Source organism: Mustela lutreola, chromosome 5, assembly GCF_030435805.1.
Source record: "Mustela lutreola isolate mMusLut2 chromosome 5, mMusLut2.pri, whole genome shotgun sequence".
Lineage (NCBI taxonomy): Eukaryota > Metazoa > Chordata > Mammalia > Carnivora > Mustelidae > Mustela > Mustela lutreola.
This window is the reverse complement of record NC_081294.1, coordinates 123767127-123839215: the sequence shown is the minus strand read 5'-3', so window position 1 is coordinate 123839215 and position 72089 is coordinate 123767127.

Below are 72089 nucleotides of genomic sequence, written 5' to 3'. Positions count from 1 at the left end.
AGGCTTAACCCACTGAGCCACCCAGGCGCCCTTGGACTAAACATAATTTTATGATGGGGAAGCCATGAAGGGTAAAGGAAGGTAAAAAAGAGAGAGGAGAGAGATGAGGAAAGAATAGTGACAGAAGGTCTCAGAAGAGATAGGGAGTAATAACAATTCAAACACAGCTAAAGAGATTGCATTGACAGAAAAAAGTAACCTTCTTCTATTTCTGTAATCCTTGTCTCTTGTTTCAGAGCTAGAAAATTCAGAGAGCTAAAATAAATGATAGGTTAGAAAGTGAGAGATCATAGGAGTATACCTCTCTTTCAATTAATTATGTAATAATAGCTGAACTCCTCCCACACAATTTTTAAAAAAACAGCTTCAGTGGACGCCTGGGTGGCTCAGTTGGTTAAGCAGCTGCCTTCGGCTCAGGTCATGATCCCAGCGTCCTGGGATCGAGTCCCACATCGGGCTCCTTGCTCGGCAGGGAGCCTATTCTCCCTCTGCCTCTGCCTGCCATTCTGTCTGCCTGTGCTCACTCTCTCTCCCTTTCTCTCTCTCTCTGACAAATAAATAAAATCTTTTAAAAAAATTAAGACAATATATAGTATGGAACAAATATTCCTTTGGGATGATGTTTGAATAGTGATCCCGTTCTAAAATTAATAAGTCACCCCCTCCCCCACAATACCTTTATCATTAGAATGATTATACAAGGTCAATTCATTTGGACAAGAAAACTACCTAAATCTCCCACAAAGAAAAATAATTTCTTTTAGAAGAAGAGATCTCATTGATCTTTGTTAAGGGTGAGGCTTTTTTTAAACTGGGCAATTATATAGTTCTATGAGGGGGGTGGGAAGAATGAGGCAAATGGATGAATTATGTACATGTGAGTTGGTATATGGGTAAATCACATCTTTGTGACTTGGCTCATCAAAGGAGTTTAATAGATTGGATTCTACTACTACATTTCCTAGGACTGAATCTTTTTCTTGAGCAGATTTCTTAATCTAGCCTCAGTTACTTCACCTGAAATAGGGGGGAAATAAATAATGAGAAGGAGGAAGAAATGAGGAGAAAGAGAAATCCTACTTATTTAAAAAGTGGTTTCATGTACACACATACACACACACACACACACACACGTATGTTTATATCAACCCACTTGAGGTAGCTAAAAATTTATCTCTCCCAAGAGATGGGGAGTTCACTCACTGTAGTATGGAAGAATCAGCTAGAAGACAAAATTATTGAACTGGGTGGTTGCTAGAATTCAATAAAACTGTAGGATTTTGAGATTTTTATAATCTTCAAGTTAAAGATAGAAAAACATGAAACAATATTTATTTGACCCAAGGCAAGTATTAAGTAAATCAATCCAAAGCCTCTAGACCACTTACTTGATCAAGATCAGCTTAACTTGAAAAATAAACGTAGATTCATTGTGTGTGTTTGTGTTTAGCGTGTATATGTGTGTTATGGCAAATAACACAGGAAGGAATTTAAACAGTAGGTGCTTGTTATTAAAGTCAGTCCCTGACAGTTTGTAATGCATCTGGCTGACCTCCGGGGAGGTAAACAATCACTGGAAATACAGAAATCCAGTTGTGAACCTCCAAGGAGCTCTAGGACACCCACAGATGGATACGGAGTGGAGATGCACATTGCAAACAGCTGACATTTTGATAATACATTTTTTTCAAAGGGACATCAAGAAAAGGAGACCTTTACTAGCTCTGTCGTGGAATGTCAGTGTGGTGCTTCAGGGATTCACTGAACCCCTTATCCTGTTCAACTTTTAACCTTCATTGATCTAAAATTCTTGTAATAAAACAAAAAAAGTTGTCTTTCTCTCATCAATTCCTCAAGGAGAAACAGAGACATGCAGTCATAAATTATTGATTCTCTGCCTTTTTAAAAATGGAAAAAATGGCACTTCGTACACTGTCTGCAACCGATTATTTTTTTTTATATTTTCTCCACACAGGATCTCAGAATTATCATACTACAATAAGATAAGGTATTCATACTCAGAAAACTAATGGAGATCCTCAGACAGTAGAGAAGAGCTGACCTACCTCAGGAAAGAAATCACTTTTTTAATGCATGTCAAACCTATAGTCTAATGATAGTTTTAAAATGTAAGGTGACCCAAAAGTTCTTAATTACCTTTAATGTAAGTGGCCAACTGAATTGAAATATAGTTTTGAAAATAAATCAATTGGTTTGAGTCAAAGGCCATGAACTGCAATTTAGATCTTAAGATGGGACATTTGGTGGTACTGTGAAAATTGGACAGCCACATGCAGAAGAATGAAATTGGACCATTTCCTTACACCACACACAAAAATGGACTCAAAATGGATGAAAGACCTAAATGTGAGATAGGAATCTATCAAAATCCTTGAGGAGAACACAGGCAGAAACTTCTTCAACCTCAGCTGCAGCAACTTCTTCCTAGAAACATCACCAAAGGCAAGGGAAGCAAGGACAAAAATGAACTATTGGGACTTCATCAAGATCAAAAGCTTTTGCACAGCAAAGGAAACAGTCAACAAAACCAAAAGACAACTGACAGGATGGGAGAAGATTATTGCAAATTACATATCAATAAAGGACTACTATCCAAAATCCATAAAGAGCTTATCAAACTCAACACCCAAGTCATCATCATCATCCTGTCAAGAAATGGGCAGAAGACATGAATAGATATTTCTCTAAACACATACAAATGGCCAATAGACACATGAAAAAATGCTCATCACTCAGCATCAGGGAAATACAAATCAAAACCACAATGAGATACCACGTCACACCAGTAACCCTGTTGATGGGAATGCAAGCTGGTGCAGCCACTTTGGAAAACAGTAAGGAAGCTCCTCAAAAAGTTGAAAAGAGAGCTACTCTATGACCTAACAACTGCACTACTGAGTATTTACCCTGAAGATACAAATGCAGCGATCCGAAGGGACACATGCACCTGAATGTTTATAGCATCAATGTCCACAATAGCCAGACTATGGAAAGAACCTTGATGTCCATCAACAGATGAATAAATAAAAAAGATGTGGGATGGATGGATGGAGATATATATAAATATATATATATATATATATATATATATATAAAATGCAGCTATCAAAAATGAAATCTTGCCTTTTGCAATGACATGGATGGAATTAGAGGGTATTATGCTAAGTGAAATAAGTCAGTCAGAGAAACACAGTATCATATGATCTCACTGGTATGTGGAATTTGAGAAGAAAAGTAGAATATCATAGGGGAAGAGAGGAAAAAATGAAATTGGATGAAACCAGAGAGGGAGACAAACCATAAGAGACCCTTAATCTCTGGAAACAAACTGAGGGTTGCTCGGGGGTAAGAGGGGAGGGATGGGGTGGCGGGGTGATGGACATTGGGGAGGGTATGTGCTATGGTGAGCACTGTGAATTATGTAAGACTGATGAATCACAGACCTGTATCCCTGAAACAAATACTACATTATATGTTAATAGTATAGGAATAGCATGGAGGACATTAGAAGGAGAAAGGAAAAAATGAAGTGGAAGAAAGTGGAGTAGGAGATGAATGGAGAGAGACTATGCACTCTGAGAAACAGAGTCTTAGAAGGGAGGGAGGTAGAGCAATGAGTGAGCCTGGTGATGGGTATCAAGAAGGGCATGGATTGCATGGAGCACTGGGTGTTATATGCAAACAATGAATCATGGAACACTGCATCAAAAATTAGTGATGTCCTGTATGGTGACTAACGTCACACAATAATAAATAAATACATAAACAAACAAACAAGCAACTAGCATTTTTAAAAGAGACAACACTAGAGTTCAGCCAAGTGATGGAAGAACTACAGGAGCACTCCAGATGGGAAGGTCTGGAGAAGCACATGTTTTACATTCCCATTCCATCTTAAAAGCCTAAACAAGAGGTGTCTCTGAATACCATACTGGTTGGGTCTACTCATCTCAGTGAGCTTGCAGCTTCAGTGAGTCTTCCTAGCCCTAGTCACACTGGGGCACAGAAAAATCAGCTGTGCTTTGAAAGGGCCACGGAGCTGTGGGACCACTTCCCCCCAACCCCACCTTAAAGACCTAGACCACAGCAGCGTCTGATTCACAATGAGTTTGTAACTTTAGTCAGCACAGGGTTCCCAAACCCACATCAGCCGCCCTGTAGTAATGACACAGAAAAAACAAGCTGCAGTTTTGTGGAATTTTTTTCTCTTTGTTTTCAATTTTTTTTTTTTTTAACTTTTTAAAATTTGTCTCTCCTTGTTTGGTTTTTATTTTTTCTTTTTGGTTTTGTTCTTTCTTGTTCTTTTCTTTTCTTTTCTTTTCCCTACTCCTTTTTTTTCTTTTTCTTTTCTTTCTTTCTGGACTCAAAAGGTATTATGCTAAGTGAAATAAAGCAGACTGGGAAAGACAAATACTGTATGATTTCCCCTCATAAATTAAATTTTAAAAAATGAATAAACAGAAAGCAGAATCAGAACTATACAGAGAGAGAACAAATTGAGGAGACAGAAGTTGGGGGCTAAGCAAAATGGGTGAAGGGGAGAGAAACATACAGCTCTCTAGTTTGGGATTAGCCATGGAAATGAAAAATAGAGCATATGGAAAACAATGATATTTTAATAGCAATGTAATGAGACAGATAGTAGCTATACTTGTGAGCATAGCATAATGTATAAACTTGTCAGATCACTAAGTTGTACACCTGGAGCTAATACTACATTTTGTGTCAACTATACAAAAAAGAAAAAAGAAAGCAGCCTATGCTGGTGAGTATGTGGGGAAATATGAACTCTCATACATTGCTGGTATGAATAGGAAATGGTTCAGCCACTGTGGGAGACATTAAACAGTTCCTTAAAAAGATTAAACATAGAATATGTGACGTTGCAATTCCATTTCTAGTCATATACCCAAAAGAATTAAAAACAGATACTCAAACAAATGCATATATATAAATGTTCATAGAAGCAATAGTCACAATAGCCAAAAGTTAGAAGCTACCCAAATGTTCATTAATGGATGAATGCATAAACAAAAATCAGACACAAAGTTTACATATTTTATGGTTATACACACACACACATGCACACACACATTTTGGAACTACGCAGAGGTACTTCCAAATATTTATGTATGTTCTGAAACTAGTTAGAGGTAGTGATCAGACAACATTGTGAATGAACTAAATACTTCTGAAGTGTTCACTCTAAAAGGGGTAATTTTAAGTCATGCGAATTCGCTTCAATTTAAAAAATGTCCATCTTCCTCAATTTTTCAACAATTATTTAACTCATCATTTTCAGCCTCTTCTTCCAGTTTTAAGTCTTATTGAGATATAACTTGCATATCATGAAATACTCATTTGAAGTATATAATACAATGGTTTTTAGCATATTTACAGAGTTTGGCCACCATCAGCATAATCCAGTTTTAGAATATTTTCCTCACCCATTAACAGTCTCTTGACATTTTCTCCCTTCTCCAAGCCTTCCCCAGGCCTAGGGTTAGTTTACTTTTTGTATCTATGAATTTGCTTATTCTGAACACTTCATATAAATGAAATCCTACACTATATGGCTTTTTGTGCCCAACTTCTTCCCCTTAGCATAATGCTTTCAAGGTTCATCCACACTCAGTATCAGTACATCATTCCTTTTATAGCCCAGTGATATTCCATGAATACCACATTTTGTTTTTCATCTATTGATGGACATTTGGGTGATTTCCACTTTTCTGGGTGGCAATGAGTAGCGCTGTTATAAACACCTGTGTCCATGCTTTTGCATGGATATCCTTCTATTTCTCTTGAAGATATACCTAGGGGTGGAACTGAGGAATCATAATGCAACTCTATATTGAATATTTTGAGGAACTGCCTAATTGTTTTCCACAATAGCTACACACCATTTTAGACTTCTCAATTAATATTATTCACCTTCTCTCTCCACAGTCTAAGTTTTGCATCCAAAATCCATCAGCGAAGAACTTTTCTGACCCTTCCTTCTTAGGGTGACACCTAGATTCCAGGGTATAGAACCATGCAACTGGAGGGAAATGAAAGTATGGAAAGGTGAAGATTTACATCGTATTGAGATTTAACTTGCACATCACGAAATTTACCCATTTGAAGTATACAGTAGAAAACATAAAGGCACAAATCTTGGCTAAGTGAAATTATAGACATAAAACTAAACTTGATACAAGCTAATATAATTAGAATAATGCTTATTATGTGCATACAGGTACAACAATTGATCATTTAAAAATCTTGGCAGTTCTATCTTAGGAAATGGTCATTCTATTTTTAACTGGTTGGAGAAAACATTTTTTTTTTTAAGATTTTATCTATTTCTTTGACAGCGATCCCAAGTAGGCAGAGAGGCAGGCAGAGAGAGAGAGGGAAGCAGGCTCCGTGCTGAGCAGAGAGCCCGATGCGGGGCTCAATCCCAGGACCTGAGCCAAAGGCAGAGGCTTTAACCCACTGAGCCACCCAGGTGACTCTGAAGAAAACATTCTTGAGCCTGGAAGATTAACTACTGAAATGATAGAAGGCAGAAGGTTTGTCAGGCTTGAAAAGCAGCGGTCTAGGAGGAAAGCTAAACTTCTGACTTAGGTCATCTCAAGCAAACAAAAAGGAAAGTGGAAGAACCATGGACACCTGGATCAACAGATTTAAACCAAAATCTTAGTCCCAATTTGCAGGAAATTTGCAAAGTTACTTGTATAGTGCAAAGGAGCCAGGTGGCCAGATTAAAGCAGAGGTCAAAATGATGATTTAACTGCAGTTTCGAGAAATTATTATAACCAAGCAGGACCGAAGTCTTTAAGTATAAAGGTCTTAAACCAGAGCAGGTGGAAGATGCTGGCTCTGAGGCTTGGCAGCCGGTATGTTTGGTTAAGAGAATAATTGATAAAAGTCCAAATGCTGCTCAAAAGCTGACTGGAAAATGTTTACAGTAGAATAAAGAATAGCAACATGTTAAGAATGGTCTTTGGTTCTCTTTTGTGTCCATCTTTTATATGGATTGATGAGCAAAGAAAAAAAAATCAATTTAGATGATTAAAAAAAACTCTGTCCTTCCAGCCATCCAGACTGGTCTGTTGTGTCCAAACACACTTGGTGATAGGAATTACCTGGCAGCAACAAGAAATATCTTTCACTACACAGAAGGTTTTTCAAAGACCATTCAGTCAAGTAAGGGCTACCTCATTAACCAAACTGGGAACGATTCCAAATGTTTACAAAATAACTGTATTCAACACCTACAGGCATATCCTATGCTTTTTTTCATGGGCTTTCTCTCTTTTGAGCTGCATTTAAGCAGCCTACCATTTTCTTAGGTAGCGTGCTAGCATACTTTTGTTTTTTATTTTAAACAAAGTATGACTGACAACAATAAAGAAAATGATACATCAATTTCCCCTCACCAAAAACAAATTAAAAAAAAATGTTTAGACACTCCATGCTTGAGATTGGGGTATGAATTCCAAGTCATTCATTTAAATGAATTCACTTCATCCTTTGTTTAGTTATGTATGCAAGCTGAACCAGTCAGATTGCAGAAAATGTATAATTACCATGTCTATTCTAATTCTAAAAATCCATTTAAAACCTTTTTGCAAACACAGTTATTTCAAAAAGCAACTTTCTGTTTTTATTTAGTCTCAGGTTCTCTCGGTTTAAAAAAATATATTACCTACACCTTGATTAGATTAAAAAAACAACTAGGGCTGCTTAATATTTTTGGAGCAATTTAGGGTATTCAAACAAGACCAGCCTAAGGAAAAAGGTTTTTGCCTGGGGTCCCCTCACCTCCACTTAAAACCAACCTTCTATTTTCTGTACACATCTACCCTATATTCTCAGTGACCTCCCATTCCCTCTTTTATGCTAGGATGTTAATAGATCAGAATATATCCCATGACCTCATGCTTCAGATCCTTCCGTCCACCCTACCATCAAAATACACCAACCTTTGGCCTATTTGTTCAGATTTTCTCTATGAAAGGCACCTTAGTTACCGGAATTATTTGTTTTGGTTTGCTGTTTCGCTTATCACCCCTCCAAGAAATTGTATATAAGTCAGAACAGTGACTTTCTATTGATGGTGTCTGAGTTCAAAGAAAATAATCCTGATTGTGGGCATGCCAAGTACTAATGGCAGACCACTCTAGAGATGTTCTCAACAAAACATCGGTGACTGCCTGTTCCAACCTTGCATCAGACTGATTGCCCCAGCCTAGAAAATAAATGCACATGGTAGCAAATCTTAACAGCAAACCCTAAGAGGCTAAGTCAGAGGAGTCGTTCATCACAGTGTTAGGTAATTCTTGAGATTTAGGATGATTGATGTGTTTAATTTAAACTGGCCTGGGTATACAGGATGTGTCCCTGATGTGGTAATAGGGTGAGTGGGTGAGATGGAGGAAGAGATTTTAATGAAAAACATTTTTGCTTTAAAACTTTCTTGCACATATGTCTTTCAACAATAACAGTACACACGAAAAAGTGTTTTAATTGCTGCCATATTCTACAATTCTATCCTGTTCTTGGAGTTTCTTCTAAAATGCCAACGAGGTAAAAGCTCACTGAGGTTAATTCTCATTGCATAAGACATTCTTTTTATTTTTATTTTTTTTAAGTAATAAAGCCTTTCACACAAAACTCATTTCAGTTTGTTATGATAGTGGAATCTGAAGTCACATGGATCAGTTAAAATCCCATTCATGAAATGTTAAAAAATGTCAGTTGATGTAATGGTGTTCATATCGGTGGGCTCAGTTTTAGTATTTCTGTTTAAAGAATAATACAGAGCAATTTCTGAATTGGAGCTACATGGTATAAAAACAAAGCTTATTATATTGTAGGACCATCTGGCCTTCATTGTTAATTAAAAAAAAAAAAGCCTTTCTTTATTCCTTTATTTGTAATTTAGTATTATCTGTATTGTGTAATTGAATGTGACTGTTGTAGAGATGTTAAGCTCTAGTATTAAAATTAACGCATATATGAATATAAGTTTTGGTAATGGAAATACCTTGGAATGGCCTGATTCAAGTGATTATTTTCATGTACTGAGTATTTAATCTCTTTTGTGGAAAAAACACTGTGCTAGGTTTTCTAAATGAGTCAGTATCATGACTTAAGTTGAAATAAAATCATGTTAATGAAATTCAGTGTTTCTAAAAATGTGGGTTTCCTTCAGAATCAACTTTTCAGGAATCCCCATAACTTAAATCAAAAAAATTTTTAAGATGATACAACAAATTCCCACTAAAACTAAGCTCCCAACTTCACAGTATTTTGCAATATTGGCATCAACTTTCTAAGAATTGTAGCATTACAGATAGAATTTAACTGTACTATATAATAGTCCTTAATCTGTTTTCCCTCCTTTTTATCTTTCCCTCTTGCTTCCCCCCTGCAAGAATTAACCATTAATATAATTCAATACTTACTAACCCCGTGCATATTTTATATCTTAACTATAATGTTTGCATGTTTTTCAACTTTATAAGAACTATATCCATTTATTTTTATTCACCAAAATAAGTGTTGTCGAAATTGATACATTAGCTGTACTTTAATCATTTTCATTACTATCCAGTTTCATTGGTTGAATGTAACAAAATCAATTCATGCATGCCCCAATGTGTAGACATTTAGAGCATTTTAATTTATTAACTATTATAATTAAGGCTATACTGAACATTGTTATGTATACTCTCTTGTGTACAAGAATTTAAGATTCTCCAGCACAGGGTTTCTCTAACTTTGTACTATGGACATTGTGTGCTCTGTAATTCTTTGTTGTTGGAGCTGAGAGTGAGGGAACTGTCCTAAGCATCATAGGATGTTTCATCATATTCATGGCCCCTACTCACTAGAAGCCAATAGTAGCCCCAATGGGAGACAAAATTGGTCCTGATGAAAACGTCTACTCTAAAATACACACATTTAAGTCAAATTGCTGTTTTGTAGACTATACGTATCTTCAACTTTACTGAATGTTATCAAATTGCTCTACAAAACAGTTGTACCAATTTTCTTTGCAAACACATATTCCATTTTCAGATTTGTATCATGGAATATTTATCAGTAACTATAATAAATGAACACCCCACATTCTCAACTTGGTTTAAGAAATAGAGCACCATATTATCTCGGAAGCCCATTTATCCCTTTCAGGTGTTGCCCTTCTTCCTCTCTCTTCTTTCCCCCAGAGGTAACCAATATCTTGATTTTCCTATAAATCATTTATTTTCTTTTCATGCTACAGAGAAGGGCATTTCTAAATATGATGTTTTTCCTATTTCCCATATATTTTTAAGTTTTACATACATGAAATCATACTTCTATGACTTGTTTTTTTTATATATAATTTTTTATTTTTTATAAACATATATTTTTATCCCCAGGGGTACAGGTCTGTGAATCACCAGGTTTACACACTTCACAGCACTCACCAAAGCACATACCCTCCCCAATGTCCATAATCCCACCCCCTTCTCCCAAACCCCCTCCCCCCAGCAACCCTGATATGAGGAAGTGGTGATGCAACATGGGGGCTTAAGTGAGTACGAGAAGAATAAATGAAAGAAGATGGGATTGGGAGGGAGACAAACCATATGACTTGTTTTTATTCAACTTCATGATTTTTGCTCATCATTATCATTTTGAATTTTATCAATTCTCAGGAAGGTAACTGTAACCCATTCCCAAATAAAATATATGATTACAAACCTCTTGTATTATGGTCTCCAGAATACTAATAAGAAGTTTAACTACTTATTATATAACTTACAAATACATCTAAAAATCTCTAAACCAAAGCTCCGAATAAAAACAAAAACAGACTTACCAACAATAGAACAAAATGGTCTTTACTAACCCATTAGTCAAATACTGATATTTTACAAACAAGTCCTTGAAACCCAAAGTAATTAAATGACCAGGTATGTTTTATAAACCATACTAATTTAGTCGTATAATCCAAGACTAGAATTTCCCAATCCCCAGTCATGGTCTTTTCCAATTATCAGGATCTGCTGCGATCACTTGAGGGTAAAAACTGTCCTCTACATCTTTTTCTGCCCTTCTCTTTGACTTTGTACACAGTATCATGCTTTACACATCATAGAGTGAAAATCAATTATTTCCACATATTTGGAATTTTGTCTCATTTAAATAGGACTAATTTTAACTAGCAAAACATCTTAATCTTCACTGATTAGTCAAAGAAAATCAAAGGGAAATGGCATTTAAGTCAAGAATGCACTTGAATTCATCTCTGTGGAAATGTATGACCTAAATATATGCCTCCTCCTTGAATGCCAAGAGTATATTCATCACTTAGCACTGCCTTTATGGCCAACAGATACAAGAGTCCCAGGAGGAAAATGGCTTTTTCAGGACAGCAGTTATAAAGATATGCTACCTTTAAAAGACCAAGTACAAAGGAGGAAAAGAAATTGATATGTTTATGATCTTTCAGAGGTGGAAGAAAATAACTTGGTAAAGATAATATAAGGTATTAGTCTGTGCACTCGACTCACTCAGTCCTATACCGACTAAGGAACAGCTACAAAAATGATAATTACATGCGTAACTACTATGGAATGTTATTAAACCTGGCATTTTAAAAGTGTCCTTTCATTCCTCTGAAAAGCACATGTAAATGAAAAGGGATGTGTGACTTCTCATTGAGCTAAATGAAGTTAGACAAGAGTTAGATGACTCATTTAACATATTTAGGAAAATGACATGGCAGAACACATTTCTAATCTGTGTGACATAAAAAGAAACAGAACTATTTTTGATGATGTTCAGTGGTTTCATATTCATGGCAGAAGGAAATTTTCTAATTAATTTGCAACCTAGAATTAACTTCTCAGTCAAGCTATGGCCAGGAACAGACAGCATGGTATCCCCTAAGTTGTGTTCCATCTGCTACCACTCATGAGTTCTCAAAGGAAAAAGGTTGACCTTTGCTTAAAGATAACATGGACTTCAAGACTTATTACCTGGAGATAAAATATAATTAAACACACTGCTGCCTCATCATCTTTGTAATAAGTTACTAGAAATCAGATTATCTGTTCCACAGCTCTTCTCTCTCCCTCCTTTTTTTAAGTGAACATAGTTTTTACATCATCCAGTGAACTTATTTCCTTCTAGGTGCCAGGCAGTGTGCTAGACTTCACTAGACATCAGTGATAGGTCATAAACATCACAGACATACTCCTGACATTAAATAGACATTAAGTGAATACTGAACAGCTTCATTTGCCCAGGGCAGTGGGCGGGGGGGGGGGGGGGGGACAAAAACAAAAAACATATATATCACTGGAAAGGAATTAATCCAGAAAAAGCAAGAGGAAGAGGTAACCAAACTGGTGCTGAATTTGCTATTTACTATAAATTGTGTCTTATTTTCCAGCAGGATCAAAAGAAATAAATGAGTTCAGTATCAGTTTCCATTGCATAAAATAATTTGATTCAATTTGAAGGTAAGGAATGGGACTTTGTTTATCATGATATCCCCTTTGCATATTTAAGAACTTGGTACATAGCAGATGTTCAAAAATCTATGTTAAAAGGAGCATTTTCAGGATGAAGGAATAAGGACGTCCCAGAACCAGCTCCTTTATAAAAATTGATAAAGCTGACCAAAAAAAAATTGGTGAAAGTGGACTTTTTCTGAACTACGGAAATTAACCAAAGGCTAACAACAATCCTGAGTGCTTACTCTAGAAAAATGCCTAATTCTCACTAAGAACACACTCTGCCCAGTTTTAAGTTGCACTGTTCTCATTTCTCTCTTCCAGCTTCACAGATTCTCAAAAAGTAGCAGCCTTAATATCACAGTGGGTGTGAAAAACAGCCTTCAAGCAACAAATGGAGGGGGCAGAATGGACTAAAGCCTCCTCCCTAAAAAAAAATCCCAAAGAGAATTATTATTTGATCAGTCCAAAAACCCTTGGAAAAGCCCCATTCATAGGGCTTTTCTTTGTTTGACCTGACTCTGGACTTAGTGAGGAAATTTTAGGCCTCAAGGCACTATGGAAAACAATCTATGGAAATTATTGCCCATCACAGCTGCCTTAAGCAGCAATATCAGTTGAGGCAAACAAGAGGCGGTCCAAAAACAAAAACTTCAAAGGGGTACCTGAAAATTGAAACGTCTAACCTTTGAAAAGATGCAACATTTTTGTGGAAATGTAAAAGACCATGTGCAAATGTAGGGTGGGGAACATGCCTGAGAAAGACCTGAAAAGCCTGAAATCCCAAACCACTGGCTGACATTGAGACTCTGTGCAAGCAGGTTATGAAAGTTAAGGTAGAGTTGACCAGTATGCCTGGCTTCAGAGTTTCCTAATTTCTATAGATCTGATGAGTGGTACCAGCTCAGGCTTTACCTGCCTCCTTATAGAGCATCTTTCTTTTGATTCCAGCAAGAAATTCAAGTTGGAATTTGCTAGCTTCTCAGGACTCAAGTGTCCACAGCAGTTGTAGAATCTGACAACTCCATCTTAAAACACTATACCATCCTAGAGCACTTAATTGTGCCTTCATGGTAGACAATGGAACCCCTTGGGAAATCTGCTGTTATGATGTAGACACTGAGCACCCTACCTATACCAAGCTTAAACAGCCCATTGGCCAGATGGTATCCTCCAGCACTGCCATTCTTCATTTTGATGGTCCTTCAATGTGGATCTTGTGGCATTCCAAACCATTTTGGCACCACTATTTCCACATCCATTGTCCCATGATGACCAATTCACTCATTGTCTCAGCTGAGAAGGCCTACAATGCGCAGGTCTCAGTGGCATTAAACCATGCTCCAACACAGAGACTTTTGGGAAAAGGTAAAGACTTACTCAATTGAATCCACTTAAGAAAACTTCTATCCAGGGGCGCCTGGGTGGCTCAGTGGGTTAAAGCCTCTGCCTTCAGCTCAGGTCATGATCCCAGGATCCTGGGATTGAGCCCCACATCGGGATCTCTGCTCCACAGGGAGCCTGCTTCCCCCTCTCTCTCTGCCTGCCTTTCTGCCTACTTGTGATCTCTGTCTGTCAAATAAATAAATAATATCTTAAAAAAAAAAAAAAAAGAAAGAAAGAAAGAAAGAAAGAAAACTTCTATCCAGTCATTAGGAAACACAAATTTAACTTAGAGACTAGAGGGTCCACACATAACCAAGAATGCAAACTTTAAGAAATTAGTGCACTCACTAATTAGAAACTCACCAAAAAAGAGCAACAACAGCAACGATTAGCAGCAATGAGAAAACTCTAGACTTCTGTTGTTTTTAAGTGTCCAATGTTCACATTCAACATAATAATGAGACATGCTAAGAAACAGGAAAATGTGGGCCATTTACAGGGGAAAAAGCAGTCAAAAGAAACTGTCCCTAAGGAAGTCCAGATGCGTACTTGAAAGACAAGGACTTTGAAGCAGCTATTATAAATAGATTCAAAACTAAATATATTCCAAATATATTTAAAATGAAAGAATATAAATACACTCAGTATATTAAAAAGTAAAAGTGGGGGCGCCTGGGTGGCTCAGTGGGTTAAGCCTCTGCCTTCGGCTCAGGTCATGATCTCAGGGTCCTGGGATCAAGCCCCACATCTGGCTCTCTGCTCGGCGGTGAGCCTGCTTCCCCTCTCTCTGCCTGCCTCTCTGCCTACTTGTGATCTCTCTCTCTCTCTCTCTGTCAAATAAATAAATAAAATCTTAAAAAGTAAAAGTGTATAAGGAATTAAAGGAAACTATGAGAAAAATATCTCATGAAGTAAACAGTATCAATAAAGAGGTAGAAATTATGCAAAAGAAAAAAATCTAAATTCCAGGTGCAAAAACTATTATAAAAATAATAAAAAGAGAAAATTGAGGGGGGGGAAGTCAGTTGAGATTATCCAGGTGAAAGAACCAAAAAAAAAAAAAAAAAAAAAAAAAGTTGGGGGGGAGGGAAATGAAGAAAAATGATCAGAGCCCAAAAGGTCAGTGATATATCATCAAGCATACCAACATATACATACAGAGTATTCCAGAATGAAAGAACAGAGAGAAAAGGCACAAAAAGAATTATTGAAGAAATAGTGGTCAAAACTTCCCCAAATTGGTACAAAATAAGCTACCCATTCAGAAATTTCCATGAATTATAAAACTTTAACAACATTAAGAACCAATTAGATCTCACACACATCTATGTAACACTCCACCTAAAAAAAAAAAAAAAAGAAACTAAATCACAACACACATTCTTCTCCAGTACACACAGAATGTCCTCCAGAATAGGTATAACACAAACCCAAATTGAAAAGATTTAAATCATGAACAGTATATTCTCCCAACCACACAATAATCAAAATAAAATCAATAATAAAAGGAATTTGGGAAATTTCATGAGTGTATATAAACAATACATTCCTAAATAACTATAGGTCAAAGAATAATCACAAGAAAAGTTAGAAAATACTTTGAGATGAATTAAAATGAAAATACAACATACCAGCACCTAGTAGTTGCAGCTAAAGCAGTGGTTACATTGATAAACATAAATGTTTACATTAAGAAAGGCATCAGGGTGAGGTAATGGGCAAAACTGGTGATGTGGAGTAGAAGATCTAGGCGTCCAGTTATACAATCAGTCACAGAGATAAAAGGCACAACATAGGGAATATAGTTCATGATCCTGGAACAGTGTTGAGAGCAAAAACCCAAAGTAAGTACAAAGAAGGAAAACATTAATATTAGAGCAAAAATAGCTGAAATTTTTAAAAAACAGGAAAATGAATGGAGGTAATAAATGAAATCAAAAGTTATCATATATGTCAAAACATACTACAAAATTACAGAAATCAACAGAAATACTGCAGTATTAGTATATGGATAAATCTAAAGACCAATGGGGTAGAATTTAGAGTCCAGAACCCTTACATTTATGCTCAAATGATTCTTAACAAGGTTGCCAAGTCAACTAAATAGAAAAAAAAAAAAACAGTCTGTTCAATAAATGGTGTTGGGACAAGTGGATATGCACATTTGTTTAAAAAAAAAATGAAGCTGGACTTGTACCTATGTCACACTGTATGTAAAGATTATCTCTGAATGGTTTATAGACGTAAATACAGCAGCTAAAAATAAAACCTTTATAGAAAACACTGAAGCCTTTGTGACTATGAGTGATTTTCAGAGGCATCTATTCTCATCTTGTTAAATTTTCTTCTACTTACTCAAGACATCAAACTCATTAGTGATAGAATTAAAGGTATATGCTGCAGTTTCTCAAAAAAAAAAAAAAAAAAAAACCTCATGAAATTTCATTTCCCCCCTGTTAGACCTGGGCTTAAAGTTCTGAAAATTAAATTAAAAATTAAAAAAAAATTAAAAAATTAAAAATCAAAAAAATTTTTTAAGATTTTATGTATTTATTTGACAGAGAAAGATCACAAGTAGGCAGAGAGGCAGGCAGATAGAGAGGAGGAAGCAGGCTCTCTGCTCAGCAGAGAGCCCGACTCGGGACTCGATCCCAGGACCCTGAGATCATGACCCGAGCCTAAGGCAGCGTCTTAACCCACTGAGCCACCCAGGTGCCCCAATTAGTTACCTTCTTATCATACTACAAGCATCTGTGGGAGAGAAGTCTCCATTTCCATGTTCTCCTGCAGGTACTCAATGTCCCATTTCAGAGCAGGAGACACAAGATTTGTGTATGTCAGTACCACAGGCTCCTCATTCTCCATGAGCTCCTCCCCTGGGGGATCCTGGGACTCAAATGAGCGATTGGGCAGGTAAGCTATCTGCTTTCCAAGATTCTCCACTGCTTAACCTTGTCTAGTGGGACATACAGTGTGAGCACCAGGGAAGTACTGCCTGATGTAGCTTAAAGCTTTTAAACTCAGTTTTAGTCATTGGACGTTGGTCAGGTCTCACTGCAACCTGCCTGTGGGAACTACTCTTAAGGTAGCAGCTTAGAGCTGGGCAATGCACAACTCAAAGGGCCATGAGCCACGTAGTTCAGTGGAACTGGGGCTGCTGCAATTGGACAGTGTGGTGACCCTGTGTCTTCTCACCTCCACTTCCATCTCTGTGCCCCTTCTCTCTGGAAGGAAAGAAGAGTTGGAAAACTCCGGGGTTTTGCCCCCCCGTTTTCTCCTTTTCTTTTGTTCCCCCCCAAAGGTTTATCTTCAATGTCTGAGCTGTGGCTCTAAGCCCCAAACTTCAGTTTACACTTAGAGCGCACTAATAGACTGGGAGGATGCATGTGTGCACCTGTGTATTTTGGGTAGGGTATAACCCATTCTGGGGTTCTCTGTTGCAGCATGAGTGTGCAAACACAGTACCTTCTCAAGAGTAATTCTTTCAGGTACAGCCAAATTCTGGAAAATGGGGGGGGGGGGGGGGATTAAAGTTAAAAACTCCAAAGCTTAAGATCTTGGAATGAGACCTCATTGCCTTCCAAGAAAAAAAAAAAAAGCAAGTTTTCTATTTTTATTAGGATAAAACATAAGTAATATAAAGCATCACTGTTTAAATTCAAAGCACTTAATACAGCTTAATTTATTAAGAGGGAAATTTTGTCATTATTTATAGTTTAAACAAGACCTAGTACCTTTAAGATTTCAAATTGAAAACTAATGTCTCCTCTGTATTATTCCTTTCCTCTACACATTTCCATCTCCTACTACGCTAAATTTCTAACCATTCTTTCTTCATGCTATGCTAAGAGCTCTGCATGCGTTATTCTCTGCCTAGAATGGCCCTTCTGTCTTCTTCAATTGCAGAAATAGTATTTATACTTCTAGAAGTAGCTTACAGCTTACCTCTGTAGGAAGTCTTTCCTGTTCCTTAGACAGCTGGCCACACCCTACTGTCTACTTCCACAGCACTTTCTGACATAACTGTAGCACTGATTTTCCATTGTACTAAAATTGCTCATTGATTTCTCTCCTCCACTAAACAATGAGTATTTGGAGAGCATGGCTTGTGGCTTATAACACTTTTTAACTGTCAGTGCCTAGTATATAGTAGCTATATAATCTTTTGTTTAAAAAAATCATATTTACTCAATTTAGCAAGAAAACTGCAGCATTTAAAAAAGTTATTTCCTAATGTATGGGTGCTTCAGACTGCATGCATTAGCATTGGAGGAGAATACAAGGACAGAGTTAGTTTTGTATATAGTCAAATAAATAGAACACTATTTACTAAATTATAAGAACACATATATGTCTTTACCTTAAATTGAATAATGACAGATAGGGTTCGGAGACAAAGCCTTTACTAATAAGCTATTTTCAGGTTTCATTTTCCTTTGGTTATTACTGAAATGTCCACAAATATTTATTTAGGTTTCAAAAATTAAAATATTTTTGAATATTTTCTCAGAATATTTCCTCAGCTATAAAAAGGGATGAAATTTTGATATATGCTACAACACGAATGGGCCTTGAGAACATTATCCTTAGTGAAAGAAGCCAACACAGAAGGCCAAATATTGTCTTATTCCATTTATATGAAGAACCTAGAAAAAGCAAATATCAGGGTCTATAGCAAAGTGGGAAGACAGAGCTATTGTTTAGTAAGTATGGATTTTGGGGGGGATGATAAAAATGGTTTGGATACAAATAGCAATAACAGTTACACAACACTGTAAATGTATTTAATGCCAATGAATTCTAGGATGTAGGAAAAGACATTAGGGTTTGAAGACGATGGCCAAGACAGAATTTTTGAAATGTCTTTGATGCAAAAAGGTGGTTTCATTAACGCACCAAGACAGAGGACTTGTGGGCAGAAAGAGCAGTACTGGGCTCTTGAGGAGTGGCCCATTATATACTTTCAAGCTGGGAGGGGTTTAGGGATAGTGTAAGTCTGTAAAGAATTTTGAAGCAAGATTTCCAAGACCTTGGGAAAGCTAGCTACTGTTGGGAAAGGGTCATTTACTACTGTCTAATAAAACCTGAGTCACAAGACCCTTCAGATGTATATGGGTGGGTCACACACTTGGGGGATGATTGCAAACGTGTGTCTTGGGGGATAGAAATAAAGGTAGTCTCCAAAGTAATTTTCATATGTTAAAGTAGACTTACAGGATCCTGGGGGTTGTCTAGGATTGCCTTTTGCCCTAAGCAAAGTATTGACACCAAGGCAGCTGAGTCCCTAGAGGAATGCCACTCAGCCTATTTCAAAGACTTGTCAGTAAGCTTTACACGGTAAGGAAAATTAATAATTTTTCTTCTGCCTTTCTTTCTCACACCATTCTACACTTATGAGTAGTAAAAATGATATTAAGTGTATTTTACCACAATAATTAAAGAGTTTATTAAAATAAAACAATTTAGATGAAGAGGAGAAGTTAAAAAATCATTTATAATCCCTTCATGGAAAACTAACCTACTTTGACATTTCAATGTAAGATCATTTTTCTGTACATTTGTAGGACTAATGGAAACATACACTACATATGAATTTTTATTAAACAATAAATATATTTCTATGTCATTAAAAAATAGTGATATGTTCAGATAAGCAGAGAGGACTTTGTATAAGCAGACCTGTGCTGTAGGAAATGTTAGATGAAGTTTTTCAGGTAGAAGGAAAACATATAATAAAAACTTGGATCACACCAACAATGAAATAGAAGAAAGAGAAATTAAGGAGTTGATCCGATTTACAGTTGTACCCAAAACCATAAAATACCTAAGAATAAACTAACCAAAGAGGCAAAGGACCTGTACTCAGAAAACTATAGAATACTCTTGAAAGAAACTGAGGAAGACAAAAGAAATGGAAAAATGTTCCATGCTCATGGACTGGAGGAACAAATATTGTTAAAATATCTATGCCACCTAGAGTAATCTACACATTTAATGCAATCCCCACCAAAATACCATCAAATATTTCACAGAACTGGACCAAAGAATCCTAAAATTTGTATGGAACCAGAAAAGACCCTGAATAGCCAAAGGAATATTAAAAAGAAAACCAAAGCTGGCAGCATCACAATGATGGACTTTAAGTTCTATTACAAAGCTGTAATCATCAAGACAGTACAGTACTGGCACGAAAACAGACACCTATATCAATGGAACAGAGTAGAGAACCCAGATATGGACTCTCAATTCTATGGTCAACTAATCTTTGACAAATCAGGAAAGAATATCCAAAGGGGGGGAAAAAAATAGTCTCTTCAGTCTCTTTCATTCTTCATGCAGAAGAATGAAACCAAAGCATTTCCTTATGCCTTAAACATAAATACTCAAAATGGATGAAAGACCTAAATGTGAAACAGGAATCCATCACAGTCCTTGAGAAGAACACAGGTAGCAACCTCATTAACCTTGGCCACAACAACTTCTCACTAAACACATCTCCAAAGGCAAGGCAAACAAAGGCAAAAGTGAACTATTAGGACTTCATCAAGAGCAAAAGCTTTTGCTTTTGCACAGCAAAGGAAATGGTCGACAAAACCAAAAGACAACTGACAGAATGCGAGAAGATATTTGTAAATGACATATCAGATAAAGGGCTAGTATCCAAAATCCATAAAGAACTTATCAAACTCAACATCCAAAGAACAAATAATCCAATCAAGAAATGGGCAAAAGACATGAACAGGATACATGAGCAGATATTTCTCCAAAGAAGACATCCAAATGGCTAATGGACACATGAAAAAATGTTCCATGTCTCTTGGCATCAGGAAAATACAGGTTAAACCAAAGTGAGATACCACACCATAGCAGTCAGAATGGCTAAAATGAATAGGTCAGGAAATGACAAATATTGGCAAGTATGCAGAGAAAAGGTAACCCTCTTACACTGTTGTTGGGAATGCAAGTTGCTGCAACCACTCTGGAAAACAGTATGGAGATTCCTCAAAAAGTTGAAAATAGAGCTACCCTATGACCCAGCATTTGCACTACTGGGTATTTATCCCAAAGACACAAATATAGTGATCTGAAGGGGCACCTGCACCTCAGTGTTTATAGCAGCAATGTCAATAATAGCCAAGTTATGGGAAGAGCCCAGATGTCCAACAACAGATGAATGGATAAAGAAGATGTTGTATATATATAGATATATAGATATATTACTCAGCCATCAAAAAATGAAATCTTGCCATTTGCAATGATGTGGATGGAACTAGAGGGTATTATGCTAAGTGAAATAAAGCAATCAGAGAAAAATCAATCAGAGAAAGATAATTATCAAGTGATCTCACTCATATGTGGAATTTAAAAAACCAGGCAGAAGTTCATAGGGGAAGAGAGGAAAAAATGAAACAAGATGAAACCAGAGAGGGAAACAAACTATGAAAGACTTAATCTCAGGAAACAAACTGAGGGTTGCTGAAGGGGAGGAAAGGAGAGAGGATGGGATAACTGGGTGATGGACATTGGGAAGGGTATGTGTTGTAATAAGCAATGGGTATTATATAAGACTGATGAATCACAGACCTGAACCCCTGAAACAAGTAATTCATTATATGTTAATTAATGGAATTTAATTTAAAAAATAAATTAATGAGTTAAAAGCAAAGAAACAAATAAGCAAATTTGAATCTACACAAAGGAATGAAGAATGCCAGAAAGGGTAAATATGTGGTTCATAGGAAAGACTTTTCCTCTCATTTTTCATCTATTTTAAATTGAAGAACTCATTTTGAATATGTAAAACCAAAAATATATGAACATATGTTACCCTATTCAAAAAATATTATTTTTCTATGGATTTTTGATATTTGCCCTTGCATTTGTTATTACATGTAAGACAAGTTCTGAGATGCCTCCTGGAAAGTTTAAAAGCCTCACGGGAAAGTTCCTCTTTCTGAATCAGGATGGCTTTTAAGAAGAAATTGAAGAGTGTCGTAAATCTGTTCAATGAAAAGAAAAATTCATTTCAACACTTTGCACATACTTTGCACACTTTGCACATGACCTTATATTAGAAAAACCTTTAGACCTAAAAAATAAAATTTCCATTTCTTAAAAAAAGATGAACCCAAGCTTCCTTTATAGACACACAAATAGGCACATGTACATGCATGCACAAACAACACGTACACGTTTATCCAGCTTAAATTACTAAAGGACAGGTGAGATTCAGGGTAAAAAGAACAAAGGAATTTCAACTCATCAGAGTCCAGAAAGATCTCTGTCTGACAACAAAGAATCAACCTATTTTAAAATGTAGGTAATTTTCACCCTCCTCATGGTAGAGACCAGATGGCAAAATGAGGTATAGTGTATTAAACCCACACTCATGGGAGAAGTTGCCAAATACATCCAACTGGAACTAAATAGGATATTGTTGCACTATGCAACCGAATTCAACATGCCTCCTCACTGTTACAGCCAAAAAAATCCCTGTTAATTTACTTCTGTAACAAAGACTGGCAATCCTCCCTGTTAGTGATTTAGAATGTTCCCTGTAAATTTCCTTGCTTTCAGTGGTATCTGACAGGTCTGATTCTCTTCATACTTTGATTTCAATGGTGATTCAAGTTATTGATCACACATTTTTTGATTGTAAAATGGAGACCTTGTAACTTTATCCCTTTGTTTTACTGGGAAGAGGGTGGCAAGGTTTACATAGTCTGTAATTTGGAAAAGAATCAACTTCACTGGCTAGTATTCAGCCACAAAGAAAACATGATTAGCATTATCCAGAGTAAACAAAATCCTTATGCTAATGCTTAATCATGTTGGAAATGCTTGAAGCCACCGTGCAGTAAGTTTTTCAAAAGAACGAGTCCCAAAATAAATCCCTTGAGCTTCTATTTACTTACATTATTCTAATATGCTCCTCCAACTAAAACCTAAAATCCCCACACAAAATTCCTTGACCTAAAGAACCTGATGCTAATTATCTTCTATTCAAAGATTGGGGCCTGGATAATAGTCTAGAATCTCCTGGGAAGTCACCAAGCAATTGAGACCTCTGGCCTTTGTCAGCTAAATCAAGAAGGAATCATATATCTAATAGATACTTTTTTTAAAAAAAAATTCCATTCTAGAGGCATCTGGCTGGCTCAGAGGGTTATGTCTCTGCCTTTAGCTCAGGTCATGATCTCAGGGTCCTGGGATTGAGCCCCCCATTGGACTCTCTGCTCAGCTGGGGGTCTGCCTCTCCCTCTCTCTGCCTGTCTCTCGGCCTATTAGTGATCTCTCTATGTGTCAAATAAGTAAATAAAATATTTTTTTTTAAAATTCCATTCTATAAATACCTTAAGTTGAAGATTCACCATGTTACAATTTCAGCTTTGTGATCAAAAGTGAAGAAACACTATGACTATTCTAGGCTTCCATCAGTAGCAAACTGAAATAGGAGATTTTTAATACCTCGATCTTGTTCTTTCAATATAATTAAGAAACAAAAGATTGTCTTAAGTATGTCTGAAAAGTTACTTCCTGACCAAAACAAATTAAAAATATTACACCTGAAGGGTATTGTGGGAAGGGGGGAGGGGTTCTAGAGAGTATGTAATTTAGGATTAGCTTAACATCCCTATTTGTAAATATCTAGGTCATAGGACCTCACATGTAAGGATGCAGACAAATTGCTAGAAAGGCAGAGAAGAAAGAAAGCTTAAGTCCTCATCAAAATGGCAGAAGAGCAGATAAAGAATACCCTGGAGAGGCGCCTGGGTGGCTCAGTGGGTTAAAGCCTCTGCCTTCAGCTCAGGTCATGATCCCAGGGTCCTGGGATCGAGCCCCGCATCGGGCTCTCTGCTCAGCAGGGAGCCTGTTTCCCCCCTCCCTCTCTGCCCACCTCTCTGCCTACTTGTGATCTCTGTCTGTCAAATAAATTAATTAAATTTAAAAAAAGTAAGAAAAAGAAAAAGAATATCATAGAAGAACATGCAGAAGAATAACATATCTCATACCCTTACCTGGACAGTATTATGTCATATCCACTCAAATACTCCAAGATTCTATGTCCCTACTGTTGCTGGTATATCTTTCCAGGATGATGATTTAATCTATTACCTAAACCGAGACTTTGTTTTACAAAATTAGTGTATCGTGCCTTTCCATACAAATGCAATTTAAAATAACTCCCACAGACTATTCAATTCTTTTTAATCATAACATTTTGTCACCTACTGTATCTTAAGACCCTATGACCTAGAAATTTACAAATAGGGATGTTAAACTAATCCTAAATTACATATTCTCTAGAAAAATCCTTCCCACACCCTTCAGGTTTAATTATGTTTGTTTTGGTCACAAAAGTAACTTTTCAGAGATACTTAGGACACCATTTTATTTCTTGATTATATTGAAAAAATGAGATTGAGCTATTTAAGATCTCATATTTCAATTTGCTACTGATGGAAGTTATGGATGGAAAATTACTGACATTTTTCCATAACACTCATTGAAACTTCTATGGTTTTTTTGTCATTTTACTTAGAGAATTTAAAAACTTATCAAGAATGATTTTTCTTATAGGACTATTTTTCTTGACCTATGTGGTGTAATTGAACACATAGAGTAATGAAAACTTGACACTTCAAAAGAAAATGACAAGTCAATTACCTTTTGGAGACTTTTTACTTAAATAATTATGTAATATTATACTATAGTTTTATTTCCTGTTCTGATCAAGATTTTCTTTGATTTTTTAAAATTTTCATTGCTTTTTATTGGCTGATAATTTCACTGGAATGTTAAGATTACTTATCTTCTTAATCATACCATCTATTATCTAGAATATTCTTTCTTCCTGGGTATGTCCTTCATTCTTCACTATAGTTTTGGTTTCAACTTGGATCTAGCTATTATGTTTCTATTCCCTAGGATATTTCATATTAATATTTTCAATAGTATTTAGGAGTTAAGATGTTTTCTTATGAAACATATGCCAGGTTCTGAAGGAGGCCTGTTTTTCTCATGTGGGAGTTAACTTCCAAATAATCTCTTCTCATGGCCTTCACAGCTTCTGCTTTTTCATACAACAATATGCTTCTTAGCCAATGGCTCTCTTGAGTAATACTCAATATAGCTCAAAATTGGTTCCCTTCTATCCTGTGTTTTTCCTGCACAGAAAATGCATGTAGTATTCTGTGCCTGGGCACGTGTATACAAATTAGGATTCTAAACCCCACTTCAATCAAGGGTACCTTATCAGTACCTACACGTGAGACCTGCCACGTTCCAATTGAGGGCCACTGCTTCAAATAGTGTAGGCATATTAGAGGTATGCAGTTGGCACTTACCGGAAACCTTAGCCAGAAGAGTGTGGATACAGAGAGAGTAGGTATACTAATAAGGTCTATGAATCTCTGGCTAGAAGCCCTGGACCCTGCTGTTTTGGGAGCTCTTATACTGTATTTAATCCACAGTGATGACTTAGGCATCTGTCAGGGAGGGAAGAAAGCATGAGTATCTAAAGGCAGTTAATGGATCATCACAGACATCCTCTGTGGAGGTTACAATACTAAGGCTTTTGTTCTATATTCTTTTTTTTTGGGGGGGGGGGATGGGAGTGGTGGAGGCAACCAGAGTAAGCCTTATTTACTAAATGGCTAATCAGAATCATTGCCAAAGCCAGTATGAACAGGCAAGAGAAAGGTAATTTATTTCTTGGTCTCTTCTGCCTCAGACAGTTTTGCTGATTTTTCTCCTTCTTGAGCTATAGCCACTCTTCTGTGCTTGTATGTTTTCTTGGTTTGAGGTCTATGGAACTCAGCCTGGTCAGCCAGGAAGTTTCTTGTGGGCCTTTTCTACCTTCAGTTTGTGGGTATGTTCAAGACAATGTGCTTGTTTCTGAACACATGCCTTAACCTTCAGGTACAAATGGTACTACAAGTGGGAATCAATCTTCTTAGATACACAGTACAGGCATACCTCTTTTCATTGTGCTTTGTTACTTTGGGGCTTCACAGATATTGTAGATATTTTTGGCTCCTTTTTTTTTTTCTTACAGATTGATGTTTGTGGCTACCCTGTATTGAGCAAGTCTATTGGTGTCCTCTTTCCAACAACATTTTACTTTGTGTCTGTCACATTGTGATTCTCAGAATATTATAAATGTTTTCATAGTATTATATTTGTTATGGTGATCTGTGATTAGTGATTATAACTTGCTGTAAACTCTAATTATGGTTAGCATCTTTTAGTCATGAAGCATTTTTTAATTAAAATACCTGCTTTTGTATAGACATGATGCTGTTGCACACTTAATAGACTAGGGTATGGTGTAGATCTTCATAGCATCAAGACTCTATCTTTTATACCCAGGTTACCTTCTCATGCATTCTAGCACTGCTGTAATCATATATGCCTGCCCTTCCAGTGGACCAAGGTATTTTTCTACATTGAGACTGGAATGGACAGTCACAGACTTATAAATGATCAGCCTACAAGTCAAAAAGATTTGATTTTTATCAAGTCTGCTGATAAAGTTGCCATTGGTCATTTCATTGATCTTACTAGGATTCCCCATTATTAGACTAAAGGCCCCATGATTTGCTTAGACATCCTTGTTAATTTTATGTCAACTTGGCTGGACACCAGTGACCAGATACTGGGTCAAACATTATACTGTATTTTTATGTTAAGTTTTCTGTGGGGTGACATTAACATTTAAATCTGTGAATTTTGAAAAAAGCAGATTATCCTCAATGTGGGTGGGTATCACCTCATCAGTTGAAGGCCTTGCTGGCATGAAGCCTCACCTCCATGGAGCAATAGGAATTCTGCCCACAGATGGTCTTTGGACTTGAACTGAAATTCCTTTTCACTGTTTAGCCTGATGGACTACCCCATGAGATGCTGGCCTCATGTATCCTAAACAACTGTGTAGGTCATTTCTTTTTTTTTTTTTAAAGATTTTATTTATTTATCAGAGGGGGGGGGGAGAGAGCGAGCACAGGCAGACAGAATGGCAGGCAGAGGCAGAGGGAGAAGCAGGCTCCCAAGGAGCCCGATGTGGGACTCGATCCCAGGACGCCGGGATCATGACCTGAGCCGAAGGCAGCTGCTTAACCAACTGAGCCACCCAGGCGTCCCTATAGGTCATTTCTTTCATCAGTCTCTCATGTGTGTACTCTATTACACATGTATACATAATATGTATAATATATGGGTTATACATAATGTTATTATACATACTATAGGATGTAACATTACATATTACATATAAGCCATATATTATATGTGTAATATACATATAATTACGTATAATCTATGTATTATATATTATGCACTTGATATATATATATATGCACATGATATGTATAAATATGTAAATATACATGTTACAAGAACTACCAGGCCTCTCTCTGCCTCCTATCTTTTGCTCTCCTCTTCATTCAAAAACAAAGCAAAACAGTTCTACCTCATTTATTAATGGTAATGAGAACTGTTAGCTACCTGAGTGGTTTTACTCATGGGCCTAGTTGTAGTCATAACCAAACATTATGAGATAGCTAGCCAAGGTCAGGGTCACATTTTTTTCATGGACTAGGGTTCTCTATTCAAAGCTAAATGGCTCCTGCCATCATTTACAACATAATGCAACCATTTAAGCTAACTATCCATCCTATAAAATCTAGGTCTTCTGCATCTCACTGAGCCCCAGAAGGAAATGATCACATGAATCTTTGCTAGAGTGGTTTTTGTGAAAGTAGCTGGAATCTTCTGGCTCGCAAACTTGTACCACATAGACCTCATGAAATCAGAGCCCTCCACCTCCCAACCACCAGGCAGAAGCACATCCATTACCTATAACTTGTATGCTTTAATGCTTAAACAAAGATAAAGTAATATAATAGCCTATCTTCCTCCAGCTTCAAACTAGAGATTTTATCTCCCTTAATAACATGGTCTAATTAAATGAACTTTATCTACTTTAAAAAGTATCTTTTGGCTTAAATCTTTGATCATGTATTTTTGTGTTCTTCCTTTTTTTGAAGCTCATCTCAATGACAGTACTCTTTAATCTTTGAAACCCTTGCTTAAAAAGGCTCCACCTTACTGATTAGATTCCAAAGTTTCCTTCACACCATCAGTAAAATGTGTCCCAGTAGGTAGCAGTCAAATAGACAAGATCACTCAAGCATTTCTCAATTAGTTAAGGAACTTCTGATGCATCTCATTTATCGTTCTCAGTGAACAAAACATCTTCGAAATATTTTCTTCAGGTCAAAGGGCACATTTAGCATAATAGCTAGCCAAATTTTTATATAATTAGATCATATGGGGATTCAGGCCTTCTATTACTTTAGTTGCATAGGATATGAGTAGTTGTTGCTTAATCATGACCCACCGAAAAAGGAAAATAATTGAGAAAGTGACCTTGGTACATTAGAAAAGGAAGCATGGAGGCTTTTGACAACATAAAATAATACAATTACTAGTCGGCTAAAGTTCACTCAAAAGAAGCTAGAACTTTATTTTAAAAAGAGGGGGTAGCAGATTGCCTTTTTACATTGTTGGAGGAAATCTTTAGTTTCCAGTATGTGGCACATCTATTTTGAATGACTTATGAAACAAAGAACTATGTAAGAGTCTCCGTGAGTGGTTTATATTGCATATTTGGAAGCTATATTTTCCGTGATTAACAACATTTCATTTTTTAGAAAGCATATAGAGCCGTCCAGTGAACAACAATACTAGTCATGGCTGTGGGACAAAATAAAATAGAACATGTTGGAAAGGTGCATTTATGTAACTTCTGATTGCACAGTAAATTTCCTACAAATATGTATGAGTGGCGTTAGATATAGCTAGTTAAAATTTCTGTTCCTTCACCAACTGGATGATCTTGACCAAAATATTCACCACCTCTGTATGCTAGTTTTCTAATGTACAATATGGGGTCAATAGGGTTAGACTTTTAAGAACAGTCCAGAGTCTGGCATACAGTAGGTATTCATAAATTTGAAGACACTGTATTAGCAATTTTCGAGAATATGAACAGTTGGAATTAGACTAAACTTCTAGGTGCACTTTAATTCAAACAACCCTATAAGAATGTTCTAAAGTGTGGGGTGAAATCCAGGACGAGAACACAGGGAGTTTCTTGGTCTTCCTGCAACCCCTCTCACCTTCTCAACCCCAGCTTCAAACATCACTTATGGTAAGTTTTGTTGGATTTCTTTAATTCCTCAGAGAAATTCCAACTTTGTATAATCATCTGGCTTAAAACTTTCACAGAAATTTTTGTGAAAATGGTATATAAAAGCCTGTTAATACCACAAAAATTATTTAGAATTTTTTAGAATTTAGAATTTTAAAATTTAAATTTAAAATTTAGAATTTTAGAATTGGGTCTGTTTTGTCCTTATGCAGTTGGGAAATTTCCTAGTGCCTGTAGAGACACAGTCTTTGAAAGACAGTTCTGCAGACAATTGAGACTAACAAGTGTCACTGGAGCGGCTCTTGCCACACACACCAACCAGCCAAGCACAGGCACAGGGACAAGAATTACTCCTGGAAGATCATTTCATTGCTCATTATCCAATGTTTATTCTTCACTATCTTTTGATTCGTCATTCTCATAGAAGAATATGGTCGTTTGAAACAAATGTTCTGATTAAATTTGCATTGAAGAAATTTGAGTAAACTTTGAGACAAAAATTGTGATTTGTTTCTATTTTTTCCATTCATCAAAAACATTGATCCTTAAAGAAAAACATGTGACTTTTCTACTACAGAGTGAGCCACTAAGAAAATTTAAAGCCTTTTAAATCATTACATACAATAAACTTCAAATATTTACAAGGAATTAGAAATCTTTTTCTACTATAAGCTAGTATTTATATTTAAGAACATTTTGTTGGGCAAATGTGAAACACTACACATAATCATTACAAGCCTGCTAGAAAAAAACACTCCTAGATTATCCTGCAACCAGGAAAAAACAACAAAGAGTTTATTTTACATGAGTAGACAAAAGGACAAAAATAATAGTGTATTATTAGTTATATTCTGTATTCTTAAATTTGGAAAATTTTAATTATTGAAGCTTTACTTATTCCTTATTTCATTTTATTAACAGATAACATTTCTGATGAGTTAGAGCATGAGCTATTTTTATGAAGCTATCACACTCACTAGAATTATTAAATACCAGTAAAGCCAATGCAAGAAGCTATTCTAAGATTCCAGTTTGAAGCTAAAAACAAAGCCTTTCAGGAAGTGAGAAGGTGCGACTTTGGTGTGAAATCCCCTCGTGCTGTCAATTCTTTAGAGACACCTGTTTATAAAACAGACACTAAATGAAACTGCCTGAAGGACTTTTTTTCTTTTTAAGATTTTATTTATTTATTTGACAGAAATCACAAGTAGGCAGAGAGGCAGGCAGAGAGGGGGCGGGGGAAGCAGGCTCCCCGCCAAGCAATGAACCTGATGTGGGCTCAATCCCAGGACCCTGAGACCATGACCTGAGCCAAAGGGAGAGGCTTTAACCCACTGAGCCACCCAGGAGCCCCAGGACCATTTTATAATAGAAAAATTAAGTGCCTTTAGACTCAGACATAGTCAATTTATATCCAAAGCCAATGCTCAGGGTGCAGAGTGAACACGACGCGTGTCTCTCGGTACTGAGCATTCAAGTTATCTGTTATCTGCAATTCTGTCTGCTGAAGTTAACTGGTTGAATGCTAAGTTTCTCGATTTTAGCATGAAACATCATTTTGGTACACCCTATGTCTGCCCTACATGTTGACTTTCCCTAACTAAAATCCATTTGGAATTCTGTATCCTAAGCAGAGTCATCTTAGTTTGTATGAGAACAGAAAAAAAAAAAAAAAAATGCTGTGAAGGCATCTGACTTACTGCAAAATAACTTCCCTTCTGATCTAACCTAATGCAAAGCATCGGCAACTCCCAGAGTGGATTTAACGATGCCTTGATTGCATTGTACCATCTCTTTCGTCACTGCTGGATGCATTTGGCCCCAACTGAGATTTGAAGAAATGAAATCAAAGCATGGTTTATGGTACGAAAAGTATAAAAAAGCTCAGAACCTATCACGTAACCAATGAAGTGAAAGCCTGTAGCTGTTAATAATGTCCTTCTGCCAGGAATCTGTTCCTTTGCTTTGTTCTGATGTCTGCTCTCTTGGCTCACTTTACGTGACTGTCTTTTACTTTTGCCCCCTCCCTTTTTTTATTTGAAACGTTTTAAACCACTCTTATACTTTCTCTTTGCAGAATATCTCATTTCTGCCTTTTAGTTTCTGCATTTAAACTCTTTCCACTTGTAACACCCCCCCCAACACCCCTTTTTATCTTTTTCCTATGAGCAACATTTTACATCGATTCCCCAATTCAATTTCAGGCATCTATTTCTTTGCTTGACCCTTGTTAGCGAATGAGTCCTATTTTTTAGTTTCCACCATATGAAACTGAACATCATGATCAATCAGGTGTTAGAGGAATGGGAGAAACTAAGAGACCTGCAGCCCAATTAAGGCTACAACTTTCTATATGAACTTGGATAAATTACTTAGCCTTATCAGAAAACTGGGATTATAAGTAGTTTTCCTCCTACTATATTAACATGAAGAATAATGACAATTACCGTTTATAAGAGATTACTTCTGCTATTCAGGAAACCCCATTCTATTGCTAACAGCCCTTCTATAGATTCAAAGAGGGTGTGTTCTGTCTCTGTGTCTGGATAGAGAAAACAAAATGAGTGCCCATGAGCACTGCCATTTCACACAAGAGGACCTGGATAGCACATGCAATATAATGACCTCCTTCTGAGTTCTAACAGACAAGCTACCGGTAAGAGTGGTAAAATTCATAATTACTACTGCTATTACTCAGAAGAATATATTTGATTTGAGACAAAATGACAAAAATTTTGCTTATATTATTTCTCTTAAGATTAGGAACAACCTTAGAAAGGGAATCTAGCGTCATTACCCAATTTATATATGATGAAACACAGGCTTCAAGAAGCTGAATAATTTTTCTAATCCATTTGGAAAACCACTTCTGACAGCAGATTTGAAGATACTAGCTATTAGGATTTATTGTCTCTTCAGAAAACTGCTACACACACACACACACACACACACACACCACAAACACACACCATAAGTGTATCTGAAATATTGCAAATAAATCTCAACAATTTCAAACGAAATTATCTTCTCTCTGAGCCCCTGGAGAGAAAATGAGATTTCTAGACAGGTAAGTGAGGTAAGTGTACCACGTGTTATATTTAAGTGAGCAATTTCTTAAGTATCTGATATTGGATCAGTAAATGAAAGGTTTGTGGATTTTATCTACTATTTAGGCCCATGAATTTGTGACATCATGTCTTCCTTCTCATTTGCCATCAAAACAACATGTAATATGCACATAGAAGCATTCTCAAGTCCATTACTAGGTAAAGTGGCCTCAAGGCCAGTCATTTTAACTCCTCATGTGCTTGCAATTAACCCTCGGCATTTTTGTTGGAGTATAAAAATTTTAAATTACGTTAGCTTATACAGTTTATAATTTTATATCTAAACCACAGCTTTCAAACGTTTTATCGAAGCATTACTTGAACTTTTTCTAGCCTGTGAAAATGCTAAAAGTCAGATGCAGAACCATTGAGTGACATGTGAGAAACTACGGTAACTGATGAGGGAGTAGAAGGCTGCTGAGGACAAAGCAGAAGCTGACACCGGCAACCTCCCCACCAGCCCCTATTCCTGGGTGGGACAGTGTGACATTCTTCTGGGAATCTCCCCAACTATCTTATTTATTTATTTATTTGACAGAGATCACAAGTAGGCAGAGAGGCAGGCAGAGAGAGGAGGGAAGCAGGCTCCCCAGTAAGCAGGGAGCCCGATGAGGCGCTCTATCCCAGGACCCTGAGATCATGACCCGAGCTGAAGGTAGAGGTTTTAACCCACTGAGCCACCCAGGTCTCCCAATTATCTCCATATTAATACCTCCCTAGGGCAGAAAAGCAACCTTAGCCCGACAATGGCAAGGCCTCCAAGCCTCCAGTATCTTGTAGGTCCTCTTTAGCATGTCAAAGTTCTTTTGAAACCTTCCTTTTCCTCCTCCAACCCCATAGTACATACAGTCAGCCACTCTTCACAAACCCTGGCTGCAGCTCTTTCTGCCCACCGTCCTGTCTCCATGCTGCAATAAACCACCATTTTGCACCAAAGATGTCTCAAGAATTCTTTCTCAGTCCTTAGCTCCAGACTCTACCCCACTGAACCTCACCTATATTCTAGAACTTCATCGTAATGATCTCAATATCCGACAAAGGCAGCCACAACTCAATGCTGCATGCAAATGTTTCTTACTTTCTTATTTCTGTAATGACAATATTTTGTAAAAAAAATAAATAAATTGATTACAGAATAAATTATTATTAAACTTTGAAGGGGTTTTTTTTGTCCTAATTCCAAATTGAACTTATAAAATTTGCATATGGTTTGCAGTCACCATTGATCTCCATTGATCTTTCATGGCAAAGTAACCCTGGGGAGAATACCAGTGAAAGACAAACAAAATCTAGCATGTGTATGCATGTTTGTTTGTTTTATAATTATGTATCAAGCCTCTTTTGTGATTATTCTAAGCTTTTATGTTATCTTTAATTTTAGTTGCCTATTAAAATGATGTTCCTACTAGGAATCCTATCTCTATCAGAGATAATTTCTGATATTGTTTTCTAAGAATTTCCAGCATTTTCTTTCAAATAGTTTTAAACACTATTTTGCATTTTCTTTATTACTTTTAGATTAAAAAAAATACATTACCTGAAAAATATATCTAACTTAGAAAATATTTGAATGGATTTAGTTTAAAAGAATATATCAACCCTGATTTGATAAGATGAAGTCTGCCTTAGGGCACAGATAAGACTAATTTGATTTTCATACAATTTTGAGTTCAGCTTTCTAAGGTACTTCTACAAAGTACAATGAAATATTCAAAAACAAATAGGGAAACTGCACAGGGAATTAAATTATCACTATTTCCAGAGAAATTATTTTATACATAGTGAACCTAAAAAAATCAACTAAGAAACTAGGAGAGTTTGGTACGTAGACCACACACACAAAAGAACAGCTGTTAGAAACTGTAGGACATCAAATTTCATATACAAAAGCAACATCAAATACCTAATAGTGAAATTCAGAAATGTTTAATGTAAAATTTTCAAAAGACTTGAATAAATACAAGATTTTCTGGAATAGAAAAACTCAACTCTGTATACCATAAATTAATTTCCCCAAAATTATCCCACAAATTATAAGCCTAGTCAAAATATTTTTGTCAAAACATAACTAAGCAATGTGATATTTAATCTGAAAGATATCAGCAAATTAGTTAACAAAGGCCTAAAGAAAGTAGCCATTTAGGAGGAATTAGTCTTAATTAGTAATAAAATAGAATAGTATAGAATTAGTAATAGTAATAGTAATAGTAATACAATTAGTAAAGAAATAGGAAAGTAATGTGGTATAATACCCAGAACTGATAAATAGAACAGTGGACTGAAAGAGAAAGCTCTAATAGACAAAGGACAAATTATATTGTTTGTGTATGTAAAGATGGTGATTAAATCAGGAGAAAGTAGATTTTTAAAAACTTTTTTAGAGACTTTTTAGGGAAAATGAAGCTGGATATCTACCTCCATCTTACTTAAAATATTTCTAAGAAAGCATTATTGTGAAATAATGTGAAAGAACTAGAAGAAAAAACTTTAATTGTTAAAAGTAATTCTGTAGTCAAGAATTACCTTCTGGAGGCACAAATCCCAAAGTCACAGAAGAAAGTTCTGATACTTTTACTTCATCAAAATTCCATCACATATGAGGTTTATGTCCTAAAGACAGATCATGGTTCATTCAGTCCATCATTGAATAAACTCATATTGGGCACAGAATGTGTTCTGGGTACATTTCCAGACATATGAAACAGGTCATGAACAAATTAGACAAAATCTTTTGCCCATGTTTTTTCTCAAGGAGTAGAAATAGATAAGTAAGTGAATGTATCATTTCAGATGGTAATAAATGCTATGAAAAAAAATAAAGAATGGCACTAATATAAATTTTTGAATAAAAGAAGGGGCCACCCGGGTGGCTCAGATGGTTGGATGTCCAACTCCTGATTTTGTCTCAGGTCATAATCTCAGGGTCCTGGACCGGCCCAAGGTCAGCTCCACATTCAACAGGGAACATGCTTGAAGACGTTTCCCTCTCCCTCAAGCCCTGCCCCTCGCTTGCTCTCTTTCTAATAAATTTAAAAATATAAAAGAATGAATGAATGAATGGATGGAGATAGAGAATATGTCATTTTATCAAAGGTATAAAGAAAAACATATTTCCACAAATTATTTGTGAGATTTACTGGAATAATTTTTTAAAGAAGAATTTAACCACATATAACATGAACAAACCCTTTGACTCATCAATTTTAATTTGCAGTGTTTCACCAAAATATATTTGGGCATAACTCACATAGATGTATACAAGGTTATTTTCATAGCATTGTTTGTGTAGGGGAGAGGGGAAGACCTTTAAGGAACTTTATTTCTCAGTAGACAATTAGTTCAATAAAATACAAACATCCATAGAAAGTACTCCTATATGCACCTGTTAAAAAGAAGCAAATAGATTTGTTATGATAATCTGGAAAACTCCTTTAAAATATAAAGCAAATGACAGAGGAGTTTGTGTGTATTATCCTTCTGGTATAAAACAAGATGTATTTATATGTTTGTGTATATGCCTGAAAAAATTCTGAAAGGATACACAACGTTAATTCTGGGGAGTAGGACTGATGTTGTAAGAACGAGATAGACTCATTTTTCTTTGTTCTGTTTAACATTTTTACTAGCGCCTTGTTATTTTCACAGAAATAAAAAATTTAAATAGTGAGGCAAATATTGTTCATTTTGTACAAGAAAGTTGAAATGCTCATGACAATATTGCATTAGATTAGTGGTCAAAATAAATATTCAATTTGTCCTAGAAGAATGGATGGTACGAATAAATTATGCTAACAAATCCTCTATGGGTTCTAAATTATATTGGCTGGATGACTATAGCAATCACATTAAAAGCATAATTAGCAAATTGGTATCTGAAACTGTGATTTTAGAAAAAAGATGATGACAGACTACATCACAAACTGTCTTAGTCTGTTTTGGCTGCTGTAACAAACTATCATGAACTGGGTGACATATGAACAACAGAAATATACTTCTGCCAGTTCTGGAGGCTGGGAAGTTTGGTTTCAAGGCACTAGCAGAGTCCGTATGCCATGAAGGCCTGCCTTATTGTTCATAAAGGGTCATTTTCTAGCTGTGTCCTCCCATGACAGAAAGGGAAGGGGAGTTTGGGGGGTGGGTAGCTCTTAAACAGACACTAATGCCATTCATGAGGGTTCCACTCTCACGACCTCATTGTCTCCCGAAGGTCTGTCCTTCCCATATGATCATCCTGGACTTGAAGATTTCACAAAGGAATGTGGGAGAGGGGAGAACACAAACTTTCAGTCTATAATACACACTAGTACCATTTTTAATTTACACAACAGTTTTAGGACATTTATACAATACACAAAACAGTTATATGACGTTGATACCTGACATGGTTACGTGTCTGGAAAATACACAGCATTTGTTTATGAATCTATAACATGATTCTCTCCTTCAGAAATTGTTATTCGCTCTTGACTCACCAATCAGGAGCTACTAGGATTCGCATATGCTCCAAAATGTATAGGCCTGCTGTTTGGTAGGTTTTCCCCATCAAACTTGATTCAGACAGCTATTATTAAATTTTACTCTGATATGTAGCTGTTATGGTGCTGAAAAACCAAACCCCCTAAAATGACAGTGGTTTAAGCTATGCTGTAATGTACATGGACACAGAAAACAAATGCTCTAAAATTGTCTTGACAAAATGTGTTATTTTTCCAGTGCTGTACAAGCTGATTAATAATGAGGAATTTCAGTGACTTGGAATTCAACAGAGCTGACACTCTCCTCATCTAGTGATGTGACACTGTAATAGCTTATTTTACTGGAGGTGGTAATAAGGCCTGCATGATAAAAAAAAATAAAAAAATAAAAATAAAAAGGCTCCATGACAAAGCATCAGCTATTTTTTACCTAGAGTCTAACCAATTTCTGATAAAGGAGCGTAAATTCTGTGTTCTCCTTATTTATTCAGGAGACCTCATGAAAAGCAACCACTTAAATTTGGAGGAATGCTATAGAAAGAAGTTTATCTGATAATGTGAAGATGCCCATAAAGATTCCTAGGTTAAAAAAAGGTAGAGTATGTAGGGGAATTTTAACATCTTATGAATGAGTCTTATTTAAAGTTAACTTTTTTCATATGAAATTTTTACCCAGACTGATCCATCATTTCTACAGAATTTGCTCAACGAGCATTTGAGGAATGATCATTGCCATGAACTCAAACATTCCTTCTTGATAAAAAATAAAATAGTATTATGTAAATTCACTACAAAAAACTCTGAATAACTAAAACTCAGAGATATAAACAGTAAGCTCATCTATGTCAGGAAATCTGCCCACAGAGTAAATTATACTTGAGATAAAAAGTGAACCATCTTCTGAATAATTCTTTTTTTTTTAAAGATTTTATTTATTTATTTGGCAGACAGAGATCACAAGTAGGCAGAGAGGCAGGCAGAGAGAGAGAGAGGGAAGCAGGCTCCCTGCTGAGCAGAGAGCCTGATGCGGGACTCGATCGCAGGACCCTGAGATCATGACCCGAGCCAAAGGCAGCGGCTCAACCCACTGAGCCACCCAGGCGCCCTGCATAATTCTTTACAATGGCAGAGAGTATAAAAAGTAATTTTGGGGATCAGTTCTCGTTAGATATGTATGACTCACCATAGTTGACATAGGTTGACATTTTTCAGGTGCTACTTCTTGCCTGGAACTATCCCCTTTGCTCAGATTTGTAAATGTTTCCTTTGCTTATTTATGTATGTGTATCTTTGTTGCTTATATACCTAAAATTTCTTAGTAGTAATGATTTAAAAACTCTTACTTAAAATCATTTAGATACTATGACACAATCAGATATGCAGAATGTTGTGCCTATCATCTTTATCATGATGCATGCTGAGGCCAAGAATCCCAGGAAAAAGCAAAGGTTGGACCTGCAAAAGCCAGTTCCACAAACAACCTTTAGGATAGGTACCTGGAAAGCCCCAAAGAGAATGCCAGAAATTTGGCAATCTCAAGCAAGGTTTAGACAGATGTTTTAAGAGGCTGGAGAGGTAGGGAATATTATCTGCCTAAAGAAACAGAATTATGTTAACATATTTTATAATCTTGGATTTTATATAGAATGTCATCAGCCTTTACCAGAAGTATGGGATGTAGTATCTCACCCTTCCAGAGAAAGAGCCTTACCAGCATTCAGGAGAGTTTAAGGTTATCACAAATCCATAATGCAATCCAGCAAAAAGTCCGTATTATCAGAAATTGAGGTTAATATCTGGACACCTGAAAAGGCTTCGTATGAGTTTTGAGGCTCTGTACCACCTCCAACTTTTCAGCTCAAAGGCAACATGGAAAGAGAAGGACTGCTCTAACTGGGAGTTATGCAAGCCCAAGAACACACCAACCTTATCAGTTGCCAGATTTGATCAGCAACACAGTGTGAGTTAGCCTCAGTCCTACCAAAGGGTGGGGGCAGACAGAGCTGATAGACTCCTGCTCTGAGCAAGGTGGAGTCTGGACCCAGGTTAGGCTCACTCACAGATGCTGCCTTAGGAAGCTGGGAAAGAAACTGGAAAAGGCAAGTGTTCAAGAGTTGAAATTGCTTACAGAGTCAAGTCCAACCTCTTTGCTTAGTCTTCAGGGTCTGACTAAATGTGGCTTCAACTCAACTTTCTAGAATTAACATATGGAGAATCAATTTTCCCATCTTATGATCTAACCAAATAAATTTTGTAGTATGCCCTAAGTCTTAGCATCTTCACAGTTTTCTGGCATTTTTCCATGTCTAGAATGTCTTCCCAGCACCTCCCATCCTCTCATTGAAGGCCCATCTCAAAATTACCCACTGTCTTCACGAAACTTGAACACCACTTCAGAAAAAATTCTTTTCTTTATTCTCTATGACACACCACTTCCTGATTTTTGTAATTTTAAAAAAAATCAGTCTGCATTTCTTGTAACCTTTCAAGTCTGTCTCATTTTGAGGAAAAATTTCTTAATTATAACTAATTTCTTTGTATATGCCCATGACACTTCATGAAAAATAATTTTATAATAAATATTTATTTAGTCATTATTTTTCAATATTACTCTATCAAGAAACCACCCATATGGTAAACCAGTCTGATTTGGATGACACAAGGAGTTCATTTCTGACCATAATTATGGAATGCAGTATTATTTTAATATTACGTAATACAAATACCCAAAGGAAGAACATACGAACACCCGTTTCTTAAGAAGACTCAAATTTACTGTGCTAAGATTTTCTATTTTACTTGAATGCTGAGTTGGAGTCTTTTTTTTTTTTTTAAGATTTTTTATTTATTTATTTGACAGACAGAGATGACAAGTAGGCAGAGAGGCAGGCAGAGAGAGAGGAGGAAGCAGGCTCCCTGCTGAGCAGAGAGCCTGATGCAGGGCTTGATCCCAGGACCCTGGGATCATGACCTGAGCCGAAGGCAGAGGCTTTAACCCACTGAGCCACCCAGGTGCCCCTGAGTTGGAGTCTTTACCCAAGTACTAACTAAACAACATTTTAATTCAGCATCATCTCAGCCTTTCCTGTTCCCGTTGCCTTAATGTGTCCATTGGCAAATACTAAGAGTGACTAGAAGTTAAGTAACTGAGTAATGGATTTAATACACCAGTTGAATTTAGAAGCTGTGTCTGAGCAAATCAATATTCACAAAAAATAGGGAGACAAGTGCACTTATTGGAAGTCATGGCACAGAAAACAAAACCCTCGTAATGTTTTGGGAAACTTCATTGTTAGCAAAGAATATTCCTTCAAAATGCAGAAAATGTTACCAGTCCACAGAGGCTGGTTGAAGGTACACTGCAAAGGGCGATAAATTTTAGATTTTCTTTTTTACTGCTTATTTTTTTACATCTATTTGCCATGTTTTTGTGCATTCTGATTTTCCTTCAAGTGTTTATTTTTCTCAGTGGAGAACAGATCCTCCTGGGCCTTTAAAAATGATTTAACTCTTAATACCAAAATCTCAGCAGTCTTGAGCAGTTCTGCAACACAAACCATAGCATATGGGTCAAGACTGAAAGTACTGCAGTGAGAAATCAAAATTCTAGAGAGATACTGTTTGGCATGGAGGAATGCTATAAAATGAAGATCATTGTAACTGATGAGTTCTCAATTGTCCATTTCACTCTCTCAGGTGTGGGCTACTCCTTTTAGAAATGAAGGATGTTTTGGCAAGCTAAACAATAAGAAATCTGTGATTTTACAGGGGAAATAAACTGAAACTTATATTGTTAATACCCAGGTTTAACAGCTAGGACAGTAATGGGAATTGCCTTTGTTGCCTTGGAACACTATTTAAATGAAAATTTATAAGGTCGTCTGGGACATATACATTCCGGAGGCCATGCATATTGAGTGAAGAACATCAGTCTGAACCATAGAAAGACTGCTTTGATCATGTGAGAAATGAAGTCATCCGAACACCTTTAAAATAGCAGACCAAGTCCCAGCCTTAAATAACCTCCAATGCAATTCCTAGTCAACACAACATAAAGAAAAGGATGTGGCTGTACCATAGCACTGTGGCTCAGAAAGTGTTATTTAAGAATGAATACGTTCATCACTCCAGGATGAAAAGCGGTCTGACTTTTTCACAAATAATTCTAGCTGGTAATTTTATAACTTTTTCAGGAGAGAATAAAACAAATTTTGAAAAAAAAATTATTACTGCATCATGAAACACAAAGACTGGAATTACCAATGGGCAGGGTTGATTACTACCCAAAGAATATTTTGTCTCTGGTTAACTAAAAGTGTTCTAATTTAGGAACTGATATGCTATCGTACAGAAGCCATACACACTTAAGGAAGATTATATACCCCTACCTTTTACTTTTTTTCAAATTCTTTATTCAACTCATATCCATCTGTTTCCTGTATGCTGTATTTAGAATTGAAACAAAGTTTCTTCTACTAAGAAAACCCCTAAAACAAAGAAAAATTCCTAAAGCAATATAATTATCATAAAAGTTATAGGAAGAGAGGAATCAGAATAAAAAATAGAACCCATCTTTTCAAGTTATGTTCAAGAAGGCAAACACAGAAATGGGGCAGTGGCTACAAAGTGATGCAAAATCGAGAGTTTAAGAAATCACAAGGAGGGGCGCCTGGGTTAAGCCTATGCCTTTGACTCAGGTCATGGTCTTGGGGTCCTGGGATTGAGCCCCACATTAGGCTCCCTGCTCAGTGAGGAGACTGCTTCCCTCTCTCTCTCTGCCTGCCTCTGCCTATTTGTGATTTCTCTGTCAAGTAAATAAATGAAATCTTAAAAAAAAAAAAAAAAAAGAAAGAAAGAAAGAAAGAAATTACAAGGTAACCTGAATGATCCAATCAAGAAAGAAAATTTGATTTAGAAAAAACAGAGAAGATTTTTTTGAGCAGTATCTTTAATTGTGCAATATTGCTTGGGCTCTGAAGCCCAGGTGGGGAGGGTAGCCTTAGATTAGGTGTGGAAAGACAAATCATTCTTAGCAACAACAAGAAGAAAGAAAATATTGGCAAGACATAAAGACAGGTAGATAATATGGGGGTAACACGTGAAGGTTTTTTATGACTGTCCCTAATTTTTCATAAAATGGAAATGAAGGTCATGAGAGGAGAATCAGAATGGGAAAAAAAGTAAGTTCTAGAAATTTGGTGAGAAAAGACAAGGTATAGGTGATAATCTCTAAGGTAGCACCAAAGATCTCTGCCTTCTGGTATTCACCTGCTTGTATAATTTCCTTCCCTTCAGTGTGAGCAGGACTTACTGACTTCTAACAACTAGAACACAGCAAAAGTGAGGGAGTGTCACTTGTGAATTGAGGTTATAAAAAGACAGATTTTAAGCCATTTCAGCCCTTACCCTGGGAAAAACAAGGATCCACCTGGCAAAGTACTGATGTTTCTCATCCACAGCCACTAAGGACCTGAAGACTGCTAACAATCATGTGACTCAGTCTAAAAATAGATGCTTCCCGGGGCACCTGGGTGGCTCAGTGGGTTAAGCCTCTGCCTTCGGCTCAGGTCATGATCTCAGGGTCCTGGGATCGAGTCCCACATCAGGCTCTCTGCTCAGTGGGGAGTCTGCTTCCCCCAGCCCCTGCCTGCTGCTCTGCCTACTTGTGATCTCTGTCAAGTAAATAAATAAAATCTTAAAAAAAAAAAAAATAGATGCTTCCCTAGTGAAACCCCAGAAGGTTGCAACCCTGTCCAGCATCTTGTTTGCAACTTTATAAGACACTTGTAGCCAGAGATATTCATGTGAAAGGCACCCTGATTTCTGACCATCAGAGCTTGTGTTACCATTTAGGTTTGTTGCTTTAAGCAGTGGAGAATGAGGTTATTGGGGGATTGGTAACAAAAAGGTGTTTATGATGATGATGGAGGTTAGTGGCTGGGGTATGGTGAAGGACAAGATCTTTTAAGGACAGGACACTTAGGGATTGACTAAGGACAGAAGAGGCGAATGTTAAAATCAGTAAGACAACAGAAATAGAGTTAGATATAGAAAGAAACAAGAATTATAATCTTCAACAAACTAGAAAGTGCCTCAGCACTGGTAGATCATTCCAACAGTAATGGTTGGAGGGGATCTGATCTCATGCTATAAAAGTAACAACCGCATTTTTCAAGAATCTGTACGATATTCACTATCCCAAAAGTCTTGAAGAATTTTACTGAATATATTAACAACTGTCAAAAAAATCTGATCACTAGTTTGTTTGGAATAAAAATACTGAGTTTCTAATTTGCCCTGTTTCTTCCAAGAAACCCTCCCTTAATGCTCAACTTGGAGACAATCACTGTCAATTAGCACCTTATACTTTCCCCTATGAAAAGATGATCACACTATTAGATGATTGTTGTCTGTTTGTGACCTTTCAATTGACCCTAAATATTCACACGGCCAAGGCCATGAATGTTACGTTCCAGATGTATTCCCAGTACTACTCAGTGCTTGCTTATAACGTATTAGTTGTTTCATTAATGTTGTTGGATAAGGAAAAAATATATATTGGAGGTGTTTGGGTGGCTCAGTCGGTTGAGCATCTGACTTGATTTTGGCTCAGGTCATGATCTTAGGGGGGCTCCATGTTCAGCAATCTTCATGTCCCTTTCCCTCTGCTCCTTCACTAGTTTATAAGCACTCTTTCTCTATCTCTCTAAAATAAATGAATGAATGAATGAATGAATGAATGAATAATAAATAAATAAATAAAATCTTAGATAAGAAAGGTTTTGTTGTTATTTGGTGGGCTTATCTATTTTTTTCTTTTTTTCTTTTGGTGAACTATCTTACAGACATACATCATTGAGAACTGTATCAGGCAGTATTCTAACGTAGTATTCTAAGACCCTTTTACCTATCATTTATTCAATCCTCACAGTCCCTTTTGAGATAAGTACCACTACGGTTCCCGTTATTCCAGACTGGGAAACAAAGAGGTAGAAATTCTCTACCATCACACAATAAAGAACAGGGAGAGCCATGGTTCAAATCCAGGAAATCAACTCCTTGCTAAGGTAAAAACACTTGACAGTGATAAAGACTTCTATGACACGGTCCAACACACACCATTTTGAGCCCATTAGAAAACAAAGCTATTATTAATAGTAAGAGAATGGAAAAGAGATTGTAGAAACACTTCATTGATTCCAAAGTGTTTCCACTACTGGTGATGAGGATTTATAGAATTCAAACAACCTCTGTGATGCATGAAAAGGTGAAATAGTGAATAAAAATATCAGCATTTCTAGTATCATCAATCACAAAATGAGTCAGTTGGCTTGAAGCAATCTCTAACTGACAATATTTCTAAAATTGATCATTTAAACAAGGTAGGGCACATAAATGAGCTGGACATGCCTAATGATATTTGATTATCCTTGAACAGAATTTTGAGGGAGATGAGATTAAGATGAAATAAAAACTGGCTTCATTCATAATTAAATAAAAGGCTATCAACCTAAAATATTATTTATATAAGATTATTTTAGCAAAATGAATTAAGATTTTTTAATATTACTTTACAGTTCAACATTTTATTCATCTTTGAAACTGCCAGATAGATCTTTAAACAGTGAATCTGCAACTCATCATGAAAATGTAATAGAAGTTCGAGCTCTTTTTGTATCCCATAAATAGCACATTATTGTCTTTTTCTCTCATCCTCATATTACCATCCAAGATTTCATGGAGACTGGAGTTATTTAATGATGGGAAAATGGAATGACTCAGATATTCAAAGTTCTCTCCCTGTTGTTCTGGGACTCCAAGAGGAATAGGAGACACAAAGTTATTAGTGACCATGGTATCATTAAGATGTCTAATAAAATTGCCCTATAGCCTACTGCTCTACAAGACCTGCATTTAAAAGATTAGAAGGCAATTATTTAAGATTGTTTGAAAAGATTTAAGATTGCTATAGACATATGAACATATCGAGGAAGAAGGTAAAAAGTATAATCTTCAGGATTCTGAGTGCTTTGTATGGAAATATCTAGTTATGCCATTATTAAGCTGTTTACTATATCACTAAAATGAGAAATTTATGAATTATATTTCTGCATAAAGAACCAAGGTACTTACAGTAAATTATAGAAGTAAAATAGTATGCTTATGGAATATTATTAGAATTCTAGATTACTTAGGTAGAGTGGTGCCTTACTCAAAGGATACATGAACAATAGAGCAAACATTAAGTAGTGATGAAAGAAGAATTTATAATAATAGTCTTAAGATAAGAAATGGTTATATTATGCCTGGTAGTTGAGAAGTATTTTAATAAAAATGGCAATATTTCAATTTGGGTTCATACTAGTTAAGCCCAGAGAGAGATAACATTTTCAATTTTGAACATGTGACTCAAAGGTTTTCTCCATCATAGCCCTTGAACAACCTTGATATATCTTTCAGGACCTTCGGTATAACAAACGAACATTCCCTTTGTCATTTTGTCATTAGAGCAAAGGATAAATATGATAATATGAATGACAGAAACAAGATTTCTTGTGTAAGTGAATGTACATATTTATATATGTGTGTATTGTCTATATATGGATATGGTATATATACACACATACTTGTTACAAAAGCTCTATTAATATAATCATATGGTTGTAAACAAATATGTAATTTAATTAGAAGTAGAAGGCGAAGGGGTTAAAAAAATTGAAGGATAGATATAGGGAGTAAAGAATAGGTTTAAAGATATGTTCCCCACAGAAGAAGATGTTAAGATGTACAACTCTAGCTGGTCTGAAAGTTACAGTATTGCAGTATTATAGCTATAATGAAGTTTTGGAATCATCTCCTCTAATGATTCATTACTAAAACAGATCTTAGTGAAATTTTTTCCTGTGTACAACAGACCTGGCCCTTCTCAAATTACCAAATCAGGATTCCAGGTCAGGACTCAGAGTTGAGATGTGCATTTTTTATTAAGAATCTCTGATAGAATAGAGATTCTATTTTCCTTTTCCTTATTTTACCTAAGAAAGCACATTCCAATTTCTCAATTTTACAAAAAATATTTAGTAATAAAAGGAGGGGCACCTGGGTGGCTCAGTGGGTTAAGCCACTGCCTTCGGCTCAGGTCATGATCCCAGGGTCCTGGAATCAAGCCCCACATCAGGCTCTCTGCTCAGCGGGGAGCCTGCTTCCTCCTCTCTCTCTGCCTGCCTCTCTGCCTACTTGTGATCTCTGTCTGTCAAATAAATAAAATCTTTATTTAAAAAAAGTAATAAAAGGAGAAAATATATTTTCCTCATCTGAAAGAATATGGTATTTAGATGTTAATATCTCATCAAATCATAATAATTCTACATTGAAATTATTTCCCTAATCATTTGGAAAAAACTCAAAAATAACTCAAAAAATGTCATGGTGTTATATAATATCTTCATTGTTCTACAAAATCTCTACAGGAATGTAAGTGAGACAGAGGAAAGGAAGTACTGATATCAGTTTTTCTTCCTATCGTAAGATACGAAAGCAAGCTCTTCTTTGGCTTAGTATTTCTTTTTCATCACAACGACAGGCTGGATGCAGGCTTTATTCTACAACTTTTCCAATTTTTTAAAACATTGTGAACTTGTATTTTCCTCCAAAATTAAATTTTGGTGTCCTTGGCAAGATAGAACTTAATTATTCTGCTGCTCCTTTTTGTGTGTGTTTTACTGCTGTCACTCCAATGCACAGTGGTTAAGGCTAATGGCACTGGAGTTAGGCAAATCAGCCATCATATGCCAATTCATCAACTCGTGATCACCTTGCCCTTTGGCTATTTTTCTCTGGATGGGAAGGTAGCCATGTTCTTACTACTCATTCCTCCATAAACATATTGAACAGCTATCCTATCAGACTACATTAAAATCATACACCCAAATTTCATTCTTTGTTTCCAGAATGAATTATCAGCAAAAGATGCATTGTGAATGACACCTATTCTGCCCTGTATGGCTTTTAAAAGCCATGCAGTCCCATTTTGCACCCAGCACTATGTTTTTAACAACCGTCTTCTAGCATACCACCCAACCACCACTTTTCATGCAGACTCAGGAAGGTAAGATGAAAAGTCAAGAGTTCTAGTTATCCTTTTATCTTTGGGTGAATCCAAATTGGCCTTTAAAGAATGTTCATGAAATGTATTATTTTTATCACACCATTTTTTCTATTTTTTTAACAATGGAGAAATAAAGTTTTTGAGAGAAGTTTACCAAGGATGATCATGTCTGGTTTTTTAGGTTGATGGGCTACAAATACATTCCAAAAGTAAACCATAGTCTTCATGCCACTACATTCTATAAGGAAAAGAGGGAGATAAAAAGCATACTTTGGCAACCTAGTTTTTGTAGTAATGTAAGTTGAACTCCTACTAAGTATATAGTTGAACTCCTTTAATACTAATCTCAATAGTAATTTTTTCATGAGAATGACAGAAGAGTCACAAGCTTTTTCTTTGCATAAGCCAGGAACAAAATCATTCTGAACATTACCAATTTTATGCATCTTAGATGTGATATCTAAATAGGAGATGTGATGATGACATAAATATATGTTCTCTTATTAACTAGAGCTCATTCTGCTTTCTCTCTGAGCAAAATGTTTATTATTTATTGATGACTATATTTATAAACTTCTTGAAAACACTGTAACTTGTTTATATGAAGAGTGAAACTTTGAAGGATAGCATAGGTCGGAAACAGGAAAGCAGTATTTTGCACTTGTTCTAGAAGACAAGTTAATGGGTTTACCAAAATTGGCTGTGCTTTCTACGATGCAAAATTTTAGTGGCTCATAAGACTTTATTCTTTTAACAACATTTTATAACAGATTCTCAGGACTTGGGACAAGTAGACCACAAGCTAACAAAATATAATATCCGAGAATGTACTATTTTCTTAACCACTTGATATTTACCTTTTGATTTACAAAAGTAACATACCAGAAATTTTACACTGCATTTGATTCCCCTAATAAAAAGACTCCCATCTATATTTGCAATAGATTCTTCATTAATTTTATTATAAGTGTTATTCTAGGTTTTAGTATTTACACTATCATTGTCTTCAGTTCTTCTGTGGTTCAATGATTCCTTTTGAGCAATTCTGACATTTTTGTGTATAACCATACAACAAAACAGTAAGCTACAATAATGAAAACAGTTATGGTGCTGGCATACAGGCAGACATGTAGACCAATGGGACATAAAGGAGAGTCCAGAAATCAACCCACACATATACTGTCAACTGGTCTTTGACAGTAGATGTTCAAAAAACACTCCACGAGGAAAGGACAGTCTTTTCAATAAGTGGTACTGGTAAAAGTTGATATCCACATGCAAATGGGTGAAACTCGATCCTTATCTGTACACAAGAATCAACTCAAAATAAAGTTGATAGAGTTGATAAAGCAAACATGAACTACTCCCATTAAAAACTGGCAAAGCACTTGAGTAGACATTTCTCCAAGAAAGACATACAACTGGCCAACTGAAAAGATGCTCCACATCACTAGTAATCAAGGAAATGTAAATGCAACCAAAATCACAATGAGATATTACCTCATATCTGTTAAACTGGCTATTTAAAAAAAAAAAAAAGATATTGGTCAAGATGTGGAGAAATTGGAATACTTGTAGAATTGCTGATGGAGATATAAATTGGTGCAACCACAATGGAAGAGTAAGGTAATTCCTCAAAAAAATTAAAAATGGAATTAACATATGCTCAAACAATTCCACCTCTATATATATATATAAAAACTGACAGGATGATCTCAATATATATCAAGATATATATATTATATATACACACATACATATACACACACACACACACATATATATATATCAAGAGATACATGCACTACCATGTTCATGGCACTGTTACTTGCAATAGCTAACATATGGAATAAATCTAAACGTTTATCAATGGAAGGATAAATAAAGTCTAGTGTGTATACTCACAGATACACACACACACTCATTGTATTGTTCAGCCTTAAGGAAGGAAGGAAACTCTGCCATATCTAACAACGTGGACGAACCTTGAGGACATGACGCTAAATTAAGTAAGTCACCGAGAGACAAATAATGTATGATTCCACATACATGAGGTCACTCAAATAGTCAAACTTATAGAATCAAAGTTGGAATGGTGGTTGTCAGAGATGGCAAGGAGTCAGCGGGGAGGGGAAAACAGGGAGCTGCTGTTTTAAGCATATGAAGTTTCAGTGACATGAAATGATTAAGTTCTAGTGATCTGCTATAGAATATTCAGATTATATTTAACAGTAGTATACTGTGTTCTTAAAAATATTTAAGAGGGGACACCTGGGTGGGTCAGTTGGTTAAGCATTTGACTTCATCTCAAGTCATGATCCCAGAGTCCTGGATCAAGGCCCAAGTCTGGCTCCCTGCTCAGTGGGGAGTCTACTTGTCCCTCTGCTTTTCCCCCTGTTCATGTGTACACATGCTCTCTGTTTCTCTCCCTCATATAAATAAATATATATTTTTTTAATGGGTGAAGAGGTCATGTCATGTTAAATATAAATGATACTATAAACCTTGCTGTAATAAAAAAAATACTAGAACAAGTAAAGTTGTATGTTTTACATTAAGCCTGAAGCCTATAAAGTGAAGAACCCCCAACATACCGCCTGTCTAAGAAAATCTGTGTATTCTAGAATACCAACTCATTTGCTGAAAATTATACAAAAGATTTATAAGGGATTTCAGTGAACCTAAAGTCACATTTTGTGAGAAGATAATATAAGAAAGATGAAAGGTCCATCTTTAAAAAAGTAAAATGTAGCCAATAATAATATTAAGACACAAATAATATAAAATTATATTAGCCAACAACAACCTCGTAATGTATTATCTCATATGGAAGATTAATGCATAGTTTCTCTTTAGAAGTAATTTAAAATGTTCAATAATTTCTGTGAAAAATCAATCAAATTTGAGATGCATGTTTAAAATGTTTAATTATATTTTCTTCTAAAATCAATATATTGACACAAGATTTCCCAAGTATTTCCAAGGACAAATATTGTCCAGAATACTTTAAGAAATACAAATCTAATATATGCTTGTAATTGTTTTAGCGAGTTATCTTGATGAAATTGATTCTTTGGATGGTCATGTTTGTTCCACTGTTAACTGGGAAATGAGAAATTTTATCTTTGTTTACTTTAGAGGTTTTAAAAAATATATGCCTTGAATTCCATATCAGCACAAATCATTTATTGTGAAGTTTTATGAACATAATGCAATTTACTCTGTGCAGTAATCTTTTGACAACACAAAAAAGTATTTGTATTGGTTATTCTGAGGTTACCAGTTAGGTTATTCCAAGGTATTTTATATTCTTTTTGTTTTAAGATTTTATGTATTAGAGAGAGATTGGAAACATAAGCAGAGGGAGCAGAGAGAGAGAAGGCTCTCCACTGAGCAGGGAGTCAGATGTGGGGCCTGATCCCAAGACCCTGGGATCATGACCTGAGCCCCAAGGCAGACACATAACTGATTGAGCCACCCAGGTGCCCCATATTCTAAATGTAAAATAGTAAACGAAAATCAGATTTCCTCTAAAGCCATCGCCCAAGAAATATTTTAGTATTTGAACAAACGTACCATTTCATGTTAAGCTTTTTGATGATTTTTTAAATTTAAATTTTGTTAGTTAACGTACTGTACGATATTAGTTTCTGGAATAGAATTCAGTGATTCATTGCTAACATAAAACACCCAGTGCTCACCTCAAGCTCTCTCTTTCATATGCATTTACCCCATCCCCCACAGTCTTCTTCCTTCAACCCTAAGTTTGTTCTCTTATCACTTATGGCTTGTTTGCCTCTCCCTTTTTGGTTATATACTATCAACCGTTCAGTAGTATTTCAAAACCTCAGAAAATACCTCAAAAAATGCATATGAAGATGCTTTGTCCTTTTTCAATTCTTAAAAAAATAATTTTCTCCCAGGTCCACGTATGTTTGTTTTGTTTCTCAATGGTGAGGAATCTGAGCATTCATCCTGAGGAGCACGTTACTTTTGCCCAAAATCCTGTCCTAAGGAGCTGGCTGAGCAAACAAGTCGAAAACAAAACAAAACAAAACAAAAACACAGCAGCCAAAAAAAAAAGTACTCAAAATGGGAAGAAAGACTTAAAGTAATTCCACACTTTGATATACTATCTTGAGTAAATCTGGACTCAGACTTTTTAGCTCAATACTGCTTTGCATGGAATTAGATGTGAGACACTATGCTCTGTTCACAAATCTCTTAGAGCTTCAGGGCTCCACCCAGCCCTATATCCAACTCACCATCTTTACTCCCCAGACATTCTCTCTGGAGATTCTACTATGAAGATAGAAAGGAAATAAAATGTAGATAAAAAGATATTTTGCTCTATTTTTTTCCTAAGAGGCTGTGGGTCTGTTTTGTTTTGTTTTAAAGACATGACCTTCACTCAAATTTGGGATTTCAATAGTCAACAGAAAAACTCTGGAATTCAGCTTCTCTTTAGTGCCAGAAAAACTCATGTGTAATCTCTGTGAATCTTAAGTAATGAGACTTACAAAAAAACCCCGATACCCTGGTTCCTAATGGTAACTGGTATGCGAAAAGGTCATGATCAAAGTACATTTGGAATCTCTTTTTTACTTTTCCAGTGCTTTCCTTCATTTTGAAAGTAACCATATTTTAAAATGGCCAAAACATTTGGAAACAAAGCTCGACAGTAAGCGTGGCACTAATTATCTGTGGGTAAAAACCAGATATGCCTATGATGCACTAAATATAGTTTCCTTGTGTAGAACATATTCTTGCTCAAAAGACAATTAATTAATTAACTAATTAATTTTAGAGAGAGAGTGTGTGCTTGCAAGGGCTGGGGGCAGAGGGAGAAGGAGAAAAGGAGAGAATCTTCAGGCAGACTCCCCACAGAGTGTGGTACCTGGTGGGTGCTTAATTCTAGGACCCTGAGATCAAGACCTGAACTGAAATCAGGAGTCAGATACTAAGCCACCTGAGCCACCCAGACACAAGATAATTTTTAAACAGTTAATACATGATGACAATAGATTACAGTCTCTGAACAATACTAGTAACTCTGTATATTGCCTCCAAAGATAAAATTATTCTGGGTAAGGCGCCTGGGTGGCTCAGTGGGCTAAGCCTCTGCCTTTGGCTCCGGTCATGATCTCAGGGTACTGGGATTGAGCCCCTCGTCGGGCTCTCTGCTCCGTGGGGAGCCTGCTTCCCCCTCTCTCTCTGCCTGCCTCTCTGCCTACGTATGATCTCTCTCTCTGTCCAATAAATAAATCAAATCTTTAAAAAAAATTATGCTGGGTATGTCAACTCTAGCATGTTTACTTTTTATAAACCAGCATTATCCCTATATAATCAGCCTCACCATCTCCTTTCCACATTTAAGGACATCTGAGTTTCCACCAAATTAATACACATGCAAGGAGAGGGGAATCAGGTTTCTCAGCAGTGTAAGACTTTTACTTCTCAAACAAAATGACTTGACACTCACCTACAAAATTTTTTTAATTTTTAAGCATTAAACCACAAGCTTAATAATACAGAGTTTACTAAGAAATAATACTATTTACTTAGTAAATAATAATATTTGCTAAGAAATAATAAATAGTGTGCTCTCATCTAATTCTTACTTTCGTGACATTTTTTATCATATAGTTTTACTTATAAACAAACATAAAAGCACCAAAAAGCATTACCAATTTCCACAGCATTAGTCAAGTGATGGCAGGTGCTCCTGCTTAGCATTTCCAATCATTAAAGTAATACTGGTAATAACGGATAAAGCAGACAACAGTCAAACCTTCATTGTCACTATTTCCTACGAATCCCTTAAACCACCTAAATAGTTGGGCTGGGTGTTCCGTGGCTTAGGGATTTAAAATAGTATTAATTGACCTAGAAATGTGTTTAATTGGTGAATTAGAGTGTGCTCCAGCAAAAGGCACACTGTATAATTGCTATGAGTAAAATAAGTAAGTATAAGGCAAAATGTGACAACCTTCGGAAAAAAAACACTAAGGGAAAATGAGTTCTAATAACAAGTAATTTATTTTTCAACCCAAGTCACTTCATTTAAAAGAGTTTATGCCTGAGAGCATTCAATCCATAAACGGCGATAATAGAATTCTGGGATGTTCGTGAGGCATCTTAAAAGACAGAAGGTAGCAACACCCAGGTACAGGGCAGGAGGGATTAATTGACTAGGCATTGGTTCGAAGCACAGGCCTTACCATCTAGGGCAAAAATTAAGTTTTGGGAATTTACGTATGTGAGTTTTGCCATCTTCACCTTCCTCAACCAGAACTGAAGGAAGGTAGATATTACAGGCAGAATTAGTTGAGATGAATCATGCATTAGTCAGCACTGTTTTCCCAGACATCTACACTGACCGTTGCCGACTTCATCTTTTCTGAGTACTTCTGAAGGGAATCTATCTGGTGTGCCTGTTTGGCACTCAGAACTGAACAGCCTTTGAAGAACTTTATGTATTCCCCAAAGGCCATTCTTCATCCTCAATTCAAAGGACCTAAACTTTCTGGCAGACATTTTCCTTTATGTTTGCAGACTACTGCGGACTACTGTAATTACCACAAGTGCACAGGGCAGTCGGAGAACTCGTGTTTTGCTTGTTTCTCCTGTATTCATTCACTTCCATTTCAACTTCCTGTCCAACTCAACATTCCTTTTTCATCTGGCTAAAACATTCTCTGTCTCTCTCATCTCCTCATCTCTCGCTATCCCTCAGTCCGTGGCTGACAGAGTTTTTACCCTTTAATCAACAACAATTCCATACCTAAAAATTATCCTGCTGAGAGCAGAAGGGACAAGACAGCCGCAGAAGCACGTAGGAAGAAGGAGCCTTGTATTTTTTTCTACCAGTTGAAAGAACAACAGGAGGCCAACTTTCTACCAAGCACCACAATTTCTTTACTAAGAGAAGAAATCAAATTAAGCACATTTGTTCGTTCAGGGTTTGTGGATATATAGGGCTCTCCCAGATATCAAGGTGAAGCACTCACAAGCTTTCATGAGCCACAGTATTCTACAATCTTGCGGGGGGAGGGGGGTGCTTTTTTACTCCCAAGTAGCAGCAAATGCTGTAATTTATTTTGTATACAAAGTAACATTACTTTTAGATACTCCCTTTCTACACTGAGGGAATTAATCTGCCCTGAGACCTGCTGTGCCCTGTAGCCAAGAAAATAAAGACAAAGCCGCAACCACAAGTAACTGAAATGGAAATGAGTGTCCTATCTTGTGCAAGGAAGGAGAGAGAGGAAACAAGTGTGGCAAAAAAGTCTCATTAGGGAAGACAAACCAGGCAGGATCCCTGAGTACAAAAGCATTTGTTTACAATTCAAGTCTCTTAATGAGAATTTAATTTACTTTCTAATTTTGTCACATATTTGGTTACACTTTTATTCCCCTTGAATTTCCTAAATGTCTTTTTGTAACATAAATTAAACTACAAAGAGAAGACAAAGGACATGCCGCATGTTCAGCAGAAAGGCAGACGTCACCAAGGAGACACGTCTTACAGGCTGACCTCTCACCGTTGGTTAAAGCTGCAAGCTTACACTGTTTGCAACCTTCACACACGTACGGGAAAACAGGCCTCTTCCAGTCCAGGGAATTCTGGTTGTCTTTCCAAACAGTGATGGTGACCCACTGGCCCAACAAGAGAGTGCAAGTGTAGTCACGAAACTTACACATTTCCTCACTATGACCATGTTGATAACATCACCATGACTACAGTCAGGAGAACAAGGGGCCAAGTAAGCCTTAAGCCCTCAGGTGTAGAAGTTCAAGTTACCCCTTTTATTCACATTCTTCTGCTTTCAACCATCATTTTTTTTTTCATGTGACATAAAACTTTTATGAATGCCACCCTAGAAGGCACCACCCCTCTCACAAAAGTGTCACTAGTGGGATGATTGACGACCTAGCTGGTACCACATTTTCTCTCATTTGAACCCGGTTTTATGAATTATAATACCATTACAATAAACTAAGGTTCCTTTGCTCAAGAAGAGTAGCCAGTCAGCTATGGGGAGGGCAACTTGGGCTTTAACTGTTTTCCAACATACTACTACAGGTTCTCCTTTGTCTTCACTATTTACTTGAAAGAATCTAAGTTACAGTACTCCTTTTCCAGATTCCTCTTGCTTAATTCTCTCACCCCACTGCACCCCCCCCCTCCTCATCAGCACACCTCCCCACCACAGTCTGTCTCTTTCTCACTATCAGTCTTTCTCTAAGGTCTGTCGCCACTCATATCCCGGCTGACCCGCAGAGTTGTTGGCCTGCGCCTTCCTCAATTTAGGAAGTTATTTCTTTCATGAATTTTTTTCCTCCCTGAGTAAAAGTATGCTTTCTGACCGGTATTTTTCAATTAAAATTTGTCCAAATCGTCCACAACCACAATCCTGTGTAATTATCATGAAAGTCCTGATTAAACAAAATTACATTTAAAATGAAGATAAGAGGGGCACCTGGGTGGCTCAGTGGGTTAAGCCTCTGTCTTCAGCTCAGGTCATGATCTCAGGGTCCTGGGATCGAGCCCCACATCAGGATCTCTGCTCAGCAGGGAGCCTGCTTCCTCCTCTCTCTCTCTACCTGCTTCTCTGCCTACTTGTGATCTCTGCCTGTCAAATAAATAAATAAAATCTTTAAAAAAAATAAAATAAAATAAAATGAAGATAAGAATCAATGTTGCTATGGAAGAGAGTGGCTTAGGACACACAGACTGAACGGACGTTTGTTGAGTGCCTGTCTTCTGGTTCCTCCAGCATGTGACTAATGCCACATGGCCTCCATCTCTATCTCAGGAAAGAGCTGAGGAGTTCTGCATTACAACCTGCAGCAGCTCCCTCCCCCCTACCCCGAGGAAGCATCACAGAGCAGCTGAGATTCCTGTCAATCTGAAATTCACATTTAATAGCAAAAATGTTCCATTAACAAAAAAAGAAAACAGCATTATGCTTATGAACAATGAATTGCCTTTTGTAGAAAATGGGCTTCTGCATGCTAAACAGAATGACAGGGAGACCAGACATTATGGTGGTTTGGAGCACAGGCTTCAGTGTAAGGAGACCTTGGATTCAACTACAACTCTACTATTTATTTAATCAACAGGTAACCTTGAGGAAATCACTTCATCTTCTGAGTCTCAGTTTAGCCATCTGTAAAATGGAGCTAACAATGTACCTATCTCACAGGACTATTATTAAGGTAAGTGAAATAACAGAGTAAAGCAAGTGGTACCTCATCTCACATCATCTTTTAATTTTTTTAAAATTTTCATCACATCATCTTTTTAATGTTCAAAAAATTTTTTATAAATGAATTTGCAAAAATAGTCTCAAAAATACACTGAAATAATTTTTCCTTCACTCTCAACTCATTATTACATTATTATGTAATGCACCTGAATCACTTTCACTGGTTTCCTGTTGATTTCTGGAACTACAAAACAGTGTAAGCAGCATCTCTACTCATCTGGGGAACATAGCCATGGGATCACTGATACACGGAGCTCCTGAACAGAACACAGTCTATCATTAACTAGGACTCTCCTAGCTCTGGGATAGTAAGGGAAGCATGTTTCAATCAAGTAAACTCATCTTCAGATTCGAAAAACAAAAACCAGTCTATCTTAATTGGTGCACGTGGATCTTTAGAATCGTAATGTGGCTGATTAAAGTAAGGTCACAAGACGTACTTTTCCTTCTATAACTCTAATACCATTTGTCCCAATTTATTGTTTTCTTTTCACGTTTTCTCTTTTCTATGGTTTGAAGCACCTTAACTGCTGTTAATAAACCCCGACTTAGTATGTATGTAGAAAGCAAGGGCCCCCACGATTATGCTTGCACAGACCATGCCTAATCACCTAATCATCATTTGCTAAATGTGTGATACGGACGTTGACTCTCTCTAGGGTGCGCGCTGATGCAAGGCCTTTCATTCGCTCATTTATTTATTTAACCAACTGATACTCATCCTTTCATCTTCCTGGAAATAAAACTATGGAAGACTAAAACAGAATCATTCTTTAAGTGTTCTTAGTTCTATAAATATTCTCTTGCTGAGAGATTTGTTGATACTGATAAAATAACCATTTCTGGAGAAAACATGAGTGTGTGAACTACTAAACTTGGGTTCCCCCCCACAAAAAACGGTGTCTTTTGCCAGCATTCAGAATGTATTAGAGATATCCTCCTCAAATAGCATCTTTATTTACATGAGCATTACTAGAAGGCATTGCATGTGATCTGAAAATGTTGGGAATCTAATGCTCAAAAGCTCAATGAAAATATCACTACCAAGAGGGTCAACAGTTTCATAGGGTAACTGAATGCAAAGAAAGCAACAAGTACAGTTTGATAAGCATCAAACAAAATTGGAACTCGTTCCTATACATTAATGCCAGTAAGTTTTCATCATAACATTTTAACCTTTGATCTTGGTAACTTCTTCTTGACCTACAGCTAACTCATATAGTTTTGAGGGGTTCTCGACAATTCTGCATATTATATTGTTCCTAGTGTGCACCACATTAACTTGGGCTTTTTTTTTTTTAATTATTTGAAAGAGAGAGTGAGAGAGAGCATGAGAAGGGAGAAGGTCAGAGGGAGAAGCAGACTCCCCATGGAGCTGGGAGCCCGATGCGGGACTTGATCCCAGAACTCTGGGATCATGACCTGAGTCAAAGGCAGTCAACTAACCAACTAAGCCACCCAGGTACCCTTAACTTGGGCTTCTGACTATGTTTTGTATTGGCTAAACTTGATTTTTATAAAATTACCAGGCTTATTTTATGTACTGAATAAAAAGAGCATTTAAAAATCTCTCCCAAATTTTTATGATTGCAACAGATTATTATGTGCTTTAGAAGGGCAAAGTATATCTAATCCACTGTTTGGAAGATGAAATAGAAGACATTTAACATGTTTAGATGTAAAATATTTATATAGATGATAAAATAGTTATAAATAGTTAAAACAGTTATATTAAGAAAATATCAAACATCAGCCTGCCTATCCCTGATACACTGGGTTTTTCATTGAATACTTTTCAGATGACATGAGTATTATTTGCAGGAGAGTTCAATAAATATTGCAAGTAAAAATTTTATTGTTAAATGTGTTACAATAATATAATGTAACAATGTAATGGCAACCTAAATTTTCTCTGTCTGCAGTTGACCAAGGAAAGGCAAAGAGAAGAGCAAAGAAGTGTTAATAGAAAATGACAGGATAGAACAGTGAAGCTCCCAAACTCCTCGTCTTTCTCGTTACAGGAAAAGCTTGATTCTTTGTGCTCATCTATGTCATGAATGAGCCAACCAACTAAATCTAATGTAATTTTAGGAGCTTCTTGTCATAAAGTAGGAGTCTATTATAGACTAAATTTCTTGCCTTATATAGAAGAGGTTTAATACATAAGAACATTCCTCTAGCTGAGTTTTAGTAACCTATACAAAAGTCTTTTGATTTACACTTTGAGCCAATATAAGCTCAGTATCTCAACACTAGCCAATATTTATGTTAGTAGTTGAGTATCCTCTTTCATTCAACCCCAAAGAAAAATCCAATTAAAGCTAAGACTCCCATGCTCTAATGCAACAATGTTTGAAAGACAGGTCTGCCAACAGTAATACTGTGATAGATAAAAATAAGTTAGAGGAAAAGCAGAAGTAAGCACAAAGGCATCAGAGCCTTTAGCTTGGAAAACTAGACTCATATCCATCCCTCCAGAATGATGAGAATGATGACTTCTATTTCTATAACTTTCTTGACATGTAGAGAACAGCTATCAATGTCTTAGGAAAACACCAGGATCAGGTTTCCCATAATACACCCATATTCTTGAGAGGGAGCAAACATCTGCACAGGGATCTTTTGCAATGAGGCTAGGATATGAAATTAAAGATTGAGTCACGGAGAATGTGTGTATCTCACTTTGTCCACATATCTACTGATGTCTATCTTTCTTTTATAAATGTCCAGTGTTAAATTCAGTAGAAACACATGGCTAGCATAGGGATTGATTAAGTAAGCTAAAAATACAGAAGATAGCTCACAGAGGTCATATGAAGAGGGAAAAACAAAAACCTTTTCTTTAAATAACAAAAAAAGATTGGTCACATAGAAAACAAAAAGGATTGGGGCGCCTGGTTGGCTCCGTGAGAAAAGATTTGTCACATATAAAACAAAAGGGACTGGGATGCCTGGGTGCCTCAGTCAGTTAAGCGTCTGCCTTCAGCTCAGATCATGATCTCAGGGTCCTAGGATCTGTCCTGCGTCAGATTCTCTGCTCAGCAGGGAGCCTTCTTCTGCCTGCTTCTCCCTCTGTCTGCCACCCCACCTGCTTGTGCTCACTCTGTTTAATAAATAAAAAAAAAATCTACGTCAAAAACTAATGACACACTGCATGGTGACTACCATAACAATAACAATAAAAAATAAAAATAAATAAAATAAAACAAGAGATTAATATCCATAATAAATAAGCACCACTTATAAATAATTCAGACCTGAAACAGTAGAAGCATGGACAAAAATCTATTAACAAGCAATTGTATAGAAATTCAAATGACTTAAAACATGAATAAATGGTCAAATGTTGCAATTAGATGAGTAAAACTGATAATAATCACTGATAGCATATGGAGAAAAAGACAGTTTCCTACAACTATTTGGGGAAGGGTAAACTGGTATGCTCTTTCTAGGAAGAACATTTGGTTAAATCTAGCAAAAAATAAAATATACAATTTTGTCTTTTCTCCAAACAATTACTATTATTTCACAGAGACTGCTATCTAATTGATTTTTTTCTATTTATTTCTCCTTCAATATTTACTGTAACCTCAAGTTCCATAGGTAACGAGATCTTATCTATCTATACTCTGCCTTCACACATACATTTTTACAACCTCATTGGATACAGCCTATGGCCATACTAGAAGATTTCCAGGACAGGTATAAAACTGAGTCACTGCTGTTAACATGGAAACAATATATCCATTTATGAAGAAATCTTAAACTGAATTATACTTTACCTACAACTGTACTACCAGTGAATAGAAAGGTATATGTATGTATTTGATATGAAAAGATGCTCAATATATGAAATTAGTAAACCCAGTTGTAACCTCTAAATTTTATTTTCCTTAGGAATATCTAATTTTCCATTATGATTTTTTTTATTAATAACCAACCATTATATAACCTGTACTATATTTAGGAATATAAAGTCACAAGGAACCAATAACAAAAAATATATGTATAATATATATGTATATGTGCTGCTTACCCTGATTACCTAAAATGTGTTTTTTTTCTATTAAAAATGTTGAGTGTGGGTGTGCCTGGCTGGCTCAGTTGGTAGAGCATTTGACTTCTGATCTTGGAGTTGTGAGTTCAAGCCCCATATTGGGTGTGGAAATAACATAAGAACAAGATCTTTAAAATAAATTTAAAAAAAGGTTCGGTGCATAGCTTTGCTCATGTTTTATCTCAGAAACAGACCGATGACTCACAACACCTTGCACTCATGACTTGCAGAAATGAATTTTACTCATTTGGTTTTTGAAAAGTGCTAATACTGATCAAGTCACATTAAAAAATATCAGTTTAATTTCTAATCTATTTTTAAAACCCTGAGTTTCCTTTTAGTGCAGTACATTTAACAAATTATCACTGCCTCGTCACAGATCCGGGGGCACATTTCAGAGGCTGCCTTGTTCCACTTGCAGCCTGGACCCACAAGATACCACCACCTGGCCGGGGGCTGCCAGACACCTTGATTTCAAACCTTTCTTAGGTGACTGAGACTTTGAATGTTCCATCACCACTTCCATCTGGTTGCATACACACGAGCTGACCTGTTTACGAGTGTTGTACTTCAGCAAAAGCACAATATGGCATCCCTCGGGAAGGCTGTGAGTCCTTTAGGTCAGTTTCTTACCTTCACTTTCACAGTCATAAATATTCTCCCGCTAATCACATCACATTTCTTATTTCTCCCTCCTCTCTCTTCATTCCTTAATTCTGTCTTAATGTATATAATAGCATCCCCTTGATTTCCTTAGGTGCTTCTGCTCCAATTTTCCTTCTGTGTCTTGCTGCGTACAGTTTAAGAAATTACCACTAAGCGGCGCCTGGGTGACTCAGTGGGTTAAAGCCTCTGCCTTCTGCTCAGGTCATGATCTCAGGGTCCTGGGATTGAGCCCCGCATCGGGTTCTCTGTTCAACGGGGAGCCTGCTTCCCCTTCTCTGTCTGCCTCTCTGCCTACTTGTGATTTCTGTCTGTCAAATAAATAAATAAAATCTTTAAAAAAGAAAAGAAAAGAAAAGAAATAACCACTAACGGCGACTGTAACTCAGGGACACAACATACAGTTTTAGTGCCTGTCATTTAGATTTTCTTTGCTTCCTATTACTTATATTCTAAAATCTGTCATAATGACATTGACCTCCTGACCTTTCCATTCCAGACTATGAAACCCATTACTGTTCAGAAGACACAGAAATATTACTTTGGCCGACAAAACATTTCACATTTATAGCTTTGCATTCTGTCTGATAATGTTCCTGTATCCCAAAGAGGCTTTTTTTTTTTTTAAGCATTAAGAAACCCACTTATTATTCTTTGACATTTTTCAAGGTATTGTTTTACTTTAGAAAGATGTTTTGTCCCAAAAAAACAAAATGAGAGAGAGAGAGAGAGACAATTATGTCCAAGAATATTATGGGCCATAATAATAGAAAACAATGTCCTAAAGCATAGATTGTCAGGGCCAGGATCCAAATGAAGTCTACTCCAGTGGCTAAGGCTGTTTGAGGGCATGTCAACATTGTATTTGGGAGAACAAAGGGGAGTAATAATACTGAACGCTGGACATGAGCAACCTCAATGGATTATGAGAACTTACTGCAAGCAGTTGAAGGTAAACTGTTTGGGGGTTTAAGGTTTATAACTGGAGATCCAGCTCTATTGGCTTCACCATATATAAACTAAAATTCCTTTTTGGTGTCCAGGTGGTAGAAGGCTCTCTCTGCCCTTTTTTTTTTTTTTTTTAAGATTTTTAATTTTTTTTTTTTTTTTTTTTTTTCTGACAGAGATCACAAGTAGGCAGAGAGGCAGGCAGAGAGAAAGGGGGAAGCAGGCTCCCTGCTGAGCAGAGAGCTGGATGCAGGGCTTGATCCCAGGATCCTGGGATCATGACTCGAGCCAAAGGCAGAGGCTTCAACCCACCGAGCCACCCAGGCGCCCCTCTCTGCCTTACTTTTAAGATGTTTTCCACTACTATCTTCCCAACACCGAGAAAAGTATCTGTAACATTTACTGACTTGTTGATTCTTGTTCTAACAGCTTGGGAAGTGTTGTAACATGAGATGTCCATCATTATCTGTGCTCATTTCAGGAAAAAATAATAAATAAATAAAAGGCAGCATTTGTTTAAGACATCACATGACAGCACTCAGTTCCCCTATCTTGCTGTAAATTAAAAATAGGGAAAATTCTTTAAACAATGAGCTATCCAAAAATAAAATGTGGACTTATGTATGGCACTGGACAAGTCCTATCTACAGGGGACAGGAGCAGTTCCATAATGTACTTTCTCTAACATAAGATACTTCAGGGTGTTCAATATCAATTCAGGAGATTGTGTGTTGCCTAATATATCAGGAGTCAAACTCACTTTCCTAGAGGCGATCACACTGCATAAGTCAAACACTATTGTAGGGAATAATTTCTTCTTGGGGTATAAATAAAGCAATCAGGTTAACAACTCTCATTCTAAGGACAAAGATAAAGAAGAGAAAGAAAGGAATGACAGAGACTACTACCAAAATGGCTAAGATTAAATTACCAAAACTTATTTGTAAGCATTGCTATGGCCCAAGGCAATTTTCAAGCAAGATGATATATCAACATGAGATTTGCTTTAATTAGAAATTTACTTCTAGTAAATAAATAACATGATTATATACTTAACAGTTTGAATTGAAACATATCCACTACTCACATAAAATAAAGTTTCTGTTCTGTGCCTCCAGATGATTTCCATATTCCTTATTTCCTCCATATTTTCCAAAGATTCCTACTTTACCATCAACACATTACCTTATTCCTAAGATTTATTTTAACCATACTCATGGCAGAGACAATTTATTTAGCTGCAGCATTCCAAGCAAACCTCTTTGTTTTATTGTGTGACAGAGAATGCTTCCTCGCTCCTGGGTGTTTTCCTTCCAGTTAAAGATGTCTAAGCCTAATAAATTTTAAATGTAATCTTACATTTCTTCAATATCTAGTACCAAAAGATGAGAAAATATTTTTCTAAATGGAATCTTTGGACATTTTCAAGATTGGAAACCCTTGAACTTGCTAGTCATTTTAGATCCTTCTAGCAAGTATTTTTAGTAAAATAAGCAATTCAAATATGCATTATTCCACCAGGTCATTTGGTAAGAATATAGCTACAGACCAGTTGTCAATGATGAATTAGAGGCGCAAATACCTAAGACTCTTGCTAAGGTAAAAGAGCAGAAAAATTAGTAAAAGATCTCCAAAAAAAGACAAAACACACATACAACCTGTGAGAATACATCATATTATTATATAAAAAAAAATATAAGCTCTTCTTTGAAATTGTAGCTATCAGTCTTATTTTTCCTTCGGGGACACAAACAGCTGTATTAACAGTGACAGCCTTCCTCGGGAAGCAAAGGACACAGCTATCGTGGAACCCGCAGGTTGAAGACGTGGGCTTTAGAGATGAGTCTGAGCGCCTACATCACTGCTTTGCAAAGAGCCACCCTCCCATCAGAAACATCTATTTTGTTCTTTACTGCATGAAAAATAAATCCTCACATTTGACCCATTACCCACGTGATCTTTTTTTGGTGCTACAGCAGCCAGGGCAAACTTAACCCACCTTGCTTAACAAAAAGCTCTCTTCCCCAACACTGAACATGACAGATTGGCTCAATTTCAAATTAGAAATAATTTAACCTTTAATGTGACTGTAGAGGTTTCTAAAGCTTGTCACTGTTCATACTTTTGAGCTGCTTTTCATTTTCCAGCCAGATGATTTTGATGAAATACCTTAAAAACTAGGTGGTTGGGTTCTGAGTATGGCTATTTTCTTACTTATACTAGTTGATCTCTTTCAAGGGTTTCCAAGTTCTGAAATTTTTGTCACCCTGGGTCATCAAAATTCTATTAATGCAAAAATACTATGTAGTTTTAGTTAGGAAGGAATTGTGGCACACAATTCATTGCTATCAGACCATGTTAATTTTAGAAACTAGGGTCTAAAATGGCAACTGTGTTGCCAACCTATTCAACTGTGTATCACAATATATCATAATATATCATAAAGTGGATCTCTATAGTGTATTGACAATGAAGATGAAAAACAAGTTGTTAAAATAATATTGGTCTCTATTGTGCAAAATGGTAGGGAAAATTAGAATGAAAATTAATAGTAATGGAAAAAATATTGTATCAAAAGGGTCTCATATGGGGCACCTGGGTAGCTCAGTGGGTTAAAGCCTCTGCCTTTGGCTCAGGTCAGGATCCCAGGATCCTGGGATCGAGCCCCACATCGGGCTCTCTGCCCAGCGGGGAGCCTGCTTCCCCCTCTCTTTCTGCCTGCCTCTCTACCTACTTGTAATCTCTGTCAAATAAATAAATCTTTAAAAAAAGTTAAAAAAAAATTTTAAAGGGTCTAATTATAATGGGTTAACTGGGTAGACTCACTGCTACACCATGGCATGAACAAACCCTTTGTGTACCAAGGGCTTTAATGTGATATAAAAACCCCTTTTCACAGTTCTAGAATATAGGTATGCTTATTCACATCTTCCAGATAAAAATAAAGGGCTAGTGAGACTAAGCTGCATTAAGTTCTAAGGTATAAGTCAACACTTTGTGTCTAAGTCCACATGTTTAACCATTATGCTCAATGACCTCAGTGCAGCCAGGTCATATTAAAAAGTATTAGTGACAATTATCATATGATCTCCCTGATGTGAGGAAGTTGAGAGGCCATGTGGAGGTTTGGGGGTTAGGAAGGGAATAAATGAAACAAGATGGGATTGGGAGGGAGACAAACCATAAGAGACTCTTAATGTCACAAAACAAATTGAGGGTTGCTGGGGGGAGGGGAGTAGGGAGAGGATGGTGGGGTTATGGACACTGGGGAGGGTATGTGTTATGGTGAGTGCTGGCGATTCACAGACCTGTACCCCTGGGGCTAATAATACATTATATGTTAATTTTTAAAAAGTATTAGTGAATGTGTTCTTCATATTTCTATCATACTGTTCTTTATCCTCTAATTTTACCTTTTTTTCCCCCACTTGAGATAAGATCACCCTTGTAACAAATGTTAGCAGAACCAGAGAACAAAACTGTTCAATTCTTGATGTCAAAAGCAAGGGAGAAAAAAAATGAACCCAGGTAAATATGAAGACCCAAAACTATGCACAATCTTTTTTCATCCCCTCTTCCATGGCAAGGCAAGCAATCAAGCAAAGGTTGGTTGGATAAAATGCATAAGCAGGTAGGGCTGTGTCAGGCTCAGTCAGCCCACGCAAGTCCACACACAGCTTGAGAAACAGCCACATACCTTCTCATGTTGCTGAGAATCATGCATAACACGAGAAGCAGAGGACTTGGAGGAGTATCATAATCATGGAGAAGACTTCCCACTAAAACACAGCATTAACTGTGGCCCCAGACAAGAACATAGTAACGACAGAAGAAACCGAAGAGGCCTCAACAAAGGACCAGCTGCCTCCCTAAACCCAATACTATGACTGCCTGTAGCTGCTTGAGTTCATAGGCCAGTCCCTAAGAGATGGCAGGAGAAGGGAAAACTCTGTTACGTGAATTGAACATGGATGAGCTGGAGAACCCATGACTGAATGACAATACATTTATCAGGAAGAATTAGGACTTGAAATAGAAATTCGGTTGAGATAGAGAAACATAGTTACAGTACTTGTACCTAGGACTCCATGGAGTTATATTCCCTCCTGTAAATAACATATCACTACTTTTTTGTGCTAAGAACCATCAAGATTTACTTTCTTAATAAATTTGAAATGCATAACATACAATTATCAACTATAATCACCATGCTACACATTAGATTCCCACTAATGTGTAGATGGATTAAATCACATTTTGTACCTTAAAAAATTCATAGTACGGGGGTGCCTGGGTGGCTCAGTGGGTTAAGCCTCTGCCTTCCGCTTAGGTCATGATCCCAGGGCCCTGGGATCAAGCCTCGCATCGGGCTCTCTGCTCAGCAGGGAACCCGCTTCCCCCTCTCTCTCTACCTGCCTCTCTGCCTACTTGTGATCTCTATCTGATAAATAAATAAAATCTTAAAAAAAAAAAAAAAACTATACTCATTCTAAAAAAAAAAAATTATTTGTTCGATTGAACAGCAAGGTAGTAGAGAACCCCAGATTATCATCTTCCATTTTCTTACAAAGTATCACAACAGAAGAGACTAGAAAATAAACACTGAATCCAGTACAATATCTTCTTTTTCCTCTTAAATCAGTTATCCATTTTTTATCTTATCTGAGGCTTTCCTCTTACATTTCCAGGTTATTCCCTGAGTGGCATCAGAATTAGTAGCATATGATTATCCCCCAAAATAAACAAGTTGTTGCAATATAAGTACAGGCATTTTTGGTACCTCTGTGGATCTATTTGAAAATAAAGGATAATTGATAGTTAAATGTATTCTCAAAAGGAAAAAAGCATGCCTCACTTCTCTCTTTAATGAAAAGTCAGATTCACTTTTCACTCCTTCTAACTACACAATCTAATCATGATAAGAACAAACATTTCTAGCCTTCTTAGAGTTTTACGTAATTAATGTTAGTATTAAAAACAGTTGTCAAATACTTAGAAGTTTATTGCCATCTTTTGAGCACTATAAAGAGTTTGTAAAACCAAGAAAGTTCACCAACAATTTTATTCCCTAATTGCTTCTCTACCCATTTTAAGAGATTTTTTTTTTGGTACAAATTTTTAGTGACATTTTTTAGGTTGTAAAATTAGCCAGAGTATGAAATTTTATGGCTACGGCCACATCTACCTAGATATAACCTCTCTCTCCTCAGGAGAAGATCAGTTCTACAGAAGGATTAGGAAGTCACCAGTTTAAAAAGCAGCTAGGTATTGTGTGGCCTAGCAGATAGGACAGAGTGCTATCCCCCAGGAAGGTTTTAAGCCATTTATTTAGAGCAATGCTGAGTGAATAAGTAATAAGTGCTAATGGTAGAAGAAAATAGCTTTGTCTTCTGCTAATGAAATGAAGAAGTTGAATCCAAGCTACTGTATAAACTTGAAGAGCTATCTTTTAATAAGTGGATTAACTGCATTATGATCTTTAGCTGCGTAATTTTCCATATTTAAACCAAGTTAGTTTTAACAAATACAAACATGACTCGGTCTAGGTCAACTTTCATCTGCAGGAAAAAATTTTTTAAATACTAAAGACAAGACATTTACTCATTACATGGCAGTGATGAGAAGCAAATGCTTTTCTATAAAATCCCCAGTGAGTATAATACTGGTTACCTTGTTTTTGAGAGTTTTTGGAACCTCAGATATTGGTAAGGAAGCCAATAGTTGATGATTCAATTATCTTGAGGGGTGGGTTTCTATAATCCGGTGCTTTACACAAAGAGAATGTTCTTTCTTTCTCTTTGCAGATAATCTTTGATCAATCTATGCATTTTATACAATATATCCTCTGAATTGTAGGATTTAAAGTAAGAGAAAATATGCATTTTTTTAACTTAAATAAAATTCATTATTAAAAGAAACAGTCATCTTAGTCTCAGGAGACACATCTGGTCAACTTCAGTATTATAAAAATGATTCCTAGGGATGCCTGGGTGGCTCAGTCACTTAAGCGGCTTCCTTTGGCTTGGGTAATGATCCCAGTGTCCTGGGATCGAGTCCCACATTGGGCTCCTTGCTTGGCAGGGAGCCTGCTTCTCCCTCTGCCTCTGCCTGCTTGGGTACACTCTCTCTCTCTATCTCTCAGAGAAATAAATAAAAATAAAATTTAAAAAAACAATGATTCCTGGAACACAGGAAATAGAAAGCTAGTTCCTCAATGCATTAAAATTTTACATCCATTATAATTTGTAGGAATCCACCCTTAAATATAAAATTTGGTAGCCTTTTCCTTTAAGTCATGGGTAAGACAAGAGTATTAAATATTACTTCTTTCAACATTGTAGATATCCTTGCAGATTGAAAAGAAATAATACAATCTATGAAAACTGAATTAGAAAAAAATTACTTTTTTGTAGATATGCTTAATATTAAGATTTGATATAAAACTTAAGGGAATTTACATGGGTGCCTGGGTAAGTCAGTTGGTCACACACATGACTCTTGAGTTCAGCTCATGTCATTATCTCAGTTTTGTGAGATCAAACCTTACATCAGGCTCCACACTGGGTGTAGAGCTTGCTTAAGATTCTTTCTCTCCCTTTCCCCTGCAACCCCCCCCACTCTCTTGCCCTCTCGAAAAACTAAAAAAGAAAGAAAAACAAAACTTAAGGGAATTTACAGACAAATTATTAAAACTCAAAAGAATTCTCTTCAGTGAGATGATAAATTCAAACTCTGGTGCTGGCTGACTATTGGCTAGAGGTCTCTCTTGGCTTCTTAACACATGGGCTTCATCAAAAAGATAATGCTAGAGAACACCAGAGAATGCAAGCAAAGACAAAACAAATGGCAGAGTCTAAAAGGACAATAAACATTTATTCCTTATTTTTTTAAATGCTCCTAATAAATTAAGAAATAAAGAAATGTAATTGACATGATGAAATAATCCTCAGAAACAACACCCAGCATCTTTTTTCTCTTGTGGCACAGTCTTTTGTAACCTAATCCTCTAAATGACATCCAATCTCTTCTGCCATAACCCATTTTTCAGAAGCAAACCCCTAGCTTCAGACCTCAAGTGGAAGAGGATTTCAGAAACTCATGAATACCAGGAAGTAGAAATCACTAAAGCAGAAACCACCGAGTGTCATTTTAGAATCAACTAGTTACAGGTATACAAAGAAAATGCAATTCCCTTAATTTTTCCTGGGGCACAGTAGTGACCTTAGAGCTAAACATGAAATCCTCTTCACCTTGTCAAGCTTTATTGACAGTGGCCTCATATCCACATTTATCCATATTTATCTAAATATCCACAGTTTATAACCATTACCCCAGTATTCCATCTGGTTAGGCAACTTTTCATTCCTGAAGTGTCCCAATTTAGACAATAATTTAAATGGCTACCCTAATTCTTTAGACCTTAAGGAGGACACTTACCCAACTTAATTCTTGTAGATCTTAAAGGTACAGATGACCCCATAATAGATGAAAAATATATTCCAAAAACTAACACCAGGAACTCTATTAGAAGGCATGGAGGGACACTTGGGTGGCTCAGTAGGTTGGGCGTCTGCCTTAGGCTCTGGTCATGTCCCAGGATCCTGGGATCCAGTCTGGCATCCAGCTCCTTGCTCAGCAGGGAGCCTGCTGCTCCCCCTGCTTGTGTTCTCTCTCCTTTCTTTCCCTGACAAATAAGTGAGTGAGATCTTAAAAACATAAAGGGGGGGCGGGGGGTGGAATTTGCATATGTAATCATGTGACCTTGGATACCTTAACAACTGATCATGTAGCTATTTATGTCCGTAGTTCCTTTAAGAATAAAAACCTGGTACACTGTCAACCTATGGGAGGTTTAAATTACCATGAGCAAGTTACCTGAAATTTTCCCATAACATCTCCATCTCCATCATTATCTCACACAAGTGGTGAACATCTACGAGTCATCATTGTCTCCAAATCTCCTATGGTAGCATTAAAGAAAAGAAGTATTTGACATGATTTATAGCTTCAATATATTTATGTTATTAGTGAATAAAGGACTCAGAAAAGTTAAGCAATAATGACATGAATTAAATGATCTACAAGCAATTAACTTTTAGAGAAAAATTAAGTTAAGACAAAAAAGTTAAAAAGAGTATTAACAATTAGGCTACATAAAGATTGTTTTATAGACGTGTAACTGGACTGAGAGAATACAGTACACTTGGGTGAGAATACTGCAGAAGGCTTCCAGTCAGGTTACGGGCATTTGAAGAGCACTGAGCTAGCAAAGCCCAAAATAAGGATGATGTGACAAAATGCAGTAATGGGATCACCTCGTTAGTAGGTGTGATGTGGCTGGATAGGCAGAGTAGCACTCAAGTGTAAATGGTTTCGAATACATTCAAGGGAGTCTGGATCAAAGTGGCAATCTTTAAGGTTAAAGTGGTGATAGTGGAATTAGAAGAGAGACACGTGAGTAACAGGAAAAGTTCCTGCAAAACATGGAAATTAATTGATCTTGGGGTTAAAAAATACTAAAGGCAATTTCAGGATCAGAGCTGGATGACCAAAAGCTAACAGTGTCCCGCTATGTAATTCAAACAGTCAAACTGAGTCAGATGCAGGGAAATAAATTAGTAATTTTTCAATTTTTTTTTTTTTTTGGAGCACACTGCCTTCTCAGGTTATTTACCTAACTTTAATAGAGTTGTGAACCTGAAGCAAATTTTACCATCACAAGAAAGCATTTGCTTTAACATGAAGGGGAAAAAATGTTCTACCTTACGAGAAAAAAAACCTGAGCACTTATGATTCTAATTTCCACCACAATTCAGAGTCAGGGAGATGACTGTAAAGACCTGTGCTAAAATGTAGAGCACAAGCCCTATTTTACAGGAAGAGGTGATTTTCACCTCTAGCCAGCTGTTAACTGAAAGGAACTCAAGCCAAATATATTAAGATCTTCTGATCCTAAGGTAAGGCAGACATATACATTTTATGTTATCTATCCCAGACTTCTTTTTTCCCAGTATACCTGAAAACCAGAAATTTCATTTATTTAGCTGCCATTTCTTTCTTGTTAGTGAAAAAATAATGATACTGTTATGCTGAAAATAAATAAATGAAAAAAAAAAGGAAAAAAATACTTGGTATTTTCACTTTCTATTAGACTTGCTCAAGAATAGCAAAATGAACCCCAGAAAGAAAAAGATACTAGCAGAAAAGTTTAGGAGGGTATGATGTATATTTACAAATGTGTAGCAAACTTATTGACTTCAGACCTCTAAATATACACCCAATTTTTGTACATCTAATTCATAGGGAAATAATGACCTCCAGGTAAATAAGTCTTCTTGAAGTGTCATCTCTCCAGGGCTAGAACTAAAGAGTTCACATCAAGTACATAAAGTTTCACAGGGATGATTATATATATATGATATATATATTTATATATACATAATACTTTACCTTTTCCTAAAACTAAGCTTTTCACCTTATAACAGTAACCAAAAGCAATACTTATATCTAAGTGGCCAAAAAAAGTCTTAGAAGATAAATGTGTGCACAATTTGACCACATGCAGCATTGTGTATTAAAACAACAACAAAAAAATATATATATAGTGATTTTCACCACATAATTATCATTTCTTTTTTGTGGTTAGAATGTTTAAGATCTACTCCTTCACCAACTTTGCAGTATATAATATGGTAATGTTGGCTGCAAGTACAATGCTCTGCCTTAGATCTCAAGAACTTACTCAACCTCTATTCTCAAGCTGATACCCTTTTTTTTTATCTTTTTTTTTTAATTTTTTATTTTTTATAAACATATATTTTTCTGCAAAGAAGACATCCAGATGGCCAACAGACACATGAAAAAGTGCTCCATATCACTCGGCATCAGGGAAATACAAATCAAAACCACAATGAGATATCACCTCACACCAGTCAGAATGGCTAAAATAAACAAGTCAGGAAATGACAGATGCTGGCGAGGATGCGGTGAAAGGGGAACCCTCCTACACTGTTGGTGGGAATGCAAGCTGGTGCAACCGCTCTGGAAAACAGCATGGAGGTTCCTCAAAATGTTGAAAATAGAACTGCCCTATGACCCAGCAATTGCACTATTGGGTATTTACCCTAAAGATACAAACGTAGTGATCCAAAGGGGCACATGCACCCGAATGTTTATAGCAGTAATGTCCACAACAGCCAAACTATGGAAAGAACCTAGATGTCCATCAACAGATGAATGGATCAAGAAGATGTGGTATATATATACACAAGCTGATACCCTTTTAACCAACATCTCCCCACTTCCCCACCCTCCAAGCTCCTTAACCATTACACT